Source organism: Abrus precatorius, unplaced genomic scaffold (assembly GCF_003935025.1).
Source record: "Abrus precatorius isolate BTA unplaced genomic scaffold, Abrus_2018 Scaffold8, whole genome shotgun sequence".
Classification (NCBI taxonomy): Eukaryota; Viridiplantae; Streptophyta; class Magnoliopsida; order Fabales; family Fabaceae; genus Abrus; species Abrus precatorius.
In genome coordinates this window covers 17,645,585-17,717,673 of record NW_020874428.1, presented here as the reverse complement: position 1 = coordinate 17,717,673, position 72,089 = coordinate 17,645,585, and the positions used below count along the sequence as shown (strand labels likewise).

The 72,089-nt window shown below is 28.2% G+C and overlaps 3 protein-coding genes and 1 pseudogene across 3 annotated transcripts; 3 read left to right on the top strand and 1 right to left on the bottom strand.

Moving 5' to 3' along the window:
* The first annotated feature begins 3,392 nt into the window (after nucleotides 1-3,392).
* LOC113874353 lies at nucleotides 3,393-13,558 on the top strand (annotated as a pseudogene).
* Nucleotides 13,559-27,421: 13,863 nt separating this feature from the next.
* Nucleotides 27,422-30,090, top strand: LOC113846910 (probable trehalose-phosphate phosphatase C). Its single transcript, XM_027475649.1, has 10 exons — nucleotides 27,422-27,762; nucleotides 27,884-28,024; nucleotides 28,141-28,212; nucleotides 28,302-28,394; nucleotides 28,490-28,546; nucleotides 28,647-28,748; nucleotides 29,004-29,154; nucleotides 29,261-29,331; nucleotides 29,483-29,575; nucleotides 29,762-30,090. The coding sequence occupies exons 1-10, from the start codon at nucleotides 27,457-27,459 to the stop codon at nucleotides 29,825-29,827; spliced, it is 1,152 nt and encodes a 383-aa protein (XP_027331450.1). The 5' UTR covers nucleotides 27,422-27,456; the 3' UTR covers nucleotides 29,828-30,090.
* Nucleotides 30,091-38,841: 8,751 nt separating this feature from the next.
* On the top strand, nucleotides 38,842-45,659 carry LOC113846889 (endoplasmic reticulum-Golgi intermediate compartment protein 3-like). The gene is made up of 13 exons (XM_027475612.1): nucleotides 38,842-39,251; nucleotides 39,352-39,425; nucleotides 39,544-39,627; nucleotides 39,806-39,886; nucleotides 40,390-40,470; nucleotides 40,842-40,934; nucleotides 42,148-42,327; nucleotides 42,513-42,580; nucleotides 42,689-42,740; nucleotides 44,584-44,637; nucleotides 44,725-44,817; nucleotides 45,015-45,081; nucleotides 45,225-45,659. Exons 1-13 carry the CDS (start codon nucleotides 39,110-39,112, stop codon nucleotides 45,314-45,316), a joined length of 1,161 nt encoding a protein of 386 aa, XP_027331413.1. The 5' UTR covers nucleotides 38,842-39,109; the 3' UTR covers nucleotides 45,317-45,659.
* An 11,407-nt stretch (nucleotides 45,660-57,066) lies between these two features.
* On the bottom strand, nucleotides 57,067-58,994 carry LOC113846178 (ethylene-responsive transcription factor RAP2-4-like). The gene is made up of 2 exons (XM_027474159.1): nucleotides 58,234-58,994; nucleotides 57,067-58,170 (listed from the first exon to the last, which is right to left on the bottom strand). Exons 1-2 carry the CDS (start codon nucleotides 58,484-58,486, stop codon nucleotides 57,464-57,466), a joined length of 960 nt encoding a protein of 319 aa, XP_027329960.1. The 5' UTR covers nucleotides 58,487-58,994; the 3' UTR covers nucleotides 57,067-57,463.
* Nucleotides 58,995-72,089: the final 13,095 nt, after the last annotated feature.

Genomic DNA, 72,089 nt, shown 5'->3' with positions numbered 1-72,089 from the left:
CAAGAGCAGTATACATGGATTAGATGTTTTGGAGTAATAGTGCACACATGGAATGAAGGATTTTTTGCGCTAGTAGTGATGTCTTTTGGTGACTTCGGCAAGGTCAATGAATCCACAAAACAGAAACGATGATTGGATGTAGGCAGAGTGTTCATCAAAACAACTAGTCCAAACTTGATATTTTTTATTGGAAAAGTAAAGATAAATGATGATTACTTTTCAATTAGGGTGATCGAAGAATTGGTTGGAGATTTCTTCCGCCTGGAGAAATTTGAACTAGTCTTAACAGTAGGAGAAGAGTCGACAGAGGAATCCATGATGGAGGAAAGAATAAGAGGAGAATACGACGAGGAGGACAATAATAATACGGAGGATGATTTGTTTTCCACTGATGGTTCACTGTTAGAAAAATCATCAACGAGAATAGCAGCGACATCGTCAAAGATGTTGAGGACGAAAACAGAGGAAATGATGATGAACAGTGATTTCTTACGTAAAAGGCAATACCCAGAAAGTGTACTATTGTAGGAAGAGGAAGATGAGAGTACGAGTGATGTGATGCGAAGTAGGTTACAGGACAAGGGGATATTTTCTGAAGCTGTGCAAGTTCAATCAAAAGAAGAAACTTTGACAAAACAACACGGTAAAAAGGGGAGAGTGGTAGCAAAAGGGCCTAAGCGAAGAGGCAAAAAGTCTATGTCAGAAGGTAGGATCTATGAGATGGGAGGAGGAGATGTTGACTACATCCAAAATTTGAAGTTATGGAGATGTAGTGGGACCCAGGCGAAAGAAGACAATGATGTGAAGGTGAGGAAGTTATTGAAGAGGGAATTGAGCTGGAACAAATGGGCCTAAAACAACACATAAATGGGGCTGATCTGCTAAATAAAACTAAAAAAAATACATGAAGGGCTACAAAAAAAGGTGGGATTGAAAAAATCCAAAGGGCTTCTAAGGGAGATTATAGCACGGGTTTGAAGCAGATCCAAAGTGCTCAAATAAGTGGGTCTGTCAATAACAATATTGAAGAAAAAATTTTCAAGTAAATTGAGGATGTGCGTGGTGAGACTCCAAAGTCCAAGTCAAGAATGACAACCAAACTCATCAGAGAAGGCAAAAAAAATATGCTCCACTACCTTTCTAAGTTGAACCCGTGAAACATACAAGGATGCCAAGAGAGAAAGGGAAGATGAAGGAAGAATGTAAGGCATAGCAAGAGGTTTTCAGAGAGTTTGTGGAAGGAATTTCAATCTCTGACTTTGAAATAAGACAGTGCAACAATAATTTTCTTGAACAGAGGGATGCAAAAAAGGTCTTTGTAAAAATACTATATATTAGTAAATTGCTGGGGTTTAAAATCCAACAGAATGAAGTGGAAGTCCTGGAGAAATTAACAAAAATGGAAGAAAGAAATAGAAGGATAAGGGATTAGAATGTTGAGGGAGTTAAGGGTGGTGAATAATGAAGGTCATATATATTAATATTAAGGGGTTGGGAGGGGATTTGAAGAAAAAGAGGGTGATGGAGATAATAAATAAGGAGAACTGTGACATTGTAGCTGTGCAAGAAATAAAAACTGAACTGATTGAAGACACTTAGAAAAATTTCTATGGGAAAGTAATGACTGTCAGTGGGTCTCCAAACCAACAAAAGGGAGAAGTGGAGGTTTGTTGTTAATGTGGGACAGTTCAAAAGGAAAGCTTATGTACTGATTTATGGGAGTTAGTTTCATTGTTGTTTGCCTAGAATGGAACCAAGTGACTACAACAAGAATAATTGTAGTTAACATATACTCTCCATGCAACTCAGCTGAAAAAAGAAATTTATAGAGACACATTATAATATCAAAGAAAGGTTTTGGTGAAGGTTGTTGGTGCATATTAGGAGACTTTAATGTTGTCATAAATACCAGAGAAAGGAAAGGAATGACAACTTCAAATTGTAGAGTAAAAATGAAAGCATTCAATGAATTTATTGACGACATGTCTATTAATGATTTGCCACTACTAGGGAGGAAATTTACATGGTATAAAAGGGTTGGAAAGTCTTGTAGCTGCTTAGATAATGGTATCAGATGAGTGGATACAAGCACGGGATGATGCAAGAGTAAGAGTATTGCAAAGAGATCTATCAGATCAGTGCCTTTTAGTTCTGGAGCATGCAATCAATAATTGGGGACCAAAGCCCTTTCGCTTCAACAGCTATTGGTTAGAATTATTGAGATTTGATTAATTGATGGAGAATAATTGGAAGGAACCGATTGAGGCTTGCTAGAAAGCTATTTTGTTAAAGGACAAACTACAAAGGTTGGAATGCACAAGTTTTTAAAAATATTGATGCTAATATTGATCATATTTCAAAATCAATAGGGAACTTGGACAAAATCAATGAAGTACGAGATCTAAAGGAAGAAGAGGTGAAGGTTTTAAAAGAAAAAGTGAGTGAATTATGGAAGGTTTGAAAAGTTAAAGAATCTTTGCTCTTCCAAAAAGCAAGGGCCAAATGGTATAAAATGGGAGATACCAACTCTAAGTATTTTTATAGGTGTGTGAAGGCTAGACAAAAGAGAAATACAATATTGGCATTAAAAGTGGAAGGGACATTTATAGAAAATGTGGCAGGTTTGAGGGAGTATATTGTCAACTATTTTCAAGCACACTTTGAGGCTAGAAAGTGGCAAAGGCCGCTGCTCGAAGGAGTCTTATTCCCAATTGTTACCTCACAAGCAAACTCAAGATTGATGGATGAATTTAATATAGAAGAAATTGAGGAAACAGTTTCTTCTTGCTTTGGAGATCGTATCCCGATACTGGATGGATATAACTTTATGTTTATCAAGAAGTTCTAGAGTCTAATGAAGGAGGAGCTACATGGAATACTTGTAGATTTTTATCACAATGCCAAACTCCCTAAAGCATTAAGATCGTACTTTGTGACACTAATGCCAAAAGGAGACTCTCCACAAAAAAATAGTGATTTTAGACCAATCTCATTAATTGGATGTCTCTACAAGGTAATTGCCAAGATCTTAGCTTCAAGGTGTAAAAAAGTGTTGGAAGGAATTATTTCCATTAATCAAACGGCTTTATCCCACAAAAACAAATGTTGGATGGGGTAGCAACACTAAATGAAGTCTTGGATTTTGCCAAAAAAGAGAAGAAACCATGCTTTGTGCTTAAAATTGACTATGAGAAAGCATATGACTCTATGAACGGAGCTACCTAATGTATATGTTGAGAAGATTTGAATTCAACGACAAATGGTGTAAGTGGATTGAAGCTTGTATATGTAGGGATGATCTTTCGGTGTTGGTGAATGAAAGTGTATGAAAGGAAATTAGTAGCAGTAGATGATTCAAACAACGAGATCCACTAGCACTGTTCCTCTTTGTGATGGCGGCCAAGGGATTGGGTGGTTTAATGAAACAAGTCGTGGATAAAGGTGTGTTCAAAGGGTTCACCATTAATGATGGACCTATGATCTCATACTTACTATTTGCGGATGACACCATTTTGGTGGGTGAACCTTTAGTGGAGAACCTTTGGGGAATGAAAGGGGTGTTGAGGAGTTTTGAAGTGGTGTCGAGAATGAAGGTGAACTTCCATAAGAGTAAGATTATAAAAGTAAATATAGATCCTATTTTTATGGCACAAGCTTCAGAATTCCTAAATTGTAAAAAGGGTTCTATACCTTTTAAATTTTTGGGAATTCTGATTGGGTCCTCCCCACTCAAAATGAAGACTTGGAAGCCTATGTTGGAAACATTGAAGAGGAGATTGAGGTCTTGGAAGCATAAACACATTTCCATGGGAGGAAGAGTTTCACTATGAATTCGGTATTGAATTCCATGCCATTGCATTACTTGTCCTTCTATAAAATGCCAAAGACGATTGTGAGAGAGGTAATAAGTATACAAAGTTGGTTCCTTTGGGGAGGAGGGGTCAATAATAAAAGGAAAATGGCATAGGCAAAGTGGGAGGTTGTGTGTAGTAAGAAGAGTGATAGAAGGCTTGGTGTTAAACATGTAGAGAGATTTAATTGGACACTACTAGCAAAATAACATTAAAGGGCGTTACTAAAAAATGACTTGGTTTGGGGACAGGTTTTAGAAGCAAAGTACGGGCTAGATTTTGCTCATTCGAAAGTGCCACTATAAGGGTCTAATGTGTCATTATGGTGGAAGCACATAAGAATAGTGGGAACTCTACCAAATCCTTGGTTTCCTCAAGGAGTCAAGTAAAAGCTAGGAAAAGGTGACACTATTAAATTCTGGCAGCATGTATGGTGCGGGACTTCCACTTTAGCCTCCCAATTCCCTCGATTATTCTTGCTGGCTGAAGATGAGGAAGCTACAGTGGCTGCTTAAGGAGAATTGAGTAACGGTGATTGGAGGTGGAGCTTGAGGTGGAGAAGGAGATTAAGAGAGTGGGAGAGAGAACTTTTAATTGACCTTCTTTCTGTTTTGCAGATTTGCCATCAACAATAAGATTACAATGATAAATGGAGTTGGCTTAATGACCCTATTCGTGGTTTCCCTGTCAAGTTGGCATATCAACTCATTCAAGCAGAAATTGGACAACAAGTGCAGATTGAAGAGCTAGCAAAGAAAGTGCTCATCAAGAATTTGAAATCTTGGTCACCACATAAATTAATGGTGTTTACCTGGCAAGTGATGCTTGACGCTTTTCCAACTAAAGAAAACTTATCCAGGAGAGGTTACACAACATCAATAGGAGATGAAACGTGTGTCATGTGTGGGCTTCATTTGGAATTAGTTGATTGGATTGTAGTATGCCACAATATGCTACTCTGGTTGAATGCGCGTTGAGCTTCTTAAAGTTAGCAACGATCAAGAAAGGCTAGAAACCAATGTTTGTGATATTGTCAACAATAATTTGGAGTGTTTGGAGACATAGGAATGACATTATTTTTAAACAGAACACTATAGATGTAGACTTGGTTATGAAAGACATTAAAAGAAAATCATGGAATGCTTTGTATAGCCATGTGACTTCATCATGCTTCTCACTCGATGCATGAATTTTGGAACCCATTGCATCTCTTTCCCTTGTGGAATTACGAACTATTGGATCTTGTGCTTCATTCAAAGATGGAAAATTGTAATTCATATTACATACGGGGTAATGATTTGTATGTTCTTGGTGGTTATTAGATGATACAAAAGGCATCTCTTCCTTTAGCAGTGACATTGATCTTAAAGGAGTGAATGTCTCACGGTAGACTTTTGAGATATGTAATCAGCATGTACAAAGTTGTAATGTGAGCACAATTTGTGCTCAATTTTTTATTATAATATATATTATATTTGCTTATAAAAAAAATTAAAAACTGTGATATGTTACATTATTTGGCAAGATTTATTTTTGTTGGTGGACTAGTTTATAGTGCATTTACACAGGATAATCTTTTGATATTAAAAAAATATATGTTATATGCATTAATTATATTAAGTTGGTTAGATAATGTAATAGGGACATGTACACTCGTAATAGCATTAGACTTAACATGTTAAAGCATGATTGCACTACAACTTTTTACTATCATTATTTTTTGGTAAATTTCTTGTTATTTTGTTGTAATGATAGTAGTGTACATTAACTCATCGTCATAAATATTAAATCTAAATATATGTACTTTTTAAGTAGATATTACTCTACACAAAATTGTGCATCTTGGAGCAAGATAAGTTGAAGGAAGAACTAACACAATAGGCCAATTTACTAATTGATATGATAGAAAAGCAATTATGAAATAAAAAGGAAAAAATGAGGGTGAAACATAATAATTTTTGTTAATGTCATCAAGTTTAATGTTGATTCTTGATTATAAGAAAATAATTTAAAAATAAATAATAATACTACTACTAGTTGTGAAATTTAACAATCACGAATTAACATTTTTTTTAGTGAATATGACAACAAAATTCATCTCAAATCATGTTATAAACAAAAGCTCCATGTCAAAGACACTATTATAAAATAAATACTTCTTAAACTTAATCTAATATCAAACACAATTCAATAAAATATCATGAATATTTCATTCTTTAAAAAACAACTACTAAAATAATCAATGATATAATATATTATAATCTTTTAAGTTATTAATTATTTCAATTCTATTATATAGTGACTCACCCTACAAAGGTGAGGACAATTAAAAAGAAATAACCCTATAAAAAGGTAACAACTAACATTCTAAATACATAAACTCTTTTAAAATTGAGTATTCATAACCTTAAGCAATAAGTTGAAAATAAATTATTGTTGAATTAATAAAATTTAAAACTTACAGTTAAATGTGAGAAGTTAAAATTAAAAATTAATGAACAAGTTAATTAAATTAAACATATATGGTAAATCTAATTTTTAAAACTAATTAATTAGTGTAAAATTACATAAAAGAATTTTTTTTATTATGTATCCATGACTTGAATTTTTAAACTTTAATTTATTTTGAATCATTTATATTTTAAAATTATGATACTACTTTTATTTTATATTTATTTTTAAATTGATTTTAATAAATTAAATGACATTATATAAATAAGTTTATATTTTAATTTTTTTTAAAATGATATTTGATAATTCATAGAATTCTCCTCAATAATATAAGGATCTATTCTTTTTGAAATCTAGGAATGTTATAACAGTTTTTTGGTTTTTTTTTTTTTATGTTTTGTGATATATCTTTTACCATTTCAATAAAAAATATATTATAATTTAATTACGTAAACTTATAATTTTTAAAATAAAAATATTTATATCATAATTTTGAATATGATTTTAAATAATATTATTTTTTAAACAAGTAACTTTTTTTTCTTTATAATTTTGAATTTTTATCAGTAAAGATCAAACAATTTCATTTAAAATGGTAAAGAAAGAGTTATAATTAATAAGAGAATAAAATGGAAGAAAATAATAAGTTAGGGACTTTCACATGCTACTTTACGTTTATAGCTCCATCGGAGAAAAGTTATAAACTCTTAAAATAAACTCCTTTACTAAATAGATATTTTTTGGTTAAACAAACTTTTTAACTATTCAACCAAGCTATTAGCTTAAAATGTTACACTTAACCTTATCATACACACAAACTTTATTTGGCATAATTAGTTAGAAAGTAAAAATTATTTATTAACTTAAATTATTAAATTAACGACTAAACTATTTGATGATATTTAAGTATTGAACTAATTGGTGACATAAAATAACGCCCATGCGTGAGTGTATGCGTCTAGATTCATTTTTAACGTTAACCTATATTCTATTAATAATTAAAATAAATAGTATAGACAATGTTACAAATAAAAAAATATTTATCATTTTTAAATAATAAAAAATAAATTTATTATCTAAATTTTCATGATAAATTATCGACATTATTGTGATCAAGGAGAAATCTATTAAAATAATAAAGACAAAAATGGAAAAAAATTATACTAAGTTAACTAAAAGTTATATGTTTAAATATTACTTCAAGTAACAATATTTAAAAAAATACTACAAAATAATAGAAGAAATATACGTATCAAACAATTTAATTTTTTAGTCATTTAAATTTATATATATTATATATTAGATTGAATATGTTACAAACATATTATAGTATCGTTTATAAGTATCAACCACTTTGATCCTTACTAGAGATTGAAGCTTGCTCGGAGCAAGCATTGGAAGGGAATTGCCTTCTCCATTTTAGCTCTCTTGTACAAATTCACCATATAAATGATGATCAAATCCTTAGAAAGTCTACAGTGGATGAAATTAGAAATATGATTCTGATTAGAATTAAAAAGAAATAATATTAAACATTAAATACTAATCGAAGTTTTAATGAATCTCATTTACTTGACAAAAGAGATGTATTTATGAAAAACGTATTTTAAAAAAAATGCAAATTTAATACCCTTACGTGTTAAAGTGTTAAAGATTGACATAATTATTTTTCATATTTTTGGTCTGTTGATTAAAAAAATTATTGGTTTTATTTTTTTTAAAATCTAAAATGACATTAATTAGAGGAAAGAATATTAGAGAAACAAAAATGAGAGAAATCAATCAATAAAACTGTAGAATGATGAAGGATCCAGTAGAAAGTAGTATTATAGTAACTTTATTCTTAATTTGTGTACATTTATGTTAATCACCCGAAGAATAAAAAAATAGAGAGAGATAATGCTTGATTTGTAAGAAGCTTACCAAAAAAGCTGTTTAATTTAGAGGAAAATGCATTTTAGAATCAAGTTTTTGTTTTATATAGTGGACCAAATTTTTGTTTAGTATTTTAAATGAGTATGAAAAGAATCGCAAGAGATTGTTTAGAAATGAAGGTTTTGAAAGAAAATATTTTTATTTTTAATTAGATAAATTTTCAAAATTCAAGATATGAAATAATATATCAATGTAAACATAATTTTTTGTTATAAGTATATATAATTCTATTAATTTAAAATTAAAAAATATTTTTTTCTTTTCTTTTTCATCAGAAACTCCCTCTAATGATGCCTAAGAATTTAAAATAATTCTCAAACTTTTCCTTTATATGCCAACAAGTTACCTAATGACTCAGCAATTAGGACAAGTGCATAAGTTGAATTCTGATTAAGAAAAACTCTATTAGTAAGTGGGCTTTGGCCAACCTTAACTTCAACATATTTTCTTCTTCTTCTTCTTTATGATAGTATAATGTTTTATCTCCATTATCAGTATTATAATTCTAAAAAATGCATTTAGCTTTCAAAACTAAAATCATGTTTCATGATTAAACGTCTCAAATTATTAATTCAGCTTCTCTTATTCCTGATATAAAACAATAATGCTCATAGACTAAATAGCAAAACTTTAACTAAGGAAGACATGAATTATTTTTGTTCCTTGAGTTCGGACAAATCGTGTTGTATACTGCGATTCCTACCTTTGATTCTTCAGCATATATACGAAAAACCAATTATATGCTAGTTTTTTACGGCATTTGTTAACCAACAGTTTCTTTGGTTGTTAGGTCGTCATCAGCGTTGCACAACATTGCTTGTCGTGTGTAAAGATTTCTAAAAGGAAAGGAAAAAAAAAAAAGTTGGAATATGGAAAAAAAAAAGTAAGAAATTTAATTTGAATGCGACTTGTGCATTAATTTAAACCAAGAAAACTAAGGAAAAACAAAAATGAAGCTTTATGCTGGTAGAGTATCAAGATCGAGAAAAGCTTTAGGCAAATTGGGACTTTATTCTATATACCATAAGTTCTCATTGCTAAGCAAGAAACCTCTCATTATTTTAAAATTAAAGATACTACATATTCTTTGAGGCACAGAATATTTTGAAGCATTAGATTCTAAATTTGACCCAAAGAGGTTCATGCATTATGGCATATCGGGCATAAAATCAAGGGAAACTATGGTCAGTATTTGGATGCCACCCTGAGTTTTAGAATGAACGGCAAAAAGGGGCAGGAAAAGTGGCATTCAAAAATTCGAATCTAAGAAACCTTGGATTCTGCAAATGTAATCTAACTAAGCAAAATTATGTGACTTACTTTCCCTAATATACGATGGAGTAACCAGATATGTATGTATGTAACTTGCCATGAATCTAACTGTAGTAAGTTGATCACACATATCAGATAAATTAGACGGTCATAAAAATGTAATTTTAAATTTTACACACACACACACACACACATATATATATATATATATATATATATATATATATATATATATGCAATAGAAATTAAGTTACTCTAAAAATAATTTTGATTAAAATTACTTTATTTAATAACTCTTTATAAATATTAAATCACATAAATTTAGTTATTAAATAATATGATATTAACGTATGGATTATATATAATAATTTTTATTCTTCATCAATTATATATATATATATATGCCATTAATTATTTTTTTATACTTCATCTATTAAAAAATTGGTAAACACCATTTTTTTAAGTTAACACGAGCTTTTAAACTAACAAGATATATAAGTAACACCAATTTTCTAAAATAAAATAAAGTGGAGCATAATAACTTCAGGAGTCTAAAGTTATTAGTAAATAATTAAGTTGCTTAAATATATTGATCAAAGTATAATTATTAATTGCATATATGAAAACCAGTCTTATAAAACAGTACGTTTCTCATTTGAAAATAATTAATTTCTAAGTAATTAACTAAAAATACCACTAATATAAATTAAAAAATTAGAATTTGTTGAACCTTTAATTAGCATAAGTTTAATTATAAAATAATTTCTAATGGGATATATAATAAAATAAATAGTTATGACTTTAAAATGATTTGCAATATGCATAATTTTTAAGAATGTTCGTGTATAAGACTCAATATTTAAAAATATGTACTTGATGAATTTTTAAACCTAAAATAAAATTTGATTTTCAAATTTTAACTAACAAAAAAAATAGTATTTTTTAAAAGAACTATAATAACGGGGGAATAATTAACCCTCAAAAAATAATAAAAGTTTTGGATATTAAATATTCAATTTTTTCATTAAATAACTTAATGGACATGGATTTAAATCTTCTTGTATTTTTAAATAATATATTCTTATTTATTAAAAATTAAATATTTTTAAAAAAATAATAAATCTTATAATAAAAAATAAATTTTACATAATTTTCTTGTTAATAAAGTTTTATACCATTATTAAACAAGACCAATCATAAGATGGGTGGCAAGTGATGCTCATACTTTAAAATTCAAAAAATAATTACATTAATTAAAATATTTTAAAAAAAATTGTAGTGATTATTTAATAAATAATATTTTATCATTACTAATTAAATCTTTTTATTGAAAAAAGTTTCTTATCTTACATTTTATTAATTAATTATTAATTATTAGTTCTTATAAGAAAAATATTTATGTCGGTCTCAAATTTTAAATTTATCAAATTTAGTTTCTATTATTAATTTTTTTATTGTTTAATATTAGTGTGTTTACCAAAAAGTTCACATGGGTAGTGGCGTATCTATATAAAGATGAAGAGGGCAAATGCATTCCCTCAATTTTAATAATTACTTTAAATAATATTTTTTTATTTATTTTGCATCCCCTAATTTTATATTTTTGCATCCCTACGAAACATGTTAAAAGTTTAAATCAAACAAAAATAATAATTTTTTATTTTTACTTTTTTACTTTTCTTCTCCAACATATTTGTAAATTTTCTTTTTACCTTCCTTCTCCGACAAGTTTGTAAGCTTTTCATAAACCTCCATTGTCCTAGCTTACGGAAAAGTGGAAATTTCCACACAAAATATTCAAGACTTCTTCTTTGCATTGAATTAAACATTCTTTTTTGCTTTGAACATTCGAAATAGAGTTTGCAGGCTGCGACTTTTCATATTTTCTACTTCAAATTAAAGTCAAGTCAAGGTAAGTTGGATTGTTCCTCTCCTCTGCCACTATTCAATAAAACCTTGCTTCTATATACTTTTTTAAATATTTGCTCAGCAGAATCTTTTCATTTAAACTCTGTTAATCCCATATTTCAAATAGGTCATGAAAATTTTTTTTAAGAGGAAATTACCTTCAAATGAGCAATAATCTTCATCAAATCCTAAAGAATTAAGTTCTCAACCTCAACAAATTGAGCTCAATTAAGAAGACTTGTCATCGGATTCAGGAAAACGCATAAAACTTTCAACCTATCATCCTAATGATCATGATAAGATTTGAAGAGTATATTTGCAAAGAGGACCTTGCCAACCTACTAAACATAACTTTCCCTAAAGAAAATTTGAGAGTTCTTTAAGAAGATTTTCTCTACCTTGGTTTAATGAATTTGGTAATTGGATGAAGTACAGTATTGAAAAAGATGTGGTATTTTGTTTATGTTGTTATCTTTTCAGGTCTGATTTTGGAAAGTAATCTGGTGGGGACACATTTGTCACAAGGGGATTTATAAGTTGGAACAAGAAAGAAGCACTCTCATCTCATGTTGGAGGTCCTAATAATGCTCATAACATTGCTTGGAAGAAGTGTTAGGATTTGATGAATCAAAATCAACATATTGAAGTTGCAATTTCTAAGCAATTTGAACAAGTTTGTGACTTATATCAAAGGCGTTTGACTACATCAATTGACAGCATTCTGTTTCCATTAAAGCAAGGATTAGCATTTTGTGCCATGATGAATCAATCAATTTTATTAATCAAGGTAATTTTCTTGAATTTCTCAAGTTTCTTGCGGATCACAATGAATCAATAAATCATGTTATCTGCGGAAATGCACCTGAAAATCATCAATTAATTGCTTCATTGATCCAAAATGATATAGTTAATGCTGCTGCATTAGAAACAATAAATGCTATTATTAATGATATTGGAGAAGAACTATTTGCTATTATTGTTGATGAAGCTTGTGATATATCAAATAAAGAACAAATGGTTGTTGCTTTGCAGTATGTTAATAAAAGTGGAAGTATTGTTGATCACTTTGTTGGCATGGTGCATGTTAAGGATACTACTGTCATATCGTTGAAAATGGCAATTGATGAATTATTTTGCAAATATAGGCTTAGTGTGTCAAGAATTCATAGACAAGGGTATGATAGTGCTAGTAACATGCAATATGAATTTTTTGGTCTTAAAAGTTTAGTCTTGAAGGAGAATTCATCTGCATTTTATGTACATTATTTTGCTCATCAATTTCAACTTACACTAGTTGTCATTGCAAAAAATCACATTCAAGTTATCTCTCTTTTTAATTTAGTGTACAATTTATTAAATGTTGTTGGGGGATCTTGCAAACAACATGACATGCTTCGTGAAAAACAAATAACCAAAGTTAGAGAGGCATTGAGAAAAGGAGAAATTTCCAGTGGGCAAGGTTTGAATCAAGAAACTAGTGTCAAACAAGCTACTAATACTCAATGAGGTTCACTTATGGAACTTTGATAAATTTGATTTTGATGTATTCTTCAATCATTGATGTTCTTGAAATTATAAAAGAAGATTGATCAAATGCAGATCAAAGACCCGAAGTTAATGGTCTTTTATATTTGATAGAAGATTTTGGTTTTACATTCACATTACATTTGATGAAAAAAGTCTTGGGTATTTCAAATGAACCATCACAAGCATTACAAAGAAAAGATCAAGACATAATCAATGCTATAAATTTGGTTAACATCGCAAAGGAACGATTACAAATTATGAGGGATAGTGGATTTGATTCTTTATTGAAGGAAGTAATTCATTTTGTAATGTGCATACCATTCATTCATAGTCCTAATATAGAAGATACTTTTTTGTCTAAGGGAAGATCATGACGCAAAGCTCAAGTTGTCACAGTAGAGCATCACTATCAAGTTAAATTATTCTATACTGTTGTAAACATGCAACTTCAAGAACTTAATGGCTGTTTCACAAAGGTAGATACTCAATTGCTCCTTTGTATGGCGTGTTTAAATCCAGCTAATGGCTTCTCTGCTTTTGATAAAAGAAGACTAACTGACTTTGCCAAGTTTTATCCACGTGAGTTTTCTTTAATAGAATTGATAATAAGCTAATCATTCAACGATTCCAAAACATGAAATCACTTAAAGGACAATTGTAAGGTATGTTATTTTTCTTTTATTATCTATTACAATATCAGAATTTTAATATTGATATAATTATCTTTATATGATAATGATATTATTAGTCTTTTAATTTTTTAAAATATAAAATTTACACTCCCTAACCTTAGGGTAGATCCGCCACTGCATATAGGCAGTTGCCTTTAAATGTATTGATTCTTTTTTAATAAGATTTTCAAATGAGCTATATGAAGAGTGTGGTTCCTCCTTTTTTTCCTTTTCATCTCCTTAAACACCCATATGCATCATTATACCAAAAAAAAAATTGATAAAATCTTGACCAAAAGAAGTTGTGAAACTCATCTCTAAAGCTAAGAAACATGAACAGAAAAATGAGTTATAAATTATAGTTTTCATCTTAAATTCCACATGAAACATGACGTGACATTGAAGAATTGAAACAAGTGATTAATAACTAAAAATTAAAGTAAGGGTTGGGAAAAAAAGTATGAAAAAATGAATAAAGTATATGAACAAATAGAAAATGAGAAAAAATAATAAGAAAAAAGCCAAAAATATGAAAAAAGAGTATGAATAAGTAAAAAATAACTTACCTTTCTTAAATTGTGTTGCCATTATTTCTTGAGAAATTAAATTATAATTTTGTGTGTGTGTGTGTGTTTTTTTTTTTTTTGTTAAAATCTCAAAGTTTAAAGTAAGATATTTAAGTTTCTATGTAGTTATGTAGAATTCTTAATGATATTATAGGTGAATATTTAATTGAAGATGTGTATTTTAATTTTTGACATATAAACTTTTATATGAAATAATAAAAATTGACTTTTTAAAAATGTTATTATCTTAATTAGTTATACTATCTACAAAAAATATATAAAATTATATTAATCAATTAGACATACAAAGAAATAAAAAAAATACATACAACTAATAATGATACAATGATATAATTATTAAGATTTTCATAACCAAACCAAAATACTAATTAGTATAAAGGTTCAATAAACTTTGTCTAGTTGTTATAGATCAAACATAATTTTATATAAGCACGTATAAATGTACTATAACTAGTCACTAAATTTAAAAAAATGTATTACATCTCAGTCAAAAATGTTATTACTTCATTCATAATGCAAAATAAATAAATAAAAAGAACATACAAAGTTAATCCTATCCTATTTTATTAATTTGTTGTATTATTAAAAGGACCAAATCCATGCAACTCTTATTGAACTTTTAGCCTTTGACAATATTATGTTAAACCCTTAATATAATGTGTTACATTTCTCAGTTAATTTTAATTTTTCAATTACTTTATATTCTTAGACTTTGTTTCTATCTTCTTCTTTTTCTAATTTTTGTTTATACATTATATTTTTTTTATTTAATTTGATAGGCCTTTTTAAAAAAATATATATTTGATCTCTTCAATGTCTTATTGATTATATTTTTAAAAAATAGTTGTAAAATATATTACAAATTAAACAAGATTGCCAAATGAATGTATTTGACATTATTAGGCCTAAACAGGTAACTAATGGTAATCAAAATGAGATTTAAAAAAAATATATAATTGCCTGAATCATTTTTCTAATTTAACTAGTTATATTTATCCTTAATTTAGTTGTAGACAAGTTCTAGAGTATATGCGAATAGACAAGTCACTTGATACAAGCAAAAGGGAATAAAATAGCAATGATGCATGTGTCCCTTTAAAGTCAATACTTCACTATTTTTGTGGCTAATTCAACATATACAAAGTAAGTAAAAAGAACTATTTATTCTGAGTTATCTTTAACACAATTTAATTTATATGTTTCATATTAAGAATAATTAATGCTACTTCATAAAGAATGAGATTTCTAAAGATTCAAATTCATATACACTAAAAGCAATCATATCATAAAAAGGACATTAGAGCATGTTTTCATCACACATATACAAGAGAATATTTAAGCCTCCTTAAACTTATCAATTATTCTATCCATAACATAAAATAAATAAAATAAAAAAATTGAAGAGTACTCCCTTTTGTGATGCATTAGAGTTAACTATCCTTTTATCTTTTTCTAAAATTGTGTTATTGTGGTGAAGCAAACTTATTCCTTTGTCATATTATCTACTCTTCAAACTTAACTTTAACATTCTGCTTAGTGTTAAAATGTGAAAAATTTAAATATAAGATGTATCAAATGTCTATCACTTCAAAAAAAAAACTAAACTAAACAACACACTAGTTAGTACTCAGAAAGAAAACAATTTCAAATAATCAAAGTATGAATCACAGTTAATAATAAGCAGGGTCAAGTTTTGAAGATACAACTGAAAGAAAACAAAAGCAAAAGAAAAAGCATCCCAAGGAAACCTAAAATATGAAAATGTTCTAAGGAAAAATAAACTCGGCCTAAAAATTAACTAAAATAACCAATAAGGCAAATACAAGTTGACTCAATTTCATATGATCTAATTCACCTTGATTTAAATATTCTTAAAACTTGAATGGAAATTTTAAAGATCCAACTTAAGAGACTACTCAATTGATGAGTTAAGGCATTTATTTTTTAATTTTTTCAAGTCCAGTTTTCTTGTTTAGTATCCACGGCCATAAACTTATGTTTTATTATGCCCTTTAGATGATGTAGCAAATCCTCCTCAAACTCTAATAGTCTTTTCAATTCATTCTACATACAAATATCCTTTACAGTAAAAGAGTTAAAAGCACACAGTATCTAAAGTATAAATAGAATAATATTTGTCAAAAGCATATTGGTGTTTCAAGGAATTAAATACTTCATATATCATTTCTTCATCATTTAGTCTCATAGTCAACTTACTTTATTACATGTTAATAAGTCTATATTTTGAGGGTATTGTTATAACTTGATTTCATATACTTAACCCATATTTAATAAAAAATTTACACTAATTTTGCTATTATTTGTTACAATTTAGTATGAGAAGAATATCAATGAATTGATGAAGTATTTTGATTACAATTAGAAAAAATTTAGTAGAAAGCAGAACAACATATGATAGGAAATATGATCTTTCTTAACTGCTAGCCTAAGAGTACTTTGTAAACATGCACAACTATACTAGAGAATATGCATGACCGTGCTTCTTCCTTGGTGTAACTAATTTATAGATTTTTAAGGAGTCTACAAGAAGAAATTTAAACATCGAATTTCACAACAAAAAATCATATTTATTTTTTTATTGATAAGTCATATCTTTGTAAAAAATAAAACATATTTTTTGAAGGTAAAATCATTATCTTTTCTTGGATTACGTACCTAATATAAAAGGCTTTACACACTTGGATATAAATACACTTTTCCTAGCTGACTTTTGACAACTTTTTAAGCCATTTGAAAGTAGAGATCATTGATGAAGACGTTGAATACATTTTTAAAGTTTGAGCAAGTGATTGACAGCGCTTTTTGGAAACAAAAACTCTTTTCATCTCGTTTTTCTTAGATTCCCTTTAGTTTGCGTTTGTTTTCAAATGAATATAAATTTCTTTACAATTGTTTTCTCTTCTTATTTTATTATGAGTAGCAAAATTCATATCTAGAACTATGATAGATTCTTTACATATTTTATATGATCTTTATTTTTAATGACAAGTGTAGTTTTCTTTTTGGATTGATTTTTGCCCTAGTGTGGTTATATTTGTATGTGCAAATTTAGTCATTCTCAACATATCATAATTGATTGAATTATAGGCAATTGTATCACATATAATTAATGAAACTATATGGTAAAATAAGACAAAGAATTAAGTGGATCAAACTTAATTTTTCTCTTTCAATCATTATTAAATTAACAAATTCATATGTTATTTATATTTTCTTTATCTTTTTTCTTTGCATGACCATAAAGGGTAATAGCTTAAGGAAAAAAAATGCTATCATATTACATGACCATTAGGTGTTAGTAGTTTTAGTATAAATGATTGACGATCATAAGAATATTAGAATTAAGGTTAAACTAAAAGTAAATATAAATAGGTATGAAGGTGATATTATATGTCCTATGTTTATCTCAAATATATTTGTATTAGAAGTTGTGTTGTATTCTTTATCTTTTGATTACTTTCTCTTTTTCTATTTTATTTTATTATGCTTTACTCTGATTCAAGTAATTAAATCGTGATAATTTTAGTGATTAGAAACAATCTTGGTGAAATGATATGCTGGAAACTCAATTTGAAAACTTTTTTATTACTTATCGACAGGTACACTTGTACACAAATGACACATCAATGAGTGTTCTATTGCTAGGAAAGGTCTTCTTAAGATGATAAAGACTTCTTCATCTCTTTTTAAGACAAGTACCACCAAGTCGGCAGAGAAAATGAACTTATCCATCTTAACAAATACATCTTCTGTTATGTCTCTAAGATGTATGATCGACCTAACTACCAATTGCAAAAATACAGAGGTCAACAAGTTCCTTTATGTCAAAATAGGAGTTTCATTTAGCAAGGTATAGTAAAACTCCCTAAGCATTTAAGCTTAGAAAGAAACCTTTTAAAGACAATGGCAAAAAACTCTTCATTAAGTGTTATAGTCTTGAATTCTGCTAATTTCTTTTTGTTGCTTAGAATCTCTTTCAAAATATTTGGCATTTACACTATTATTTCAACAAAAATGATGTTATTCAAAATATTTTGGGACATACGCTTATCTACATTTTTTGGGCTAGTCTTTAAGCTTCTCACATCACTTTCTATCTTGGCTACTTTAGTTTCTAAGGCATCATGTTGCACATTTTCTCTTTTCCTATTTTGTTTCGTTTGTACCCCTTTTGGTGTATGGGGAGGTCTATAGAATTTAGATAACCATGCCCTAAATAATGTAGATAAGCATTTGTCCCAAATAATTAATCTGCTAGGAGAAAAATAACTTGACAATTTACATATCCAATCTAAGACCAATCCAAAATAGTAAATACAAGCAGTAACCTTCAGCTGTTAAAAATAATATGAAGGACCCTCAATGCCAAAAGAAGATTAAGTAGTCACTAAAAAAAAAAAAGGAAATTGTTCCTACTAATAGAAACCAAGACAAAGGAAAAGAAAAATTATTGAAAAAATATTTACAAGTTCAAGATTCCTTTCTCCCAGAGGTTATAGAATAACAAGGGAGATCTAAAACTTATACATATTTTAAAAGTGTTGAAACAATAGAAGATTAAGATATTTTTTGTTGAAGTTATGACATAAATGTCCAAATATACTAGGTTCATGAAAGAGATTCTAAGCATCAAGAAGAAATTAACTGAATTTAAGATTATAATTCTCAATGAGTTTTCTAGTATTATCAATATATTAATAGATCTAGTGCTTGATATGTGCCTATTTGTGAATTTAGTGCTTGTTGGATAGTATCCTTTCACAACAAATAAAATATAAAAAATATGTTTAAGATGTTAAAAATATAGGCAATAAGTAAATTTATGTTAATTTGCGCAAGCTTTACTCAATGTGTATAGACCATTTTTTTTTTATTATTGTTGATGTGACAATTTACTCTTTCTTGATAAAATGACTCAATTAGGTTAAAAAAATTGTAAGGTTAATAATGGTTCTTTATTATTTATCTTATTTATCTTTTTTTGTTGTTGTTATTGCTTAAATGCATCTGTGTGTTGTGATGGTTTTGGTTGGGCATAGATTGTCTTGAACTTCCCTACAACATATAAACTAGTAGTAGGTTAAGTTATGAATATCAAAAATTACAAGTTGATTACAATAATTTAATCACTTGTTCTTTTTTATTTTGTGTAACAGTTGAATCAACTTCTACTATAGGTATAAGTTTAAATTTTTGTGTAGAAATTGGTTTAACTTGTTATGATAATGGTGTAGCTAAGTATTTTATTTGTTGGAAAATATGAAAAAATATTAGATAATTTATAAGAATCTATAGTAACAATAAGTAAACATGATTACTTTTATGATCCTTACCAACATTTATGATTTGTGTAGCTACATCACTTTATTATATTTTAGATTATTGAATAGAAATAATTATTTCCTCATTCACTTTCTTATTAAGTGTTTTGTTAGAGTTGATGTTATTATCATGTCAATGCTTGTTACATACTTTATAAATATATACCACCAATAGTAATTTGAACCTAATAAGATTAATATCATAAAATGTCAATGCTTGTTACATATATTATAAATGCAATAGAAAATAATATTTATACATACTTCTAAAGACTCAAAAATAGTCCAAGTCCTCACAAAATCATTACAAACAAACAAAAATAATAATTAAAACTCTCCATTCAATTTCTTATTCTTTATTGACATGATATTTTTTATGATAATTTTTTAATATAATATAATTTTAAACATGTAATTATATTAAAACAAAGAAATGAATATATATGTTTTTTATTAAGTTACCATGTAGTTAAAACTCACAAGGATATAAGTTATGCTTATTTCTACACCATTTAATAACTTAATATAAAAAAAATTTAATTATAAAATTAATTATTAAATTAAATGTTTCAATCATATAAATCATATATGCAAAATTTGATATTGATTTAAATTATTTGACACCTTATTTACATACATCAAAATTAACATAATGTGATCAAAAATTATAAAAATAAGAACCTATTGATAAATATTCAATTTTTATAAAATTCAACACAAATAATCTCAATCATATATAATTGTAGTTCAACAATTTGGATAAAAAAAATTATAATAATTTATTAACAGTATAAAAATAGTGTAATTTATACTAATGTGATTTGATACCTCTCATTGTCTATATTAAATTATAATTACTTAATCATACTATATATTATTAATTAATTAAATTTTTTAAAACTAAAATCTTACTTAGCATTACCATCTCAAGAAATATTAAATAGTTGAATTTTATTATCAATTTTAAAAAGAAATATCAAATAAAATTAATTATAATTCAACAAATAATTTATATGCTAAAATTTTTAAAAAATAAATTTAAGTTATATTATATTAATTTTAAAAACTACTATTACTATAGAAAAAAGTCTCATTTTAAAAAAACTAATTAATAATATTTATATATGATACGGAATTTAAAAGTAATGGTTTCGATTCAAGATAAACCGTCTACTATATGACTTAGTATAAGAGCTTGGACGATCATAATAACTTAAAAAAGACTAGATGTTTGTTTATCTTGTATAAAATAATAATTCAATGTAAATATATTCTAAACTATCTTAGACCATAAGAACCTCTCTCATCTCAAATCATGATACAATATATCATATTTGTCTAATTACCAATTAAGATTCATATTAGATATCGCTTATCTTCCATAGTTTAAGATAAAATAGGAGAAATGAGATTTCATGTATCCTAATATGAGATGAAAAAAATTTATTTATATTATGTCATGATTACAAATTAGGGTTCATAATAGATATTGCCTATATCAAACTATAAAACTTCAAATAAATTTCTTTTATCTGGGACTAGGATACATGAAAGCTTATTTCTCCTTCTTTATCTTAAACTATGGAACTTATAAGTTTTTCTCATCTCATATAAAGGTCTCAATGTTAGACCTCTCCATCAATAACATTTCTATCTAACAAAAATAAGATACATCAATATTTACAAGTAGTACAAGATAAATCTCACTCATACAATTACTTTGTTAAAATTTTAGAGTGATTTTTGTAAGAATAACTCTTTTGTGTACTAAAATAATATCTCAACCACTAAAATTATTAAAGACCACGACTTTAAAATAACATGTCATTTCTTTTATATTCATCTCAAATCACTCACAAAACAACTTTATTTAAATGAGTAAAAAAAAGATACAATTAATAACATATTTTTCAATTTTTTTCCATTATTTCTTTATGAAAGATGCAGAAGTTGGAAAAAAGAGACCATGGACAGAAAGTGAAGCTACTAGCCAATGGAATCAACTAATGAAGCAGAAGGTGGCCCAACTGCAATAACGCCACGATAATACACGTGCCCATTTTACTACCCTCTTCCCTTTCATTTACGGGTCCCATAAGAGCCAATCAAATCAATCCCATCATTTTCCCACCAATTCATCTAATTTTTTTTTCCTCGAACATATTTATATCCTGACAAGAAAAGAAAATTGAGAGGGGCGCGGAAGGGGAACAACTGGGAAATTTACACATAAGAACCCAGTCACTTACTCGGGAAAAAGCATGCTAGTTGCTAAAATTCCTTTGTCGTTTTTAGACCTCATGTTATTAATTTTATATTTCTTGATTTCGTTTGGAAGCAGCAGAGAAATTAGCTTAGTCAGATTATTTGACTTTTTTTGATTCGTTCAGAACATGGACAAATATTTGATTCCAAAACGACCCCGAAAGTCCACCGTCTTTGCAATATCATAAGCAGTTATGGCAGTTTGGTTCACCTAAATTGTGTCGATGTTCATATTCTGCTAACCTGGTATGTTCCCTAATGACTTCATCATGGAATTGAAAACCACATAAAACCCGTTCTAGAATGTAGCAATAAGGTTCAGGAATATGAACAATGCTTAAATGAAGTAATAATGAACCATCCATGTTCCGTGTCCCTCACATTTTTATATAAATTAAAAAACAACCCCGTTAATCATAGGCTATTTATTTGAAGAGAAATGAATCAAATAATAGTCTTTTTCTAGGGATCTGCAGCTCTTTCTAAACGTGCCTAACTCCTTTTGACAATACCCTATTTAGTTTTTATATTTTAAAAATTACAAAACCATAAAACAAACAAGGGCAACACCCAAGTTTCCAATTATTATAGCTTCTGCTCATGTGGAGGTTAGTTTGAAAGCATCTCCAGGGCCACCAGTTTTGAGTTTTGACTTGACATTGGCCATGAATTTGAAGATATTAAAGGAACAAGAAGAGCAACGTGTATAGGACACTTAATAAAAAAATATCATCGTAATAACAATTTAAGGTTAAATTAGTCTTTGCATATACTTTTTTTAACAAAATTTATATTATTAATAAAGGTATTACAATCAGTTTATGCTAATAAATAATTTAGTTAGTGAAAAATATTAATATATTTTTTTAATACTTTAACATTATTATTATTATACGCACTTTTAAAATTTATATTAACAACTTAATTTTTGTTAAATAAAGATTTATGAAGTTTTATATGCAAAAATTGTTAAGCTCCAAAAATTTGATGAAAGAAAAAAAATCTTCTGTATATCATTCTGAAGGACATGAATAAGCAACAGAGACATTAATGGTTGAAAGTTCAAATCCCCAAAGTATAGCCAATGCAAAAGGACTTTGGGTCGGTTGGCTTATATTGCTTATACTTTAATTGCGAGATACTATGCTTTTGACAAACAGGGTCACAGTTAGGAAGGTTAGGTCCAGATTTTGGATATTATATGAATTTGAACGTGCAATTTAATTTAATCGTTAATATTCAATGTACTCCAAAAAAAAAAAAGTTGCATCATTATTCAAAGACTAGTTGTAAATGAGAGAAATATAGGATTTCAGTTTAAAATTTGACCAATACTTATAATTCATTTTTCCTTATAATACTTTTGGAACTTACTTTAATGTGTCGTTAAATGTAAAAGTTTTAAATTACTTAATATATAAGATACGAAATACCAGTTATGAAAAAAGTATTTCTAAGAGGGTCAAATTAAACAAAGCAAATAGATGGTTGTGACATGTGAATGGGATGAAAGAGACTTGTCATATAAAATCAAACTTTACTTCAATTAGTTCGAACACTAAGAAATTTCTTTTAAATACATTCTTGATCCCACATCTCGAAAACAGAAAAAAAATTTACTCATTGAAGAGAGTTCACTTAAATTAACCCAAAATTATTTTAAAATACCAGATTTTCTGTTAAAAAATAAAAAATAGAACTTAAGTAGATATTTGTGTACCAACTACTATTATTATATCAATGTGAGAAACAAAAGTACAGAATGTAGTAATTAAGTATAATCTTAGGATGCATTAATCCTCAAGAAACGTTAGTGAAGTTATTCATTGTTATTTTATGAGTGAAAATTCATTAAAATATTGAGCACAAGAAGTTCCTAAAAAAATAAATGGAGTTCATATGTATGACGTGTACGCATCCATAATTCAACCACGAATGATATACAAGCAACTAGAGCATCAATGATTCATATACACTTTTTTTTTTCATATACTATTTTCAACGTGGGGAAGTTTCACTCTAATGTTCAACGTGAGGAAGTTTCTCAAAGTTTACAGTTGCACCCTACAACAGCGAAAGAATTTGATTTCCATACACACAACGCCGACCTGTTTGCATCAGAACGTATGACGTGTGAAAAAGAAATTTGGGGTATCGTATACATATGCTATCCAGTTATATTAATACACATCACTTTTAGGAAATGAGAATCTCATATTTTTAGGTACCTTTAACCTTTTATCAAATTAAATTATTTTTTATTAACTAATTGTTAGTTTATAATTTTTTAATTTATATAACTAGTTTTATTATTTCAAGTAAACAATAAGATTAATTATTTATCTAACTTGTTAGCCCCATTTTACATCCCGTCAAGTGACCTAAATCCAAGTAAATTAGTTTTAATCTTCATTTTATAATTATGAGAAAATGTTTTTTTAATGGCGAGAGAGACTGTATTTTTATTATAAGTAAATGAAAGAAAGTTAATAACTTTTAAGTAAAAATTTTATGACACTCAAAGATATTAATGTTTTTCATATTTTATGTTTTTACCCTTTCAATTGTAATATGCAGTACCTTATAAAATTGAATACTTGCTTCTCACGCTTGAATAATTAAAAAAAAAAAGGCGCGGGAAATGTTATGATAAACGTATCAAGTAACTATGCCCCGTTGTTGAAATGCATTTTACCTCTCAATTTATTAGTGTCATTGCAATTATTTTAAAATAATTATTGTTAATTATTTTTAATGAAATACAATTTGAGTAGAAAATGAAGTTTGCAATTCATAATGTTAAATCAACATTTGATTTTATTAATTACATAATGTATTTAACTCAATAACAATATTTGGTTATAAAAATTTATTAATTAAAAATTATTTCAGCTTAACATAGTTGTATTATTTTTTTATTAATTGATTTATATGTTCGATAGTAAATAAGAATTATTTTTAAAGAATGATAAAAGTTATGAATATAAATAATAATAATTAATTAAAACTATATTTAATAATATTTATAAGAAATAAGCATATATATATATATATATATTAATTAAAAAATATACCAAAATATAAGTACCTTACGGGCCACGACTAAAGGAATCTTCTCCTTTTACATGTCACTATTAGTCTTAAAAATCTTTGATTCTTTCCCTTTGAATCACACAAACATATCAAGGGAATAACATTTTCCAAAAGATATATATTTCTGCAATATACGAAATAGATTTTTATACGCGTCTTAAAGTTATTATTAGTGTATTTGAACTCGTCTTTATTTTAACGTTTCTAATTATGTTTCCGCTTATAAATTTTTTTATGTATATGTAAACATATACTGTAAAGCCAACAACTCTAGGAAGCTAGAAGAAATTCGTGTAATTACCATACTTGATGGAATAAGAGAGGGGAGGTTGGAAGGGGTGAACGAAAACAGAGAAAGAAGGAAAAGCATTTATATGCCGCTGGTTTTGAAGCTTACTGTTCCAAGTTAGGTTGGAGCTGCTTGTTTTTATTTTAAATGATACTATACAAGGGGCGTGATTGGTCAATATTCAACTTATGTGAAGTTTTTGTTTTTTAGTGCCAATATTTTAAATTATGTTACAACATAAAAGGTACCGAGGAAAATTTGAAATTATGGATGCTCTTAATTGCCCAAAAAAGTAAAAAAGTACATGAGGTTACAACTAGAGATATTTTGGAAGTTTTGAAACCTTTCGTTAGAGGGCTGGGAAGGCCGTTTTGGGGTGGAAGATAGGGAAAGAAAGAAAAAGGAGAGAACGAATAAATGCCTAAAATCTATGTTAAGCATGATAATTATGACATTGTTCGTTTAAATAATGGAAAATAAGAAAAACGCTATTTGATGTCTTTATACTATTAACCCAGCAAAAGACAATGCAAACCAAATATAAAATGGTAAGCTATTTTAACATGGTTTTCTAATATTTTGTTATGTTTAAATTAATTAACTATCTATGTTCACATTTTCTCTCAAAATATTCATGGAGTAAAACTATACAAGCAAATTAATTATGTATATTAACATAATGGCTGCCTTTGCCATTACAAAAAAAAAAAAAAAAGCATGTATTCAATGATGATGAGCAATTGAGCAATATTCACAGGCTAATGATATATTTGGTTGGGAATTAACTCTTACCCCATGAAGCTGGAGACAATAAAAAATTTTAAAGCCGCATAAATTATGTGATTTTCCCCCTTTCCATAGCTGGTGCGAGAAGAGAGTGTGCTATTTTCCTAGGTCTCCTTTATATATAGGCCAGAAACAGAAGAAAAAAACTTTCAATTTCACCTTCAAATTGCAATTGTCCCTTCAGTCAAAACTAAAGTCTACTGAAAACCCTGATTTACGTTTGGTAAATACAAAATTTCATATTCTTGTTTTTTTCGACTCAATTCTCGGTACGTTGAATCCGGTCAAGGTAATTGGCCTAAATTGTCTTCTTTTTTTTTTTTACAATGAACTAAAATTTATAGAGTATAGAAATGTATATAGACTTTTAAGACAGTTTAATCAAATAAAGTATTCCATTTAAGAACATCAAGTTACAAAATAACCATAAAATTGGTAATCGGTGATCTCCAAAAAATATCTAAAAGAATCTGAATAAAATCCCGTATTGTCTATATAAATAGGTTTAATTTTCTCCTTCTGCGTATACTCTCACTGAATAGTTATTTCTTTTAAAGAAAATCCCCTAATGCTCAAAGAATAATTGAATAATCATGGAGTACCCTGTTCCTAATGTCATTATTTCATTTGTTATTTTTGAAAAAAATAAAAATAAGTGTGTTTTTATAATTTTATTAACGTATGTCTAATAGCACATATTTAAAATTATAAAATTATTCTATTAAATATTTTAAATTAATTTTAAAAACATATATTAATTTTTATAATTTTAAAATAATAAATATTTTAATTTTTAATAAATATTTTCCATTTTAACTTTTTAATGTGTCATTAAACTCCCATTAGAAAAACTGTTTTTATATAATAGTTTTTTACAACAATTTTTTCTCTTTTTATCATATTACCTGTTTTATTGCATTTTTCTCTCTCTTCTCTTCCTATATTTCTGTGATATATATAAAAAAATATTTTAAATTTTCTCTCATTTTTCTTAATCTTCTCATTTTATAAACAAATCTCAAAAGTACTTCAAAAAATGAAAAAAAAATTGCTTTAAAGGTACAAGAAACAATTTTGAAAAGCAAAAACTTAAAAAAAGGAGGTTCCTGTGGGATTATTATGTGGTCCCTCCAATTTCATATTTAGTATAGTTATTACTGAAAAGTACAGGGCCATGGAAAAGAAGTGATAGTTTCGTCGGTTTATGCTGCTCGATCGCTTATACGTGACTAGAAGGAACCAACGAGTAGAAAGCGAGTTTATTTTATTTTATATTTTTATATATTCAATTTCTCCCTCCACCCCCTATAAATCCCACGTTGTGCCGAGGAAGCAGTCACATACAACACCCAACACCCCCCTCTGTTCTACTCTGCCTTTTCTCTATATAAATCCGTGCCCTTTCATTTCGTTTTCCATTCTCACTTCACTTCCCACGATTTTTCTTTTTCTTTAAACTCGGTGTTCGTATAGAATAGAATGACGAACCAGAATGTGGTCTCTCCTATTGGGAAATCACATGTTAACAACACGCTTGTGGAGTTGGCAATGTCCATTTCTAACTCCAGTGCTCTACCTAGAGCCGCAGTGCCTGGATTAATGGCTTTGCTTAATGGCCTTTTGGGCCTGCCCCAGAAGAAGCTCGTAATCAAAACGTTGGAGGATGGAGCTGGAAAAGGATCAACCAAAGTTAACCCGTGGATTGATTCAATGAGAGCCTCTTCTCCTACACGAGCCAAATCCACCTTGCTTTCTTCACAAAACCAAGACCCAAATCCTTGGACCGTAAGAATAATAATAATAATAATAATAATAATATGGGTTTTGTTATATTTTTATTTTTGTGTATGTATGTTTGAACCTTTATGCTGACTTGAGTTTGTTCTGTTTCTTCAACTGTTTGCAGCTTTACCATCCTTCGGCACTGAACATGTTTGATCAGATAATATATGATTCCAGGGGGAAGCAGGTTGTGACTTTTCTTGATTATGATGGAACTCTCTCTCCAATTGTTGCAGATCCAGATAAAGCATACATGAGTAAAAAGGTTTACCTTTTGTTCTCTCGTTTTTATCACTCTATTATCGATTCGTAAGATCAATAGAATAAAATTAATTTAACTTAGTTGTAATTGATTTTTTTTCTTTAATGTTAATAAATCAGATGAGAGCGACATTAAAGGACATAGCAAGGCATTTTGCCACCGCCATCGTCAGTGGAAGGTCCATAGACAAGGTACATTCTTTTTCTCCAAAGTAAAAATATTTCAATATTTTTTGGCTCATAACTAATTAATTTGGATTTTTCTTTTCTTTTTTTTCAAGGTATATAGCTTTGTTGGATTGGCAGAACTGTACTATGCCGGGAGCCATGGCATGGACATTAAGGGACCAACAAATAAGCGAAGTACTAAGAAAGTGAGTGATAGTTTCTTTAACCAAATTAATGAAACCAAGATTTTATCTTAATGTTTTTTCTTCTTACAGTTTCGTAATTTCATGTTTCTTTTCAGGGTAATGAAGCAGTGCTCTTGCAACCCGCGAGTGAATTCCTACCCATGATCAATGAGGTTCGTTGTTTGTCTTAATGATTGAATCTCCATATTTATCATTTTGGTAACACACAAGATTTTAACGGTGCCGTTATCATTGTTTATTTTATGGGGTCAGGTGTACAATATCTTGGTGGAGAAAACAAAGTCTGTCCCGGGTGCTAAGGTAGAAAATAACAAGTTCTGCTTGTCCGTGCACTATCGCTGTGTTGACGAAAAGGTACCCACAGTCAACAAAATATTTAATTGCTCCCACATCGAACGTACGCACTTGCACACGCACGAAACACATTAATTCATGAATAAAGTTAACTGTACGAGATGGAAACAAGAAATAGAGAGAAAAATAAACAAAATATGATAAATACTATAACGTGATAAAAATAAATAAAGTGAAAATATTGCGAAGATATAAGAATATAATTATTGTTTAATAGTATTTTATATCTAAATATTTTCCTTGTGTTTTTCTTAGAGTTGGGTGGCACTGGCAGAGCAAGTTAACTTGGTGCTGAATGAGTACCCAAAACTTAAGCTAACCCAAGGGAGAAAAGTGCTTGAGATTCGACCAAACATAAAATGGGACAAGGGCAAGGCTCTTGAATTCTTGTTGGAGAAGTCACTAGGTAAGTGTTCATGCAAAATAGCTTTCCTTTGAGAACTAAAGGAGTTGGTACTCGTCTCATGCGCTATATATATGAAGTCCTAACCTTTTCTTTTTTTTTCTTCTAGGATATGCTAATTCTAATAACGTATTTCCAATCTATATTGGTGATGATCGCACTGACGAAGATGCTTTTAAGGTAATGATTAACAAAGGCCACCCCCTTACTAGCAGCTTGTTAAAATTATTCTGTGCTATTCATATTCCACGTATATTACTGTTACTATTATTATTATTATTATTATTATTATTATTATAACTTCTTGATGTTTTGGATATAATACAATCAGGTTTTACGCAGTAGGGGCCAAGGGATTGGGATTCTTGTTTCTAAAATTCCAAAAGAAACCGATGCTTCCTACACTTTGCAAGATCCATCTGAGGTAATCCAACGTTTCTCAGTGCTACATGATTCATAGCTTTATTTTTTTGGTCTGAGATTCATAACCTTTTAAATGTCTAACGTGTTGTTCACTTCGAGCATTAATCTTGTATTTCTTTTTCATATGAATGTTGAGTCCGAGGTATACAAACGATAATGTTTTTTATTTCACTTTTTCGGTTTACAGGTTGGGCAGTTTTTGCGGCATTTGGTGGAGTGGAAAAGAACCAGTTCTCACCACCACAAGTTGTAGATTTTAGATGAGTTCAGGGAATTGACACCCGCCCAGAATTTGGTCAAGGGGTGGGTCGATTTACATCCCTTTCTTGTTAAAAATAGGAAATAGTATGTTCCATAATTTAAAGTTTTAGGGAGGGACAAAGTTCATATAGGTTCTCTCTTTTTTCCTTCTTTCTTTCTTTGTTTTTTTTTTTTCAAATGTATTCTATTCCTTCACACGTTTGCATGCGCATGGGATAGTGAAAAGAACTGATGTTTTATGCCGCAATTGCAAATGGCGCGTCAACCTTCTAGCTCTGAATTGTACTTATCGTACGTGTGGACAATGCAATGTTGAAAATGAAAATCACCAACTTCAACTTGAAAAGGTGATTTAGACAATCATAAGCGCACAATGAGTTTGTACCCAAAATAAAAAAAAATGCAAACTGAATTGATTTATAACCTGTTTGTATTATACCTATTTCTCACCGGCCTTCGTTGAAAGGAAAAATTGATTTACTCTGACTACAAAGGCATTTTCTCGATCACTTGTGCGTCAAATAAAATTTTAACAATCTTGCTTAAATATAACGTTATGCGAATTATATTGAGATTATAAATAAAGGAAATAATTAAATACCGAAAATTAGCACGTTACGTGAAATTGTGCAGAAAAGTTTATTTTATAATTCACAACTTTAGAAATACGAATTTTAAGAAATGAGTATCAGTTGCTCTACTATAATAAAGTTACTTTTACTTTTTGTAAAAATAAAATAAAAAAACAACAATATATAAAAGATAAACGAAGTTCAGGCGTATTTGATTTATTCTATCATGAAAAAAAATACGTTTCCCTTCTTATTTAAATAAAAAAAGTTATTAAATTAAATCAAAACAAGCATGGTCAGACTCTTAAAATTGTTTGTTTAAGCAGTACATTGATTTGCTACTTAGAACACGTCCCTCAATAAAGGAATAATAAATTTTGGATGTAAATTATATATTTTCGAAATTTTGTTCTCTAGTAAGTCAAGCAAAAAAATAAATATAGAGATACATTACACACGTTAGCAGCATTGCAGTTATAGTGATTATTCTGTTAAATTTAATATTCTGATCTCGATCTAGGAACTAATTGAAGCTGGTTAATAAGGATCAGAAACCAATAACAATACAACACAAGAGATAAATACTATAACTCGAGAAACTTAATTATGGATAATAGCGTTATCGGGTTCCTCTCCATATATTATATACTAAAGAAGTGTAGCTTAATTAGTGTCACATCCAATTAAGTGAAGACTAAAGAAAATTAAAGATACGAAAACCATGTGAAATCTTGAACTTGGTGTCTCTTCTCTAGCACTTTTCTACAACCTGAGCCAGATAAATCTTTCACAGGAGTAGTGACAGCTGTACATAACATACAGTTGTCAAGATACCTCTTGTCATGCTGTTAAAATGGCACTTACTGGTTAAGAAGTACACGCGTGTTGAGATTGTATTGACATTTGGATTTATCCTCGAAAGAAATGGTAGCTGCTTTAATAATTGGGAGGTTTGTCTTTTTAGGAGGACCTGCCCAGCACACTGACACATATGTGAGTGACTAATTGAGTTGGAAATACCTCATTTTCGTCTTGTTTAAATCTTTTTGTATATCTAAATTTTAAAATAAAATGCAATTATATGTATGGTTAAAACAATATTAAGGTTTGGTGGATCTCGTGAAAAGAACTCCATAAGTTTCGCATGCAAGCATGTACATCGTGAGGAAGATGTTTATGTAGATCTTTTGCTTTATATGAAAAAATTAAATAATAAAAGAAAAGTGTATGAAAAAAAAATTTTATTTATTTAAATATTTTATTTTATACGAGTAAAACATAATATCTTCTGTGAGATTTATTATTTAATGTTTTACATTTTAGTGAAATTTGGATGAAAGAGGAAATGTTTTTTTTTCTTCTAAATTTTGCAATTTATTGAATAATTAATGTTTTTTCTTTTTCAATCACATCACCTCTTGTGTCTCTGACTTTCTATACTTTTCTTTTTTCTTTATTTCTTATCTCTCTCTTCTTTACATCCAAACACCACTCCTTTAAAGAAATGTCGCGACATATAAATCGTCCTTAAATAAGTACTAGTATTACTAAGGTGTTTATAAATTGAAGTTAAATACTTTTATCATTGAGTCAAGAGTCATGTGTTGGAATGGAACAGCCTCAAATTTCAAGCGTGACTAATAAATCCACGTTGTGTATACACAGAAAGCAATGTAGATCATGCTTTCCTTACATCTTTCTGAATGACCATGTAATTCAGAAGGTAAAAATTCAAACTTTAGGTAGAAGCATAGATACTATACCAAAGCTGGCCAGGAACCGTGATGGCCACCTTGGTTATCAATTATTCATGTTTCTGTTTGGCCACATTTTCCTTACTCCAATTGTGCATTTTGCATTACTAAAGAAGCTAAGACACCTAAAACTCTCAAAGGAGTAACCCTATATATGCTAAAAACCCAAGTCCTACCATTGAATCACAATGCCCCAAAAAACACTCCCATTATCGCCAACCACCCTATTCCTTATGGTCAAGGTGCGATGCTGTGAAATGAGTTGGTCACGCCATTACCAAACAAAGGGTTGTCAAATTGAAGAAGTTATACATGACAATTATAGTCTCAGACTCACAGGCATAAACCTGCTTGGTCCTGTACCTCCCAACTTGTATACAGGGCATCTACATTCACCCTTTTGTCAGACAAAGTAGGAAAAGGACATGGGCACAAGGATTAATTTTAATAACCTTAAATAGGATGCCAGGAACTCTAAATCTGAGGCAGATACTATTATGATCTTCATGATATATTTTAAGACATGCTACTAATAAAGATAAAGTTGAGTAAGATCTGGGATAATAAAACTAATTAAAAGACACGCATAGGTTGATCTTGATGATCCTAATTCCTAACATCCCCTACAATTAACTATTGAAAGCCCCATCCTTGTTTAATTAGGATATTGAACCTAATTAGGGTCTTATAATTGCTAAAGAGATGTAAAACATAATTGGGCACCCTGCTTTGATTTGACAGACCCAACCTCGATCAAATATCATCAGAATGGTATCTGAAAATAGTAATATTTTATGCAATGTGAGAGATCTGATTTCTAGTTTAATGGCTTGTTTTCAAAGGGTTAGGTGCGTGAAAGTGAAATCCACTACTTGGTGAATCTTGTAAATGGTTGAAGAGGAGTTGGAACCCACTCAAAGTGCTTGATTTGAAGAAGACACGAGGGGGGATTCATAATGGGGACACCAAACATGTTTCCAAGCCTCGGAACCCTGGCCTTCATTTTCATACGTGTAAAGATAAGTTACCACTAGATTCAATTTCATCATTGGTGCTTTAAATAAACTATGTCAAGCCTTAGAAGCTCCAATTATTGGTACAAAACGGGCACTCCCTAACACATCTCATTGAACCATTCATAACCCTATTATCATGCCAAAATCGAACAGCTTGCGATCTATGTGCCATTCACATTCTAGATTTCCGTGAGAGAAAATGTACAAAAATAATGTTTCTTTTGTACTCATAGATTGTAATGTACACACCCACAGGGTACAAGAATAAAATGTTATGTACAATGGATAATATATTGTGGCGGAAAAAAAAAGGTTCAGAGAGTGAACACAAGGTGAGTCGAAAAATTAAATAATATATAAAGTTTATATCTCGTTATATACTCATTTCCTATTATCTGTGATTATCGAGACAATTCAGATGTGTGTGTGCCTTTTAGTTGTGAACTTTTTGCTCCCAATAAACCGCACCTGAGAATTAAAAAAAGAGGGGAAAGAGAAGAAAAGGACCCTTCTGGGTCTCATTGCTAAATAAAATACACTCTGCATGATAACTCACAAAAGACATTAATTTCATAAGCTAACAGACCAAAACCCATCTTGTGGGGTTTTTTCTAAAGCCCTTCCCATTTCGCATCATAAAAATACCCATGCGACCTCAACAACTACTGTTCTAGTTTAATTATTAGTCAAGTCCTGTTTTTCGCTTTAATAATTAAGTTAGCTAAGTAGCTACAGGGCATATATATATATATATATACTGTTGTTTGTTTCAATAATTAAGTTAGCTAACAACCTACAAGGCATATGGTTCTCTCTAATGCATTATTTTCCATAGAGACACACAATAATGGATCTCCATAGACCTATTTGCCCTTTGCCACGGACATCGATCCAATGGTCCCCACATGGAGAATGAATATATTTAAGCATTTATTATCATATACACAGAGTAATGTATTATGTATGTGGGAAAATATAAAAAAAGCTTTGCATATACGGTGTCAATTAATGGTGAACTGTTACGGCTTAATATTGAATATTCAAGTACCCTTATGAACAGTTGTTGCTGTTGGAGGGAGCAAGAGCAAATGCTGGTTGTTTTGGGTTTCATAAAAGGGTTATAAATTATAATTGCTGGTATCTAGGCCTTCACTTATGGTAGATTAAAAAGAAAGGTAGTTAGTAGTATAAAGAGAGTAAGCGATAATTAGCTAAATTAATTGATATAAAACAGATCGGTGAGCATTATATAGCCTTTCGGCTACCGTGCATCCAGTCAGTTCTTCAAATGGGACAGATGTTGCCATAACGAGCAAGCAATTCGCTTTGGTGACTATGCAATGCCAAAGAAAATGCTTGTATGGGTTGGCACCTTACCTTTCCATACCTAGAACCCTTAACTTTTCATGATTAGTGGACTACTCAAAAATGGCGTTTGGATATAATTTTCTTTTCATTAACCCTATTCTCTAATTGATTGTGGAGATTGGTCTTTTTCCAAGTCAAAAAAGTATTTAAAGTAATTACAGTTTTTTTTTAATGAAGTATTTTTGATGTATGATTAAAAATTGAACCTTGACCAACAAAAGTAATAATTCATTTACCAAACTTTGCACTGGGAATATGTTCATTATAAGAAATTTTCTATTTTGGGCGGCTTTTGACCTTCTTAATTTGATTTATAACGATTTTCAGAAACAGCCATATTTAGTTACATTAAAGTTATTTGTGGCAGTTATTTTAGGAATCCTTCGTCCATTACAGCACATTTTTATGGATGCTTTAAACCACTTTAATTTGCAAAGGCTTTTAATCTTTCTCATTTACCACTTTTTTTTTTTTTTAAATCTTTATGAAGATGTTTTAGAGGAATAAACATAATCAAATAGGCCCTGGTCCAATAACAAATTCTTTGGAAACCATTTCTCAAAAAATGTTATATGAAATCTTCATGATAAGAAACAAGAATCAAAGTTATTTAAAAATGAACATATTGTTAGGAGATAGTTCACTGTGAAAATCCAATGAAATTAAAACAGTGATTGATGATGCATTTTAGCCATATAGGCAACTAGCCATTACGTGCTTAATTTACTTCAGATGCTTGAAATTTTTGCTTCGGCCTCATCAGTGATAGTTGCTATTCTTTTTTAACCATAAGTTATGCTTATAGCATTTGGCTAATGTTATTGATTTTATATAATCTTCCTTCTTAGACTTATATGAACTGCACTTCCTTTATCATATAAATGATCATTCTAGGAAAGTAGGTGCTTATAAATAATATAAATGTGTGCTTGCACTTCTTTCAAGAAAATTAAGTTACATGCGTGACAACCTTTAATTCACTATCAAATAAAATTTTTAGAATACAAGAGACACTAATGTGAATAATTTAGTGACATTCTTAAGGTATATGTTTTATGTGGCAATTTTAACTAGCCGGACTTGTAATTAATGATTTTTAAACTTCATAATTTTTTTTAAAAAAAATCAGATTGGTGATTGAACCAGTGAATACTGGTTTAAGATTTAACAACCCAACCTTTGTTAAATTGGATAAGATCGAAGATAATTAAATATTATTTTTATGTTATATAATAAAATAAATACGAAATTAGTATAAAATTATAAAAATAATTAAGTTAAGCAAAATTTTAAGTTAATATAAAAGAACCATTTTACATGCTTTTATTATATAAAAGTCCATCACAAATAATTAAAAATAACAATTCATATATACATTTTTTATACAAATGGTGATCGAATTAGCTCTCAATTCAACCAATCAATCCAATTTTTAAAATACAGCTAAAATTTATCTTTTTCTTTAAGTGAAAAATGGAGTTTTATAAGTCGTTATTTCTTAGCATATAAATCTTAATTTTAGATTGAACTATGTTATTTTTTAATAAAAGCATAAAATAACTAAAATTTTATATTTTGAGGCAAATGAAAAATCTTACATTTTTTAGAGGAACAATACTCAATGATATTGGGTTTTCTAACAAATAATAATTATACTTAATCACATGCTTTTACTCATATAGAACTAAAACTACAGCACAATCACAGATTGATCCTTGTGAACCCATACCCCAATTCATGATAAAAATAGAATGCAAAAGCGTATCTGAATTTTTCATTGAAAATGATGAAGGTGGTAGAATTAATAGTGGGTATGTGATCTTTTAAATGTAGAGTGCCTTAGATTTCCTTTTTAAGTTTTTTTTCTGATAGAGATGAAAAGAAAAGAACAAAATTGGATCTTTGTACGTTCTATAACTTCCTCTACAAATAGGGATCACAACTCATTTATATAACTTCTGTAAGTTACATTTTAAATATAATAATTTTAATTTAACCCCTCATCAAATCAAAATATTACTTATAGCGTCTACACAATAACTTTTCAAAACAATTATGCCCTTAGTCATAAACTTAACATTAACAGACCACTTTATAATTTTGGCTGATCAGATAATAGCCCTAAAACACTTAAATAATATACATGTGACCCAAAATACTAACAAATGATAGAGGAAAAATCAATGCAACTGATTAATGATATAAAATAATTATATTCTTTGAAGTTCCATATGTGAAAATTGAAATTAAACTTAAAGACCTTAATCTAAACTTGCAACTGATTAATGGTATAAAATAATTATATTCTTTGAAGTTCCATATGTGAAAATTGAAATTAAACTTGAAGACCTTAATCTAGACTTGTGCACTAATTGCAATGTAATTATTTTATATATTGAATTTAGTCAGTTCTCAGAGAAGAGTTCAAAGGAATAAACGTTAAAAAAAGAGTTAATAAAAGGATTGTTGATTGATTTTGAAGGTGCATAAGTAATAAATTAATTGTTATCGTTTTAATTGTTATAATTGTTTTGAAATTAAAACCAATCGGGTATTATCTACTACTATGAAGTTCCTAGCATGGTATTTATTGAACCATGCAGGAAGATTGACTACTGATAATCTTAATGGGTTCGATTTCAAATTAAGGCGAGAAGAAGGATTGATTGGAACTTAATGCTAGCAAAATTTCCATATAATGGGAACTCAATTTAGTGTTGGCAAACAATGTCACGGTGATGGGCTTAATCCAATAAAAACTGATGGAGGATCAATGCTATTTTAGAGTGAAATGTGACAATCTATAAGTAAACTTTTTTTTTTCCCCTATTTCTCATCTGCTTTAATCTAAATTCGACTCAAGTAGCAGATTTTAGATGTAGTGGATACGTTTATCATTAAAGATTTTTTTCGTATTTTACCAATATTCCATACATAAAGTTTGCTAAATATTAAATTTGTTTTTTCTTCAATTATTATTAACACAAAAAAGTATATATATTTGGAGCAATCATAAATTCACAAAAATATGATGAATGTCTAGTTATTTGAAAATTCACGTTTTCTTTTTTAACAATTTATGTTCCAGATGCCTCTCCACATTGTCAATTTTGTGAAACTTTTGTCTTAATGGCCGAATTTATTCGACACGGGCTTTTTAGGACACTGGTTTGGGACTGTTGGACTAATAAATTAATAATGAAGGAATAGTAGAAGTTCTTGCCCCAAACGGTAGTCAAAGGTGAAGAAATGTCCACAACTCCATAACCCCACTTTTGGACTTTTGGGCTTGTTTGGATCCAAGTTGTATTCAATAAGAAAAATGCGAACATATCCTATTACTGCATAATTGGATTGAGGCCCATGAAAAGAGAGACATCCTATTACTTCATAATTCTTGTGAATCTAAATATGACCAAACCATTGGCCTAAACAGAACCTAAATATGCCTAAATAAATTAAAAGAATTTGATTGCATTTTTTAGGAAGATAAGTTACGAAGGGAATATAATTCAAGAAAAATAAAGATAAAAATAAAACAAAATACTACAATCCATGTGTGAAAAGAAGCGTAGTTTATTCATGGAAGAATATTTGCAAAATTATCCTTTCTAGGTAATTTTTTAGTTTAAAAACCATTTTTACTTTAAATGTTGATACTGAATATATTTGTAGTTTTAAATAATTTATATTTATTTGTTTGCTTTATAAATTTATTTTATTAAAATAAAGGAACTTTTATGAGCAATCATAACATAATAATTTATAATATGTTATAAATTATTATGAGCTATTTATTTTATAAATCATATCATAATAATTTTATGGGCTATTTATTTTAATTTTTTAATAAAATATTTCATTTTTAAATAAAAATTAAAACAGTTCGAGGTTAAATTTAAAGATAAAAAAACTATAATTATTTTAAAATAATGTCTAATGTATATTTTTGTGTTATTTTATATTTGTAAAATTAATTTAACAACTTTTACCTCTCAATCAACAACTTTCAGCTACAAATTACTTTCTAAATGATCAACAAACTTTGAAGTTTCAATTTATGTATCACCTATATTAACCTAGCATAACCAATAACTCATTTCCAAATTATATTTACCAAAAAAATATATACTTCTAAATTCCATTGACACAGAAATGAAATGCAATAATAAAAAAATCCGAATCCAAAGGCAAAACGAAAAGAATAGACGACACAGGAAAACAGGGTTCTTCGGGGCACGGATAAATAGCAACAATGATATGATATTTTCTATTATTTTTGTAGAGTCAAAACATTTTATTTGTAAGAAAAATAAACAAATAAAAGAAGCAACAAGAGAAGCTCGTGGCCGTGGAGTTAAATTAGAAGATTAGCAGAGTCAAGCTGCAGAAAATCAAAATCATTCTGAAACGCCCCGTTACAACTTCAATTTGGATTGAACGGGGTGTTTTCCATTTCAAAATAGCGTAATTTTAATCAAGCTTTGGTTGTAATACTTTCGGATCTTGCATTTTTTATCCATAATAATAATAATAATCGTCGATTTGGGGATTCAATTCAAGCATGGACAGCATAATGAGCAAGCTCCGCAATCTCGATGCGTACCCTAAAATCAACGAAGATTTCTATAGCCGCACGCTTTCCGGTGGCGTCATAACCCTCGCTTCCTCAATCCTCATGCTTGTGCTCTTCTTCTCCGAGCTTCGTACGCTTCTTTCTCTCCTCGTTATGTTTTTTTTCTCTGTCGTTTTTGTTCTGTGAAGGTTTCAATTGAAACTCATTGTCGTGTTTGGCACTGGCTTCAGGGTTGTATCTCCATGCGGTGACGGAGACTAAGCTTGTGGTGGATACTTCCAGAGGCGAAACGCTGCGTATCAATGTAATGTCCTTTCCCTTGAACCATTGATTTTTTATTTTTTTGCAATAGAAGAATTTTTTGAATTATTGTTTGCAAATTGAAGTAACTGATCCTTGTCGTTTTGATGTTGAAAGTGCAGTTTGATGTTACGTTTCCTGCGTTACCATGTTCCATTCTTAGTCTTGATGCAATGGACATCAGCGGAGAGCAGCATCTAGATGTAGTATGTATTAGTTATAAAAAGAAAAACAAAAAATGGAAAAATATTAAGTTTATTTTTTATTTCGCGTATGAGTAACTAGAAGTTAATTGAGTTTGGAATGTGTTTAGTGCCTTTGATATTCTGTATGTTGCTGAGTTTATAACAATGTTTTTTTGTCTTTGTGTGAGTAAATTCTCAGAAACATGATATAATCAAGAAAAGATTAGATTCTCATGGCAATGTGATAGAAACAAGGCAAGATGGAATTGGTGCTCCCAAGGTAAACAATATGATTCCATTTGTTTAAACGTACGAATTTTTGTAATTCACATTCATATATTGGATGGTTGATTAATGCTGTGTTTGACTATGCGTTAGAAATGCCGTTGCACAGAATAATGTAATTTATTTTCACTACCAGCAAACTCCGTTTTAATCTTGCAGAACGCTAATCCAATCAGGCATTAAATATTTACTACTGTTATTTGATTCCTCTTTTCATTTTAATGTCTTTACATATCTTAAGAAATTACACATTTAGTTTTACCAAGCTCGATTGGCTGAACACGTTTACAGGTGATTTTCTCTATTAGAAAATGAACTTGTACCGGTGCTTGCCTGTCTCGTTTCCCTAAAGATGCAATTTTATTTTACTTTTTTTCTCTTCTTGAGATTAGGTAGTGGTGCTTTATCCAGAAATTCCTCTTAAATCATAATTTGAATGTCTTGTTTGCTTACTTTATTTTTAGATCATTTTCTTTATTTAACTGTTTGTTTGATCAGATTGAAAAACCATTGCAAAGACACGGAGGAAGGCTTGAGCACAATGAGACTTATTGTGGTTCCTGTTTTGGTGCTGAAGCGGTATGCCTGGTTTTAAATTATGCTATATGCAAAGATTTCTTAATTTACTGCCTTGTGTGTCTATTGGTTACTGGTGAGAAGCTAACGGAGATAGTTCATCATTAAATTTCATACTAACTTACTAAGAAATCTGGTATTTCTTTTCTTTTTTCATTCTTGTTTTTGCCCAAATATTTTCATATAAAAGAATTTTAAATTGCAACTAGGCAACATTAGTACTGAAGTCCCTACACTTTTCTTCCTTCCATCTAATATCCTTGGTTTTCCATTTGGGGCTCATAATGATGGATTGCATGTGACTTTAATTGAATTGTTCTTAGCATTCAAAAGTTTGATACTGACCTAAAGCTTGCACATATTTATGTTTGCAGTCAGATGAGGATTGTTGTAATTCCTGTGAGGATGTTCGTGAAGCATATCGTAAGAAAGGTTGGGCGCTTTCAAATCCAGATTTAATTGATCAGGTTTGTCTTTATGACATATTAACTTTGAATTCAATATTGTTTTTGAACGTATCAAATATGATGCTGTTGTCTGATACCTATCAAAATTTCCACTGCAAGTGAAGTTCTTCATACTTTTGATTTATGTGTATAGAACTCCCTAAGTTTACGGTTTCCAGGCCAGGCACACATATTTATATATAACAGGTTATTTATATGTAAAATAGTTTAACTCTATATTTATGATCCATTTCATACTATTCTGCAGTTTCATTTAAAACTCTTTCTACCACATGTAACATGTGAAATGTGGTCAACATATTTTTGTGTTTTGCTACTGTTTTCATTATAGAAGAAACTATTTTTTCTGACTGATCTTGTTTTTACTTTATATAGTAACATTCTTGTTGAAAAAGTGAAATGAAATTTAATTATAAGTAATCATTATTCTGTAATGCAGTATTGTTTGTTGGTGAACAACCAATTTTTGTTTTGTCCGTTTATTATTAATCATGAATTGGTAGCCTCACATACTTTTTTTCTTTAGCTGTGGATTATTGTTTGATACAAAGGCAATTTGACATTTGGACATAGAAGGTTTTTTTGTACAGCAGTAGCATTTATAATTGTTCATTTATATAATTGGCTTTTAGTTGGTGTTGTATCCAAGGAGAACTAGGTTACACATTAAACCAACCATGTTGTGATTATTAAAATAGTTAATTATGCTTCAGCAGTCAATCACAATTGCAGTGCTATAATTTGTACAGCAGTAGCATTTAGAATTGTTCATTTATATAATTGACTTTTAGTTGGTGTTGTATCCAAGGAGAACTAGGTTACACATTAAACCAACCATGTTGTGATTATTAAAACAGTTAATTATGCTTCAGTAGTCAATCATAATTGCAGTGCTATAATTTGGCTTACAGCTTGATCACTAACTAGTAAATTAAACTATCAAAGCATGGGTTCCTTTGTGATTTCAGTTTCAATTTGTATATGCATGGATACATCTACAAGTTTATCCAAATGTAATTAGCTATATAGGCTACATGCTTTTTTCTCCCCAACCCAAGTATATCGCATGCATATCTTGTCATATTTGACATAGATGTATATTAAAAAATTAGCGGCATTATCCTCATTCTCTTCTACTTAAATAGTTCTTCTGCCTATGTCAAATTGTTAATTTATGTGAGTCCCTATTTGGCATGTGATTTGTTTCACTTAGTGCAAAAGAGAAGGATTCTTGCAAAGAATCAAGGATGAAGATGGTGAAGGATGCAATGTGTATGGCTTCTTGGAAGTGAATAAGGTGGCAGGGAATTTCCATTTTGCTCCTGGGAAAAGCTTTCAGCAATCTGGTGTACATGTACATGACCTACTGGCTTTTCAAAAGGACTCCTTCAATGTAAGACACAATCTGTTATTTTGTATTCAGTTTGGCAAATTTTTATTATAATTTCTACTGCATATATTTCATAGCTTATGTGAAACATGAAAAACAATGTATTATATTATTAACTTTGGCTATAAAATTTCTTCTATTGCTCCTCTTATTTGAAGACACTGAAAAGTATATAACATGTGATTCAGCTTAGTCACCACATCAACAGATTAGCCTTTGGAGAGTATTTTCCTGGTGTCATTAATCCTCTTGACCGGTGAGCTCTTCATATACACTTAGACTAAGAATCCAATCAATGATTTAGCAAACTTTACTATTGAATAGCTTATAGTTGGATACATTCTGACCCTTTCTTGATTTTCAGTGTGCATTGGACACAAGAAACACCAAGTGGGATGTATCAGTATTTTATTAAGGTTACCATTTCAAATCTCTGCATACTGCATATTACTAATACTTATTTCATATTAAGCAAAGCTGTGATTTCCAAAATTTACTATCAGTGGGTTCAATCAATCTAATTTACATGATGAATATTGCTTATCTATCTTTATATCCACAGTCCACTACATAGAAAGAAATGTTGCAGTGAGTGGGTTGCTATTGTTTCCATAAATGTTGGTGCATGATTTTGATCTGATTTCACAAACTTTATATGAATAAAAAGTAAGTTAAAATTTTGAATGCAATTTTGTGATATATTGGTGAGTATATCTAGGTTGATATTTGATTAGATATTAGTTATAAAACATGATACACTTACATCCAATGACTTTGAAAAATGTCAAAATTTTTGTTTAAACGGCCCTGCATTTATGTGATTTCCAATTATCGCATTTTGTTGCAAATTGTATTTGCCAGTCTCCTGTTATATCTTCAACTAACAAATACAAATTCATGATTTCTTTTCTTTCGCTGAATCCTTTTCTTTCAGCTTTGTACTTATTATTAATTTTTCGGAAAGTTATTTAGGAAGTAAAATCTATTCAGAGTCATACAATAAGCTACAATTTTTCATGCTTTTTGGGTCATGTCAAATATGTTCGCCTCCCAAAATTTGACAAAGTTAAACTAACCGGTGCTCCAGTTTTGGAGATTATACCTAGCCCATTTCTTTTAAATATTTTCCACCATGCAAATTGTATAGATAGGGGTGTGTGATATCACGTGTAAGATAAAAATGCATGCAGTATGTCTGGGAAAATTTCAATGTTTGGGTGGTCTCAAATATTTCCCAAAATTATTAGGGAAGTTGGTACATGTAGCTATATTTGTCTCCTTCATTTTATTTTCCTAATGGACTTGTTTTCATTTTACTCGTCACATGCTCTGTTTTTGTCACAAGCTGCATTTGCTTTCAAATGCTCTATCACTGTCACTGAAAATACTTTCATACCTTTTAGTTTATATTCTATATATTTTCTGCTTTGATCACAAGGTGCATGTGTTTATATCTGATGCTTTAATTTATAATTAATAAATGATTTTATATTTTTATTACTAAAGAAATCTCCATTGGTGAGATTTTTATTATTTTTCCTTTTAATTTATATTTTTATCACTAAATAAAGAGAAGTTTTATCTAACTTCAGTACAGCAAGTTATTTTATATGATAGTGAATCCTTAGCCTTAAAGAAACAACACAAGAAAAAACTAAAGAGTGACAAAAATAAGAATATTAAAGTGAATAAATAGTTGCACGAGAAAAGATAGGATAAATAATGATGGTATATGTGAAAATATTAGAGTAACACCTATTGGAAAAGATGACTGAAAACCATCTAAAGGTAGTAGAGGGAGACAAAAAAAAACCTTAAAAGGTAATTTTTAAAAGAGATCTTTTGATTAATCATATTTTTGAAATTTTGGTTTTTAACTAAACTCAATGAAGTCATGTGATCCATATAACTTATCTCATCTAGTGGGATTAGGTTTTGTTGTAGTTGTTGTTAGGCCCATTAATGAGAAGTGTGCCTTTGTTTCTCTCCAAAAAAATTGAGGTATCAACCCCTAGATTTTGAAATCCCTTAGCTCCTTAAGTGTGTGCGCCTGTCTTCTTGGACTACTTTGGTAAACATCAGGAAAGTGTGACTGCAATTGCTTTTCCATGCACAGTTTTTCTAGTGTTCTGTTCTCAGTAGTTTGTCGTAGAAAGGGTGCAAGAATTGGTATATCCCTTTGCAAGATATGTGGAATATTGCACCAGAAAACTATTCTTAGAACTTGCTATCAAATTTTACCACTGATTTTTTTTTCAGGTTGTGCCTACTGTATACACTGACGTAAGTGGGCATTCTATCCAGTCAAACCAGGTTATTTAACTATTAAATTTCACTCTTAACATTTCTTTTTTCATTCTGACTTGCAAAACATAATACAAACTGGAAATGTTTCTGCAGTTCTCTGTGACAGAACACTTCAAGACTGGAGATGTGGGCCGTTTGCAGTCCCTCCCTGGGGTTTTCTTCTTCTATGACCTTTCTCCAATTAAGGTGGGGGGTTTTTTATTTGTTTTTCTCCAAAAATTATTATAGCTTTTGGCTGATATTCAGATATGAAATGTCAGAATCAATAATTGCAACTACACCTTTTCGTTCCTATTTTCTCTCAACAATATTACTTTCTCACTCGTTTTCTCATTCTCTTTCATGCTTTTTGATCTTGTATTATTCTGGAATGACATTTGCAGGTTACTTTTACCGAAGAACATGTCTCTTTCTTACATTTTCTTACTAATGTGTGTGCCATAGTTGGAGGTAGATATGAATCTTTCTCTTCTTGTATTATTCCTCTTCACCCTTGCATTATTTGTCTCTAATATTTAACAAGTTCATGAGACAAGTATCATTTCAAATTTTTGAATCTTGACGGCATCATGCTTTCTGTTTGTTGCATACAGGTATTTTCACTGTTTCTGGAATACTAGATTCATTTATCTATCATGGTCAAAGAGCTATCAAGAAGAAGATGGAACTTGGTAAATTTAGCTGATAGGTGTTATTTGAGTTCTTTCCGTTGAATGGCTCTCCATGGACAATCTATTCTGAAGAAGATCAACTGTTGAACGAAATTCCCCCTGGGGCTCCCTGAGTTCTTCAGTTTCAACAAATGGATTTTGCCCATACACCTTGTCATCAATGGAGGTTGAAATGGCTAAGTGCAACAAATGCCACTTTGCCATGACTCATCTTTTCTGAAACAGCTCTAGATGTGAATGTTACATGTTTAATGGAAAGTAGAGGGGCTTTCATAGCCCTGAACTTGCAGAACTTCGAGAAGCATCAAAAGGAAATCCTTTAAGGAAAATTTAAATCAACAACGATAATCTAAAATGAGATATAACTGCTGACCTTTTTTTCTTTCGATGTTAAAGTTTTAATTATCTGTGCGTTTCGTAGTTTTTTCCGCCCCCATATTCATAAATTTTTACTTGGAATCTTGAATAGGACGTGTATTTTAAAGGGGGAAAATGAATTATTTGAAAAATGAGGAGCAAAAAATATTTGTATGGAGTAATTGATTCAAAATCTTGATGCGCTGTCCAAATAGTTCAACCTTTTTTCTGAGCTTAAACAGTTCAACTCGAGAACATCGAATGACCAAACAAAATAACAAAAAGAAACTTTAAAATTATCATTTTTTTGTCTGGGCCTTAAAATCATCTAAGTGTCCGTGTCTTCAACCGTTAGCTGGCTCGTCCATTGACTTCAAAAAGAAAGAATAAAATTATCTCCGGTTATAGCGGGAATTAAATGTCTAATCTTATTTACTTAAGTAAAAAATAAATTTATTTAAGTGAATTTAAAAAAAAAATTTAAGTTAATTTACTTAAAGGGTGTAGTTCCTTGTTGAACTTTACTCTTTCCTTCCCCCTCAATTCCACACCCAGTCCTCTTTTCCTTTTCCCACTCATCTTTTCGTTGCCCCTAGCCCTCCACACCTTTTACCACTGCTTGGGCTTCCTTCCCCTCTTGCTGCCTCAGCCTCCACTCCTTCCTCTTTCTCCCATATACAAGAAAGATAATGATAAATTTTCTTAAGACTTTATTTAGGAGTTTGGAGAAAAAAGAAGGAAAAAAGTTTACAAAGAGAAGGAGGGGAAGAAAAGGAAAGGAGAAAGAGATTAAACATATCCTATATTTGAATGTTTAATACTGAGAAATGAAGATGATAAGAGGTTTAATTATATAAATAATTTTAAAATTAATATTTTTATTTTTTAAATTTTTTTAAAAAAATTATCACTTGAAAAATTAACATTTTTAAAAAAAAAAATTAAAATCCTATTTGTGAAACAGTATGAAAGAGTAAAAGAAAGAACCCTCAGAATAGAAGAACTCAAAAAAATAAGCTTTTACAGGGTTTTGAAGGATTTAGAAAAATTCTCCAAAACTTTCTTCTCCTAATTAAGCAAATGCTAAATAAGATTAAACCTCTTCTAATCTCTTCCTTCTCCTCCCCTCCCTTCCTAAATCTAACTCCCAAATATAGTCTAAGTGAATTTTGCATAAATTTTTTTATTATTTTCTTATGATTCACTTAAATAAATTTATTTTTGTTTAAAGAAAAATAAGACTGGATGTCAAACTCTTGTTACAGGAGAGAATCTAAATCCAAAAAGAAAATAGTATGTTAGTCTCTACCATCTTACACCCTTTGCTTATTTAAGTGAAAAACATGTAGAGATATATCTCCGGTCTTTTTTATAAGAAACAAAATGGAGCATTTTCTTGGTCTTTATTATAAGAAACAAATGATAGATTCAAAATGAATTAATTGCTAAATTTCTTTTATATCCTTCTTTTATTAGTATCATTAAATATACAAATTACTAATTACATCATTTAATATTATTGATATTCTTGAAATTTTAAACATAACTAACTTAATTACTTTTTTTATCCTGATAATTTAGTCTTTTGTTTCTTATAAAAAGGACCAAATGTAGTAAAAGTGTAGAAAATGAAGTTTAATGTAATTAGATGTTTTATTTTATACGAATAAAAAATAAAGTTTTTTTCCATCCGATTTAATCTGGATCTAATCCGAATCGTACGTCTAGATATGATGGGTGAGTCTACTACTGAAAATTTTTTACATATAAAAATAAATTTATTTTAGAGTTTAAGAGAAACACTTCATATAAAATGGTGAGATTTTGTATAAAAAAAGTTATGATACTTTAAATTTTATTAAAAATAATTTTGAAAATAATATAAAATATTAAATAACAAAGAATTACATAATTAAGAAAAAATATTATATTATAACTTTTATTTTTGTCAAAATAATTTTTTATTATTACAAAAATATTTTTTCATCTAAATTACCTACTCATTTTTTATTTTATCCGAACATAACATCAAAATACTTCATCAATCTTCGTTGGAACGCTTCAGGGATATCTGCGTTTATGCTACATTGGGCCAAGTAAAATGTAAACAAGTTTCCTTAAATATTATTTTCTACATATATTATTATATTGGTTGAAATTCATGTCAGCTTCAATAAAAGAGGAAAATTTTCCTCTTTATTTAATTAGTTTTTCTTATTTAGTGGAACTCTTGAAAATTAACCACTAATAATATGTTAGAAAAAGCATGTTTTCAATACTAACATTTCATATTTAGTAATATACTTTTGAAAACAATGCAATGTTTCTATAATTTTTTGTTTTCTTTTTTATATTATTTTTTTAAGAAAATATTGGAACTCAAGCAAATCTGTTTATAATGATGATGGAACAAATAATATGAAATTAAAACCTTTCTTTTAGTCTGCTCCTTATGAAGTGGTAAAGTAACGTTCTAAATTTATTGCTCTTTTGTACCAAAGACACTTGTTTAAGACTTTTTTTGGAAAAATTTATGAACAATTTATAAAAATAATTTGAAATTTATAAGCTTTTTTCAGCTTATTTTAATAAGTTATTTTTTTTAAAAAATTTCAAAATAAGTTATTTTCAATTTATTCTAATAAATATTATCACTAAACTTTTAATATAAGTCATTATTTAAAAAATTATTAATAAATGTTTAAATAAGATATATACCCAGATGCACTTAGTCTGGGCATGGGTTTATCGTATCAAAAGAAACCAAAACAACTCAGTCGCAAGATTCGAAGGTAGAGTCATTATCAAAGGATTCCATCAAAGCGTGATTACAATCAAACCTTTAGTCCTGTCATTAAAACGTCCATTGCCTCAGTTTAGCCGTTTCTCCAACTCTTTAACACAAGTAAAAAATTCGCCAACCAGATATTAATAATGCATAATTGAATGGAAAATATATTAAATAGGTGTTCATGCAATGCAACCACCTTCAAGTTTCATCTATGGTGATTTCCCAAAATATGTGTCAAGACTTGAAAAAATCCATCTATGTGCTCAAACGACTCCCATATGCATGCATGGTTTCAAATGTTTTGTTCCTTTCCAATTGATAAACTCGGTTAAACCCATCATTGCTAATCTTTGGTAATAAACTTTTTCATATCTCTAAAGGTCTCTTCATCAACCAATTCAAGTACAATCTAGAGCTTCTTGAACAAACCACATGGCTTAGGTAAAAGTGGACCAAATTTGTCTCTCAATGAGTAAATCTCACACATCATGATGATAGTTCAACAACTAACACCACCAAGTACAAAAGCTTAAATGGAGCACTTCAAAACTACTCCATGACGCGGCCTAATATGGCATTCTCGATCAACTTGCCAAATTCGTGCTCAAAGTCCACTTTTGTACGCATAGTAGGTTTAAAATATTTGTGGTGTTCTTTTATACACAACTTGCCTCCAACGGTGTGGATTAGGCAAGCGCCTGAGACAACTACACTTTCAATTATGGTACCTTTTTTTTTTTCAACCGAAGTCATATCAGAAAAAAGGAACAACACGTCAACAAGTTCCAATACAGAAATAGAGAGCAGGCATTTTAGCCAAGTTTGTGTGAAGCTTCAGTTCTACAAGAGTTATAATTTAACGTGCGAATTGTTTCAATCATTTGTTGTGACAATCTTAGTGCCATATACCTATCACTTAATCCAATCTCTCTAGAGAAGTGCACATAGTTTTTGTAAGTGATCGTAATCTTCACTCTCTATTAGTAGTTATATGATCCAGATTTTTATTTGTAAGTGATCGTAATCTTCACTCTCTATTAATAGTTATATGATCCAAATTTTTAGGTGTAAAACTATCAAAATCTATCTTAAGAGCTTATCTGTATTTAAGAGGAATGAATAAGGACAAAAATGTAGAAAACTTTTAAGCACGTCATTTAGAATGAATCTTAAGAGATTGTCGAGATGCCATATGCAATACATAAGTTTTTCTTAGACAGTGTATTATGTATATATATAAGTATATTTAATTTTTCTTCCCCGCCCGCTTGCCAAACATATTAAATTGTTGTTAAATTCTTACTTTGGACCTGCTATTGTACGATGTACAACTTTAAGTTACCCTTACATTCACCACATAAGTTATTCATATGGAAATCCATAAATACAAATAATATATATTACGGGCGTCTTTTATATTATATTTATAGAGTATGATTTGTCTAAGAATTATTAGAAGCAAAAGTGGCATTATCATTCCTTCGATCATTTCCTTGCAAAGCACGGATGCGTTATTGGGATAGCTATATTTATCAAGTAACATCCTCGCTTAGCAAACTTTTCTTCCTTTTAACGTTATCATTTTATCTCAATCTCAGGTACTTTATATGCATCAAAGAAGATACATGGATAAGGATAGATTGTAAACGTAGTAGATACACACCCGAAATTTTTATATTGATATAATTAATCTCTGGTGCACTTTGATTCTTCATAATTTTATTTACTTCTTATTTGGATAAATTCCTTTCATCCCTAATTTCTTACACTAGTTTGTTGTAATTTCTACCCTGATTCATATAATTAATTAAGAACACTAAACGCACTAAATTATTGATATTTATGTGCAATGTTCCCTATTCCATTATAATTTTATTTTATTTACAAATTTGTAAAAGTGCCCTCTTATAGTTTATTTTACTTCGATAGGGATTTCAAAAAGTAGAGAGAAACCCACTTATACATTTCCTTGAAAACACAAGCTGGTGGATATGAAATCCCCTATCCAATCAGCACACAATTGCTGTAGTTGCAAAAGAGCCAACGAAAGCTGAATTGGTAGAAATTAACAAAAAAAAGCAATTAGTCTGAATCAAAATATAGGTTATCTTTTATCACAGGTAACTGCAAGTATACATAGGATTTTCACATCATATCGGCAACTCATTCCAAAGGAATTTTCTGTTTCAACTTGTTTTATAAGGTCCCCATATCATGTACATACAGGTGGCTTACAATGGATTTGTTGATTTATGACCTCTCAAATTACTGTAAATAGAAGAGTGAAAAGAACTTTTGGCAATGACACAGCATGTTAGGTATGATACTGATTTTACCATTGTAATGGATTAGCACTAGCAGTCTAGTAAATTTAGAAGTAGAAGCAATGAACATCTAACAATTGAATTCCAAATATTCTAAGTGTCTCTTATGTGAATGGGAAAGTCCTAAATGAAGCCAATTAAAACAAAGTAGAAGGGATATAAAATGTTATACATTAGGCCAACAGGATGGAGTGTCTGATTGTTCATGCATTTAAACTTCCATTGGACTAAAGTGAAATTTATTTTGCTTCCTTTAAGTTCTTTTTTTAAAAGTTTAAAATAAATAAATACCTTCTTGTACCTTTTAATAAAAAAAAAATACACACTCCAATAAAAAAATATGGTTCAAACGTATCTCACAACAATTTTTAGTGGATTAAAAATAATTTCATCAAAAGTAAATTTAATTAATTTTAAATTAAACAGATATATTAAAATAATCACGTAAAGAAGGTTACAAATGTGGAAACAAATAAACTCTAAATTACAGTCTTCAGATTTTTAGAGTTGATATTTTTTACGCTATCAAAGGATATTAAATATACCATTTTAAACATTTTTTAACTACTTAAAAATATAAGTATTGAAAATATTTTTATATTTTTAATATAAAAAATTCTATTTTTATTCTCTTAATATTTGTATAGGCTTTGTTTTCTTAACTGGGCACCTGGAGTATCGATATCAACAATGGAGGATTCGTGTATATGAGAATAAACTTAGAACAAAAGATTGCACTAGAATACCCTGCTCTAAGTTCTTTCCTTTCGCTTTTAGTTTACAATTATTTATCTGCATTCAGTAGAAACTGTAGCCGGGGAAAAGGAGAAATATGAATTGATAGAGAATGAGATAGGTGAAAAGGAGAACACGTTTTGTACCATTTAAACTATTTTGAAATAAAATTTAATTTTTATAGGAAATAGAATATTGCATTAGATACTGTAATTGGGTGTAGTATGCTTACTTTTATAGGAACACACACAAGTTTCATTCAAGATTGCTACACTTACATTATTTCAAAACAGTATTATCTATTACTTTCACAATAATGGTAAGATTGTTCCAAAGATTATAAAATTTCTGTCGATACTTAAAATTATAGAAACATATCTCACGAAATATTGATAAAAAAAATTAATTTTTGAGAGATAGATGTTAAAATTGTAAAGAAATTACTATTTAGCTTAAAGTTATCATTATTTTGGTCACAGATTTCCCTCCTTCATTAAATGCTTTCTCCTTTTTAATTTTTGCGAAATCTAAATTCTTAAGGCATTTCATTTTTCAATAACCTCTAAAATCATACTCGGCTCTCTTCTCAAATGCTAAACTCGTCATTTAGTTAATTAGGGAAAATATCCTCCCTTTCGATAATTTAAACTTAATGTTGACCCTTTAAAAGGTAATCTAGTCATTCATTAACCCCAGCTGGAATAATTTGGGATTGTCACGAAAATTGTATTGATATGTTATATTTATACAACAAATATATAAATAACTCATATAATAAGAGAGAGAGAGAGAGAGATGTGGAATAAAATGGATGATGTGATGGAGAAATATAAAGAAAGGAGTTTATATAAGTTATTATATATAAATTTGTAGAATGAAAATGATATCTTAATATTATTGCAAGGTGAACGGGTCGCATAAGAAATATTGCAAGCACCAATATGGCTAAGATCTGCTTACTTTCAAACTGGTTTGGTAGCTGTCCCTAATCAAGTTAATTGATGACTGAGAACTGTTCCAAACTTTTACATCATGTGAAGTAGATTTTTTATTTTTCGGATAATCAATTTTTGTTGTAAACCAAATTAGTAAGATTGCTTCAGATAGCCATCAAGCAATGATCTTCATTCTTCTCTTTTCCGTTTTGATACTTTGCTTTCTAGCATATTTAGTTTAACCTTCAAAAACTTCAGAAAGTAAGGGAACTGGAGCAGGCTACCATGAGACAAAAGATCTTCTTTCTAAAGAAATTCTATTCGGAACTATAACACTTTTTGGCAAAATCTTGGTTCTTGAGTTTTCAAAAATTAAGCAAACATTGTAAGTACTGATGATATAAACGATGCAAGACTGAATTTGTTCTATGAATGAATGTCAGGAATTTATCAAATTAAAACTTAATGCAAATACAAAGAAATAATATGAACAAAATCAACCTAAGGAGAAATATTGGCTTAATTCAGTGTCCCCATATTAAGTCTCCGTAATTGTTCGTGATTTTTTTTCAATTCTATCATTTTCTTTAGTATAAATTCTGTAATGTTTTTGCTTGAGGAAATTAACCCAAAATTTAATTTAATAGCCTTAACCTTGGTACTAAGTGCCATTGGGTTTTCCAAAGGCACCGCAATAATGCCCCTTTTCTATGTACCCTTTACTCAAAATAGAGTAATCTAATCGAAGGAAGAGCCCATATGCTACCTGCACTTCTCAATCAAATGCTTGTATAGATGAGGTATACCTATTCCTGAAACTATAACTAGAGTATATAAGCAAGTACAAGCACTAAGATGATAGAGTACAAATGATTCTATCGATATGAAGCACCCCTTCAAAATGTTCTCCACCTAAGCACTAGCTAGTTTGATTCGAAGCATCCTTCTATAACTGATATGTCTTCCTTGACTTTTCTAGCTTTTGAATGATTACAGTTCAGAATACGTCTTTCTAACTTTACATATGAATTGCGAGCAAAGATTTTGGTTAGGTTGCTCCTTTATTTTCTAACTCTTGCTAACCTCAAGTAATTGCTCAAACTAGTTGATTTTATTATTATTGTGATGGTGGTTGTTCTTGTAGGAAACAACCCCAACAATTAAGTACGATAAATCTATTAGAGACATGTTTTAAATATTTTCTATTCACCCCCATCCATTTAACCAAGATAAAGGGCGTGAAATTCATGTAGCTGACCACATGTAAAATATGTCCAATTACTAAACACATTTATCAAATATATATAACTTATCAATCAGCCCAAATTGTTCAAACAATCAAGAAATTCATGGAGAAAAAATTATAATATAATTCTTAACATGACAAGTGATAAAGAAATACTATAATGAGATCAGTGTTAAAATAATCGAAACAGTTGAAGTTGATGAGTCTATGACTGAGTACTTTGTGTGATTGATGAAAGAGACACAAAACAGAAAGAGAAAACTCCTCTTATCACCCTTTCAGATCTTTCACGTAAGCTGTCTCAATGGAGCAACAATTACTCTAAAATGGTTAGAAACAGGGGCCTCTCTGGTTAATAATCAAATGAGTCAAACCTACCCACTATGGCTTAGCCCAATAACAATAATTATTTATAATATGGGCTAAATAATATAATTCAATAATTTTGACATTTAATTAATCTGGATTTAAACAAAATTTTACGGCATGAATTAATTTATGTTAGTCCACTCATAAAATATCTAACAATTCAAACATATTGTCACATGCTTAAATAATTAAAATCTCGTATTTAAAACTAAAGTATATTTATTAGTTAGTTAAATAAAGTTCTGCAATGCAAAGCAGTGATTAGTTCATATCCATGATTATTCTATGATTGTATTTAACAAACCATGTCTGCTATCTTATAATTTATTTAACTAACTAATAAATTTATTTGACCAAAATAAAGCTTTTTGATAGATGAATTTATCTCACCAACTTACAATATCTTTTCATATGCTATTTGAGGTACCGTATCAACTTATAGCTTATGGATTATTATCATTATTTCCATTTTTCATTTAATATTTTAATGAAATCTATCATTTAACAATATATTATTTATTTAATTATTACACTACTTGTTTAATAATTTAATAACACATTTGGTCTCTAAGTAAAAATGATAAGATTCGAAATTAACTAAAAAATTTATACTATAATTACTTCAAGAAAATATTTTTATCTATACAGTAAAAAGTTATATAAAAATCATATAAACGTGTTCTTTTGTGTTATTTTACATTCATTATTTATTTTATTAAACACTTCTAACAAGATAATTTTATAACTTTCAAATTTTAATTTCAGTTAACAATCACTTTTTTAAAAATATAACTTAGATGCTCACCAAGATCTTAATTTGTCTGGGGAGAACTTTTAGAAAGGTGTGTATGTGTACGATGATGTTCAGAGCTAAAAAAAAATAAACATCGATACTGACAAGTTGTTTGTTTTTGGACAGGGTTGAACAGTTGAAATAACCTGATTAAGCATTTACTAAAAAATGTGGAAGGGCATGATAATTTCGTACCAAATATACAATGTTTAAACGGTATTGTCTGTGTGATCTTGCAGAGAAGTATTTAACTAATCATATAAACCTCCGATTAATGAAACTTAAGAAGGATTAAATAAATGCTCAAGGTATCAACATGTGTGGGTTCATGTGAACACCTTTTTGGTTGATGGGTAGGGGAAGATGCGATCATGATTCATGTGACACCTTTTTGTTTGTTTTACCGATTTATGTGTAACTTTGTGAATATAAAGGACAAAGTTTTTGATCATTGGGAGGGGGTGTCCCCGTCCAAAGCCCAAGCAAGGTTCACTGAATGGAATAACTCGAAGCTGAGTTTTTACGGTACGCGAATAGATTCCCAAGCCACCATATTGTGCTTCGAGTTTTTCGTCGGCAACCACTTTCAGTGTTTCAAATTTCCTACTTCCTAGAGAACTTTAAGAAATAAAATAGAAAATGAAATGACATTTCCATAGGTACAATTAGTGATCATAGACATCAACCTAACCAACAATCTCGATTTCAAAAGCTTGTAATTTTGTACCCAAATTCTATAAATTTTGATTGAAATAAAATATACAAAAATAAAATAACTCTTCTTTTTGTAATTAAAATTGGACTTTGTATGACACTTTTTAAAACGGTTAAATAAAAAATTATTAAAAAAATAAATTACTTAAATTAATTTTAACTTGTGAAATAATTAATTTTTCTACAATAAATATATACTTACTAAAAATGATTTATATTGCACCATAAATCTTATGTAGCACCTTAAAATAAATCAAAGTTGAGATACGCAGTTAGTTTGTATGTGGCGTATTGCCAAAATCAATTGCTCGTAGATGAATCCAATTCATAATGTGCGATGAAAATTAATGTAGGTTTATATTTTAATTATATTTAACAATATTAAATTAATTTTATTAAAACTAATTCTAATAAAATCTAAAATTAATAAATATTAAGTAATGATTTGATTTAAAAAAAAAAATCAAAGTTAGAGACTACAGAAATACCCACAGGTTAAAGGGTTCAAGATAAATAATGCTCTTTTGTGTTACAGCTAATTCAAAGAATTTTGGCAATAAATAGATTAAATTGACTACACATTTGAATATCATTAAATCTTATAAATCTTTTGGATTAGATATATTTAAAATTTAATAAAATTAATTTTAAATAATTATATATATATATGAGAAAGTGTTTCTTTTGTTAAAAAAAATACAAAAAATAGTTGAGTTGGAGATATCTTCCCAGAGGCATAGCTAGTAATTAACTTCCTCTCATATTAAACTCGTGCACAATCTTTTTCATTTTATAATAAATATTAATAATTATTTTAAAGATTTTAATAAAAAATACAATAATATACTTCTTCAATAATTTTAATATACTTTTTACTTAATTTTAAACAAAATCTTTTTATTTGAAATTTGTTCATAATCTTTTTTTTATTTTTTTACTCCTTTTATTTCTTGCAACACTTTAGTTGGGTCATGGAATATAATGGACCTCAACCTCGCAAATTAATCAACTAATGCTAAAACTAGGAAGGGCGACAAATATATACAGAAATATGAGTCCTTTGAAATTTAATTTTAAAATACATTTGAAAAGTATTTATCTCGCCTGATTATTATAATCAGCTATGAATGTTATGAATGTTATCTTTATAAATTTTTTAAAAAAAAAAAAAAAAACTCGCCGAAAAAATTAATATGCTATGAATGTTATCAATTCAACCTAAATAAATCTTAAGTTCCGTTTAAAAGGTTGACCAAAAAGAAAATAAGTTCCGTCTATGACTCAAGTTCTTTTCATTTTACTTAAATAAATTATTAAAATATAATTTATAAAAAAAATCTTCTATTCTTTTTAAACAATGAAATTATAAACGCAGTCGCATCCCTATTAGATAAAAGTGAACACAAGCCCATTCGGTGATGATTCACAGAAGAATCAGTTGAACAGCAACATACACTGAATCATTTGAAACAAACTAACACATTCAAAATAATTCTGAAATACAAATATATTCATAATTGAGACAAATAGAATTGAATTACATCAATAATAATATACTTCCACGAACACCTAAACATAAACACTACCTGAACCGAGTCATTCTCCCTGGCCAAGCAAGAAAAAAAACCAGCTGACCAAAGGTGAAGAGATTTACAACACATTGACATAATAGTCAACATGCAAATTCAAATAATAATAATAATAATTAAAAAAAAGAACCTAAACATAAACCCAATTATCCAAATCCTACAAGTAGCACTGCAATTTTCAAAAAATCAATTGCAGCAGCCACAAGACAGAAAAACACTAGCACCTACCACTATACTAAATTATTATTACTCACGACACTACTAATCACGAATTACATACATAACATAAAACTCTACCAAACTTGTCTTCACAGAGAATCCCAATCGATCTCATAAGAAGGGAACTTCTGCAGGTTAAAAGGTTCAGAAGCAGCTTCCCATTGTGGCTCAGTGACGTCAAAGGTAAGATCAGAAAGAGGTGAAGAACCAGCGGAACCCTCACTCTCAGTCATCACAGGAGACAAAGAAGCTGAAGCTGAAGGTTCAACCTTCTCCAACTGAACCTCTTTCGAATTCACCTTTGTTGACTTTTTGGTTGACCGCACACCCTTCTCTGGCTTCCCTTGTTTCTGCATTTCAGCTAAGTTTTGGCATATAGCATCAAGCTTAGCATCAACCGAGGTTTGCAAAGTCTTAAACTCCCCAAAACCTTGGTGCCTGAGGTTGGGAAAGTTGAGCCTTGCAAAGTCACCTCTGAGTCTGTACGCGGCTTTGTCATAAGCCAAAGCAGCTTCTTCAGCAGTGTCGAAGGTTCCAAGCCAAAGCCTTGTGCGGTTTTTCGGGAGTCTTATCTCAGCAACCCATTTCCCCCAATGCCTTTGCCTTACCCCTCTATATAGCTTGGTGGGCTTGGGAGGTGCACCCACTTGCTTCATGGGGACAGGTTTGGGGCTCAGGAAGCTGAGGTTGGTTGGGCTATTTTGCTGGATCTGGGCCTCCATCTGGGCCTGGATCTGGGTAATCTGAGATGGGCTTAGGTTGTTGAGCCCAAGGACAGAACTCGGTTGCTCAAAGCCTATCAGGTTTTGGCTTTCTGATGACCCGGTTGAAAATAGGTAGGGCATCATTGAGGAGCAACTGTCTGCGTAGAAATTGGGCTGTGTAGGTGAGGAATTGAAGAATGAAGGGTAAGAAGGGTAAGAATACGAAGTAGAAAGAGAGGGAGATGGAGAAGTAGAAGGTAGGTATGAAGAATTTGAAGAAGGGAATGAGGATGAAGAGGGAGTTGTGGAAGGACTCTTCATAAAAGGTTCTAGAACTTCCATAAGCTCACCTCTGAAAGGATCTGACTGAAGTTGTGGACTGTTGTAGAAATCCATTGCAGCTGCCATAAATAGTTAGCAACTTGACAAAAATTAAAAATTAAAAACTGGAAAAACAGCAAACCCAACAAAGAAAAATCAAGTCTTTTTAACAGAAGAAAGAAAGGGTATAAGAGGTTTAAAATACACAACCCCTTTAATCCCAGAAAATTGGGAAAATTAAAAAGCAAAGCTTTGAGGGAACAAAAACAACCCTCTTGGCCGAATGAAAGGTGAAATAGAGCAAATTAAAAAAATAATAACAAAAATTATGTTTTTAAAAGTAAACAAAAAAAAAACCTGGATCTCGATTCTGAAAACACCTGGCTTTCGAGAAACCTTTGAAGTTTGATTCTTTGTAAGATTAGAGACAAACTCAAAAAATCATAACTTGAAAGACAGATGATTAACAGAAAGGGATTCAGAGAAGCGGGGTGTTACAGAGAGGGGGAAAGGATTGAAGAAAAGAAGAAAGCGAGTGAGAACCACACAAATCTGAACGCTCTTCTCTCAGAAAAGTTTGTGTTTGGTGAGAATCTTTCGGTCACTCTTGGTTTTCTATCTCTAACTCAACTCCATTATATAGCAGCCGGCCACCTTGATTATCACTGTTAATTGCGAAATTAATTCAAATTAGTGATCGCAGTAACCATGGGTTAGTTTCCTTTAACCCTTGTAATGACGCAAGTCAGCTACACATGATTAAGGTACGAAGCAATGGAAGAAGGACACGCGTCCCTTAAATGTCAAGCAGACGACACGTGCCCTCAGGTATCGGGGTCTTTAACGTCGCAGTGAAGTCTGTTTGACCATGTCTTTGCGCGTTCACACCTCTGCATTCAATTCCAAGGCACTTTTTCTTTTCTTTTTTTTTTCTTTAACATTTTCCATGAGTTTTTGTACTTAATTTTGTAATGTTAACGGATGATAAGAATCTTAAAATAATACAAATTTATTAAAACTATAAAAGTGTTGCAAAGATATAATTTTTAATTATTTTTTTAAGTGTTTAAATTTAATTTAAAGGACTGAGATTAATATTTTTAAAATTATTTATAAAAATAAGATACATAATATCTACAAAATAATACTTCTTTCAATTCTTTCAATAAAGAATAATAATTAATCAAAAAAATAGTTATAGTAATAATTTTTTAAATTAATGATTCATAAATGAATTAATATATTTATTTATATAAATAATAAATAATATTTCCATAACACAAATCACGCAATAAACAAATAATAATATAGAGTGTATATATTTAGATAACTGCTTTACTATGTATTTATTTAACAAGATCTTTTTAAAAATATGAGTTATGATGATAAATTAAAAATAACATGCAAGTTGTAAGTTATTTTTTATAAGTTCTTTTAAATAAAATCAAAAAACTTTAACAACTAATGTATTCAAATATAAATTTATTTCTTTTTGATAAATAGGACCAAAGAGAATATTTATATAAAAAATGTATATAACTTTTTATAATTTTAAAAAATAAAATTGATAAAAAAAACTAGTGTGATAGAGTGTTAGAAAAAACTTATTATTAAAAAAATATTATTAAAATTATTGTAAAAATACCATAACTCTTTATTTAATGAGTTTGGTTACGAGCATAGATAAATTATTGTAAGAATTGACGAGTAAAAGTATGAATAAAAATATTGTAATATTGATATTTATTTATTTAAATTAATATACACAAACACACATAAAATTAAACTAAAATTTTAAATTATAATTTTATTATAATATATATATATATATATATTGTAATAATTTGGTATTTTATTTTAATTAAGTAAATAATTTTATTTGTAATTTTTGTAAAAATAAAATTATGAGGGAAAATAATTACATGAAAAGGGGAAAATGTTAAATTAAAAATATATTCACATGTGTTATGTGATCTTTAATAAAATTTAATTAATAATTAAGAATATATTAATTATTAAAAAGTATAATCTTAGTATTTTTCATATACTGGTATTATGCTTAGACACTACTCATTGTGATCTCTACGTAAATATGAAAGTAACTTTGTCCTTTTTTTAATGATTTTTATAATTAATTTGAAAATTATCAAAAAATCACTAAAATATATTATTATAATAAAGATATTAAAATATAATAAATAATTTATTTTAATATATATATTGTTACTAGTTGTTGAAACTCATCACTATAAATTAACATTAACATTTTCGTTTTTCTAAGTCATATGTTTTATTAAAAAGAAAAAATAAAAATAAATATTAATTGTTTCCTTCTTTTTTTATAATTAATATTAACTGTTTCCTTCTTTATATTTTCTAAACTATAATTGTAAATTTATTTAAAAATATAAATAATATAATGTTATCTCGTTGATACTATATTTTAATTAAATTATAAAAGCTAACTCAGATATTATATTGTGCGAGCAAATATCAAAATAAACTAAATAGATCATTATTTAAGCGACTAAATAAAAAAAATTAAAAGACTAAATTAAAATAAAAATTAAATAAAAAATTATAATTTTTAAATGATTAAAACTTTATTTAAGTCTAAATTTATTAAATAAAAATACGTTAATGAATATAAAGTTATATTCAAATTAATCGTGGGAATAAAAAAGGTAGCCTTTTACTCAATTTATTTAAGAAAAGTTTTAAAATATGCGTTGTTAAGTGTATTTTAAAAAACGTAAATAAAATAATATGTCAATATATGCCAGCTATATTCCAAGTCAAGTCAAAATAATGAACAATACGAATCTTTATATGTTGAAATTTAAAATATTATGAAACGAGCAGGGCGTTGTACCAAAGGCTTAAGTGGATAGCCGTTTTATTTTTGGTCTTGATAGATAGCAGGTTTAATATTTTAGTTATCAATTTTAATATATTAATTGTAATATTTAATTTTTAAATTAATTTTTTTTATAATTAGTTTTTCAAAATAGAATATCTTTAAGAGTATTGTTAAAATTAAGTAATTTTAAAAATTAGTTTTATTATGTCAATAAATTTTTATACTATGAATTTACTATTAATTTAATTGTTAATTTTCATATTTATTTAAATAATAGATTTTTTATTATTAATAATTATAATATTTTATATTTTTTAATTTATAAATTAAGTAAACTTTTAAAATATAGAATATATTTTTTATAAGTTATTTTAAAACTAATTTAAAATTTAATCATGCGTATTTATTACACGGAAAAAACTTTTAGTTGAATATAATTATAAGGTTGTCTTTTGAGTTTCTTTCTTTCTGGACATTTTGTTGATTAACTTTTGGGCCTAATTTATGAGGAAAAATAAAATAAAATAAAATAATGTAATTAGAAAATTTTATAGAACACCAAAATATTTAATAATTTGTTTGACATTTGACCTTGGTACTTTAACAAGGGCAACGTATTTAACACTTTTTTTATCCACTGAAATCGTTGAGTACTTCAATTTTTTTAAATATTATATTTAAGACAACTCAATCAATGTCTAGACTTCAACGAGGATTTTAAGACAATTTTTAAAATAATTTAAAATGAATGATTAAAATTAGAATTATTTTATTTAAAATTTATATTTTTGATATTTTAAGATGTAAATTTATTTATTAAATTAATTTAATTAATTCTATTTAATATTTTGTAATTGATGATAATGCTTAAGTAATATTTTTATTAATTTAAATTTAAAAAAATTCACATGTTTAAATAATAAGAACTATTGACAATAGCTTCAATATTTCTTTTGTATATTTATATTTTATTAAAAGAAATAATTTCTCCAATTTTTATATTTTTATTACAATTTTTGTGAGCTTTTTTTTATTGACATGACTTTATAAAAATTTATATGTAACAATATTTTTAGTTTGACATTTTGTTATTTAATAATCATGAGAGACTATCAAATAGAAACTATATTATGTTGGAAAAATTATCATCAAATGCTAAATTCAAGTGAATCTGAGACTAAAAGTAATAAATTTATAAAAATTAGATGCTTAAATAATAAATAATATAAAAATATATTTAAATATTATTAAACATATTAATCAATGGGTAGAATATTATTTTTATTTAATTTATGATTCTATTGTATAATAAATAAATAACATTCATGACAATTATTGTGCTTCTGAATTTGATTTATTTCAATAATTAAGTATTAAATAATAAAATATACAGTTTAATTAGAAATAATAAAAGTCAACTTATACGATGAATAAATAGTTGTTAATTTTATTTTTTACAAAAATAGTTGTTAGTTAAATAGAATAAGATGACAAATTATTTTTAAGTTATATATAAAATAATAATTTTAAAATTTTTTTGAAATACCTTTTAGTTTAAATAAAAAATTTAAATTACAATAAAAATAAAAATATTAATAACATTAAATATTCATTTCTTAACTTATTATGCGTTAAGGTCTAAAAGATAAATCTATTTTATGATAGAACCGAAGTTAAACAACTTTGACAAAATTTTATTAGAAAAGAAATGCATTTGTTACACTGAAAAATAATTGTGCAACCAATGTAATTTTTTAAATAAAAAGTTACTTTATTCATATGTTGAAAATCAATTTTAAGTGATGAGGTTAGTAAAGTTATATTTTAATATAAATAAAATATTATTTATAATAACAAAATATTTATTAATAACTGAGTTACTGATGGTGTGACAACGCGCTAGGAGAGGCGTTTCTTAAAAAGGGGTAGAATAAAGACTGAGAAAGGAAAGAAGGGGCACAGTTGCAGCTAGAATTACGCGTTGTGAATGCAGAATATGCGTAGAGTAACTGAGAGCAGGTGAGGATCATTAACAAGTTTGATGAGTTGATCACACTAACAGTTGTGTTGACATATTGGGTATGAGTGTACTTGCTGCTTCCTCACGTCAGCATTGCATATCCCAACCCTACCAAGGGAAGCAACTGCGAAGGAGCCATCCAATATTTTCAACTCTCCAATGGACTGTTCTGACCACCCACTTTCAATAAATATTTTTTAATAAATTATTTATCAAATTTATTTTATTAATTTTATATTTTTAATCAATTTTCATTACAATATATATGTAAGTAATTTTGCATACTGAAATGAAACGTCGTTGTTATTTTAATAAAAAATAATTTATATTATTTTGAGTTTAATTTAAATATACTGATGATATGATAACTTTTATATTATTAATATCTTTTATTATGATATGTGTTTAAAAGTATATGTTCAAAAATTTAAATTATTTATTAAATACTTTAAATTATTAGAAAAATATGTATTAAACATTATTTTATGATTTGAGACATTAAATTTTTTTAATAGAAAATTAACTTTAAATTTTTAAATATATATTTTTGTACATGTATTGAAATTATAATTTTTATATTTTTATTTATTATAAAATTTATATTAACAAGATAGACTCATTTATATAAATTTATTTATTTAATAAATGAGTTATTAATTTATTAATATTAATAAAATATTTATTTAATTTTGATAAAAAAAAAAATGAAAGTGAGTAGGATTTGAGATGGTGGAAGTGGCACGTGGGGCGCCAGACAAAGACTGAAATTGCGGCGATTGAAGGGTATGAGACCCAACTGAGCCGAATGGTAATAGTCAAATGCCCATCCTTCAATATCAATGCCCCCTCTTCTTGCGTTGAATATACGCTCCCTCTCCCATCTGCGTCAGCGCAGACTTCAGCCTCCAAAATCGGCTGGTTAAGTTAATTTGATCATCATTTGCTATTGCTTGTTTACTCAATGTTTTTATTCTTATATTATAAAACTTTCTTTAATAAAAATGTATTTCCCTAAATACACCTAGAATCGATAAGGTTTTTGCCTCTTTGCTTCCACTACCCACTAATTTCTATGTTAAAATGGCTGCTGCGTATCCCACTTCTACGCTTCCCCCTAAACAAGTATTAAAGTAGATTCCTGTCATTGGTGGTCAATATTTCTTCCTTTTGCGACGATTCTCTTGAGATTAAAATCCACAATAATTACAAGAAATTCAGCTGTACCACGTGACAATAATTACTTATACTTTCAATGGAGAAATAATTCTTCTTCTATACCCCTCTGTGCAATGCTTTTTATTTTATATACGTACACCCAACAATGCCTGTCAAGCAAATTTTCTCACTTTGACGTTCTTTCAATTTGTTTCTCCAAAATGTACTTAGTAAGTAGTCATATGTAAATCAGCCTGTCACCTTTTTATTAGAATTTGTGATATACAATAATTTTATAAAAGAATAAATAATCTTTTAATTTTCGTATAAGACTTAATTTTATAATTTAATTTTTATTGATAAAAAATTTGTATATTAATTTTTATATAAAAAATTATTTTCAATATTATTCTTATTATTACCATAATATGGTATAATAATATTAACTCTCACGCCCACATTATATAGATAAAAAATTATATATTATTTCTTATACAAAAATTTATTTTTAATTTTATTTTTATCATTAAGTAAAATTTTTATATTAGTGTCAAGTAACATTTATCTTATATTTTATTTGTAAGTGTTTGATTCTAGTAAAATATTTAATTTTATTAAGTATCGTCCTTGAAAATAATTTATAATAAAATTTTTAGAAAGATTGATTGTATATATGAATTGAATTAATAATTACTTGATATATATTGCTAATTTTTTTAAAGTTTTAATGGGTTGAAGTACTCTTGTAATTTAAATTTATTACTAATAAAATATTGATGTTTAGAAAAAAATTGAATAGATAACTAGCATTTTAAATGTTAGCCGTATCTTTATTTTATTCATTGTATATTTTAGAAAATACTAAAAACATATACATCCACATATGTATTATTTATATTATTTAGTTTATTGAACTTTTATAGTGTGTAAGATAGATTAATTTAATTATTGAAATATTTAATATTAGTTTTTTTATGTATATTAAATTTTATATAATTTAAATAATTGTAGATAAATATTTATTTATATTTAAAAAATATATTACATGTTAAAATAAAATAATATAATTAAATACCTATTAATTTTATTTGTGTATAAAATTTATAAAATTAATCTACTTGATATTAACCTTTAAATTAATAATAGATCAATTGATTAATATATATATAACAAGGCGTAATGAACTTAATATTCACGAATGATAAATATTAAATCACATGTATTATATAAAGAGGACAACATCTTCACTTATATTTACATATTCTACTATTGTGCGTATATAAATTTAATTAGATTTTTACAAAAAAATTAGAGCATCCAAATTGTAGAATAAATTAAATTATGTGTTTTCTTAAACCATTTTTTTAAACAAGACTATATTTTTTCTGTCAAGATTTTGCTAATTATATCTATTTAAAAAAAGTTTACAAATTATTTTGTAAAAATAAGCACTCGAAGAGTAGATCAGTTAACCATTTAACAAATTATTTCTTAAGTATCACGATAATCTGCGATGTAATGACTTTCGCTTTGAATATCTTATGGTGGAATCAAAGGAAGAATTGATGAAATAGAATTCATGTATATAACAACGAAAGGCAAGTGGTGTTCCTCATGTGCTCACATATCTACGACATATATATTTTCCTCGTTATTAAAAATAGCGAGTTCTATCTCTCCACGCCACAAATATATTTTCCTTATTCTGAAGGGGATTGGCAACTTTGCTTCTCAAATGCATTTGGAAAATCCCAATCCGTATGACGATCAATAGCAATTATTTCAATTTGGATAAATAATATATCAACAATTTTGGGTGTATATGAAGCATCCATTTAATTATATGTTTGCGCTAAGCGGAGACTTGTAATTGTTAAGTGAACACTAATCACGTGGCCATATGTCAAAATCAACGCAAACAGCATATTTAGACAACACGTATCAATTTCGTATTTTATATTAAAAAGTTTAGAAAGAGGAAAAGCTTTACAATTTTAAAATCTCAAACCATCAACCTCAATGTATAATTATCATCAGCGAAAAATTGATGAGACGAGCCAATTTCTATTAACAAGAAAAGACGCATCATAAGTAACCAAAAATCGTCTTGAACAATATATTTATAGTTGCTTTTTTTTTGTTGTTGTCATGATGTTTATTGATATTGATTTTGAGCCCCGTTAGTTTTTTCCTTTTTCTCGCTTGTATACCACCAAAAGCATGATGATTAAAAGCAACAAATGGTTACATTTCACATAAATGACTTTGAAAGTTGTGCAACAGCTACCTCTCTAGTCCATGCATATGCAATATTTGTGCAAATATATGTCGATTAGTTAACATCAAACCAATTATGCATCTAATTTTCATTTGACGAGAGGAAGATCAAGTAACGTATTTACCCAGTTCTCTCTCTTTCTCTGATTGTCATCCATTTTTTTTTTCTAATTATACTGAAAATGAAGTACACAGAATATGATTATATATTTCCCTTAATTGGATTCAAGACTAATCACTCTGTCAATTAGTGTTACATAACGATGCAAAATAAAGCATAAACAAGGATGACATTTTGAGCTAACGTAAGTGGTAAGACTAAATTGCCCACATGCATTGAATAGCTCTTGTACTTATGCATGCATATTAAGGAAGCAAAAGAGAGTGGTGATCAATAGCTTTGCCATATAGCTAGTAGCATAATCCCACACCACATGGAACGTGTTTGATGGAGCCAAGTTACCGAGGCATAAGCCCCCTGAGTTTTGATACTGGATATATTTAACACACTTTTTAATATATATATTTTATTATCCGTTAAAATTTATTAAAATGAAATAAATATAAAAAAATTATTAAAAATAAAAAATTAAACTTATATACTTTTTTTTATAAATTTTAATTAAAAAACTATATTACAAAAAAGTGTTAATTATCTTCCCCTGTAGCTAGGTTATGATAATTGAATTAGGTAGTGGTAACGTCAGTTTTGAACTTTGAATGTTGGTAGGTCCCGCTTCCTCGGCATTTGCATTCAGTCTCCCTCCCTCATCAGTTTTGCCTTTTAACGCGGTTTCACTTTTCTTTCCGCAGATGGGCCCGGTTTTCTTCAGTTCAGGAAGCCCCTAGCCCACCACAAGTGTGCAACATAATTATTATCCTTTTTTTTTTTCATAAACATTCAAAGACACATTTTAATAAGTTTAGAAAAAAAAATGCTTATTATTTTAAGTTATGAAAATATATTATATTCAATTTTATTTATAAAAATTAATATTTATATGTTATTTAAAAAATATATTTTAAATAATTTTTAACATGTTAATAAATTAAATATTTTTTTTATTAAAATAAAAAAATTATTTATCTTAAAATTATATAAAATTCAATGAATACTTCTTTCGTCTTATATTAGTTATTACTTAAATATTTTTATTTTTTATTTTAAAGCATAAAAATTATTTATTACTCTTTTCAACGATATTCTTACTTATTAAAAATAATTTGTTTAATTGACAAAAATAAATTTAATATTATTTATCACCTAACTATTATAATAACTTTAATACTTTTAACATGGATATTTTAATAATTTTTTATTATTATAATTAGTTAAATTAAATATTTTTTAAATATGCATAATAATTATAACTTTATTTTTTTAATAATAATTTAAAGCATTTAATATTTAATATGATATGTTTAATACTTTTTAACATGTGTACATTAAAAAATTTGAATATTAAATAATCAAATTAGTATCTTATGTATTAAAAAAATAACTAAATACACTTATAAAGATAATCAGTTAATATTTTGTTAATAAAATATAGTAAATTAAAGTATAAAAATATTTTAACAATTAATCTTTATTTCTCATATTTAGAAAAAATATTAGTAGTTAAGTTTTTATTGTTTGACTAATAAAAAATATTAAAATAGTAAAAATACAAATATTTATTATCTCAAAGTTAATTTAAAATATTTAATAAATAAGTTTAATATTTTTAATATATATCATAGACACACACCAAAAAACGAATTTCAAATATTTAATAATTAATTTTAATCCTAAAATTAAATAAAAATATTTAAATATAACAATTTTTATTAAAAATATTTATTACAATAAAAATATAAAAGTATACAAAATACTTTATTTTTAATATAAAAATATTATTATTAAATATTTAAATAAGTTATAGAACTGAGATTAATATATTTTTAATATATATTCCTGAGCTCAAGTGAAAAAAAAAACGAATTATTATTACTTTTTAACGAGCATGGGGTCCTCTTGGACGATGACTGTGTTTGAGAACGAAGAATCCTCATTTATTTTGCCTTGGCTATGCTATCGCCTAAAGCCATATATACCAATCGGAGAATCAGATGGGCTTTCTGCGGTTGCGGTGCGCCCGTTTCTTTAGTTTAAATCATTATTATCAATATTTTTGTTTTTTTTTAGTTTAAATAATATCTATCTTTTACCCAATTAGGACAAGTCTTGGTATCATAAAGCTAACTCCTTCGGTAAAATATAAATTCATACATAAAATTTTAATTTAAATTAAAACTTCATTATGGGGAATCAAGGTTTTTGTATGCAAGGAGGGTGTTATGTATACACACATTAACTTAACGTGCTAAACTAATATTATGCGAGATTATGAACCAGTCTATTACTTGGTAAACACGGAAATGGAAAGATGTTAAAATAGGTTATTTGACAGTTGACGAAAAAAAAAGACGGTTAGAAGAATGAAGTTTGTTTTTTTATTTAAGTCGTAAAATAGAAATTTAATTTGATCCAAATTCAAGTTTTACATTTTGAGATTTTATTTTTCCATTTACTTCAACGACGGTAGAAAACGTAAAATTAAAGGTGGGCATTATTTATCAATTGATTCTAAGTGCAAACCAATCAAGCCCTTAGATAGATTGACTACCTTGGTCCGAATCCAAATAAAAAAAAGAGAAAAAAAAAACAAATTAAAAATAATTTGAACCTAAAATTTAGTTTTCAACTTCTTTATTTTACTGAGTTTAATTGAACTGAATTTTACAACCCCTACGTAAAATGATCACCCTATACAATGATTGATAATAACGAAGCCACAACTAAAAGAAAAAAAAAGAAAGATAATTGATATGTATATCAACGAAGAAAAGAAAAATATGAAAAATAAGGTAAAGATTCTTCCTAGTGATACTGGAAATTAATGGAAGGAATGCAGTGCAGCTTGATAAAGCTTAGATTAAAATAAATAATATAAAGTTTGAGAATTAAATGCTGAGAAATAAAAAGTTAAAAATGATTCAAATAAATGATTGACCAAGTATATATAATGAATATCTACTATAATTGTGGTCAAGCCATAGTATTAGTTTACACTTAATTCTTGAGTTGGTATTGATTGTAGTAAAAAAAAAAAGATATATTTATTAATTATTTGAGTAAGTACAATATAATTTTTGTAATTACATAAAAATAAAATAGTATTTTTTAATAGTGTTTTGGATGAAAAAAAATCATAAATTCTATTATTCTAAAGTCCTAAAATGGTTACTATTACTTGTTAATAAGGAATAAACTATTTTGTTAGCTGATTGATATCTGAATCCACAAAATTACATCTATCTTAATTTAGCATGAGTATGTTTCTGTTTTTGTGTAAATGTTAAATTTTTTTTATGTATATAAGTTTTGAATTCTCTTAAACTCTCTCTAATAATATATGTTTTGTGTATAAAAAAATTAGTGTGCACTTAACAATGTTATCAGCACACTATCACCAATAACTAAGTCATTTATAAATGCTCCATGTGATAATATATGACACATCATGTTACCGCTAATTAGGTTGTTAGTTACAACTTTCTCTTAACAAACTATTATTTTATTTTAAAAAATATTTATTCTTGCCAAAAGGATTGCAGGTTCATAAGTTTCTTATCGCAATTATCAACATCTAAGTGGTTGGAAATGTATATACTGGTTTTAAATATAAAAAAAATTATGTTTATTAAAAAATTAGTTAATTATATATTTTAATGTTCTAAATTTTATTAAAAAATCAAGTTCATTTTTAATGAATTATTTATCATACTTATTGACAAAAAATAAAGTATCTAATTATGATTTAATTCTTTTTATCAACATTAAGTAACATTAATTGATGATTTAAGTTTTTATAATAAATGTTAATGCTAAAGATAGAAGAACAATATTAAATTTTGAGAACTTGTTTTAAGTTACATTTTTTTTTCTTCTATTTTAAAAGCTGCATGAAATTGTTGAAATTGATTAATATTTATTTGTATTTTAAATTATTATATCTCAGTTTAAATTTACTTATATTTAAAATTGGATGAAGAATGCGTCTTATTGCGCTAAATGACACCAAAATTACTAATAAATAAAATCTTAAAGTTAAAATAATGGCCATGTATTTAATTTATAAACAGATAAAATCATTGGAAAGTACAAATTTATTTATAGCTTTATAGTTGTAAGGAAAAAATTGTCAACATTACTTTATTTTCTTATAGTGTTATAATATAATGGAATTCATTGTATCTACATTTTCATTATACTTGATTGCCCTTTCATTTTAAATTTTTTTTATCCTCTAAGCACATCTTAATAATTTTGTGATGTACCTGCTTTATCATATATATATATATATACACACACTTATTGATCATTGTCCAAATTAAGGATACGATCTTTCATCAAAGATCATACCAACTGTTTTATCGCTTATACTTTTTTAAAGGGTTAAATATTTTTGTATCCTTATAAATGATATTAATTTTTTATAAAAAAAAAAATTATTTTAGTTTTTTCCGTCGAGGGATGTTATAATACCATCAACCAGACTCTCAAGTGTCAAACAAAATTCCGACATGGCCAAAATGGTCCCTGTAATTGGGGTTTAAATGCAATTTTGGTTGCATAACAATAATTTTTAATTTGGTTATTTTATAAAAAAATAAGTTCGTAATTTCATCCCTCTTCTTTGCTTTGTTTTCGCACCTAAAAAAGAAATCCTTGATAACGATTCAAACAACATAGGTGGAGTTGAATCTTGCAATCACTTACAATCTCATAACGACATCCTCTTCAAATTCAAGTAAGGATCTGTATTCATACGATTTGTATCATTCTTTCGTTTGAGTTATTTGAACCTCATATTACCTTTTTTTGTAGTGTGTTAACTTTATGTATTTGTTAAATAATAGATAGTTGTCCGATTGTGTTCACTATCTTTTCACATCATAGAAGCCACTTGTTGAAAAGTCCAACAAAAAGACATGAATAGTATGATGCAGATTTAGAATACACTAAAGATAATTGTGACTTAAACCAATGATCAATATAAGAAATTTTTAAAATTCCAAGTAGTTAAGTTACGAAGGATGTCTTCAATTGTTCTATCAAAATCTAGGTACAATGGTAAAGGAGCAATGGGTAATTGGGTATCTGTCTAATGGAGGTGCAAGTGTTTGTTTGGCATGCGACTCATTAAAAATCAAGGAATTTAGTTAACACTTACAAGATAGGAGTCTAATAACGTAAATGAGACAAATTCTAAGAAAAAATGGTGTTGAGGGGATTCAATTTAGTGATTAAAATGATAAAGAAGATAGTTTGT

Coding starts and splice junctions, on each gene's coding strand:
- LOC113846889 (XM_027475612.1), top strand. CDS start 39,110: ATGGACAGCATAATGAGCAAGCTCCGCAATCTCGATGCGTACCCTAAA. Junction 40,471..40,841: donor CCTGTTTTGGTGCTGAAGCG/GTATGCCTGGTT, acceptor TTATGTTTGCAG/TCAGATGAGGATTGTTGTAA. Junction 42,581..42,688: donor GTCATTAATCCTCTTGACCG/GTGAGCTCTTCA, acceptor CTTGATTTTCAG/TGTGCATTGGACACAAGAAA.
- LOC113846910 (XM_027475649.1), top strand. CDS start 27,457: ATGACGAACCAGAATGTGGTCTCTCCTATTGGGAAATCACATGTTAAC. Junction 29,155..29,260: donor CTTGTTGGAGAAGTCACTAG/GTAAGTGTTCAT, acceptor TTTTTCTTCTAG/GATATGCTAATTCTAATAAC. Junction 29,332..29,482: donor CTGACGAAGATGCTTTTAAG/GTAATGATTAAC, acceptor TAATACAATCAG/GTTTTACGCAGTAGGGGCCA.
- LOC113846178 (XM_027474159.1), bottom strand. CDS start 58,486: ATGGCAGCTGCAATGGATTTCTACAACAGTCCACAACTTCAGTCAGAT. Junction 58,171..58,233: donor GCCCAATTTCTACGCAGACA/GTTGCTCCTCAA, acceptor AAAACCTGATAG/GCTTTGAGCAACCGAGTTCT.